Below are 72,089 nucleotides of genomic sequence, written 5' to 3'. Positions count from 1 at the left end.
CTACAATGGTTGCAATTCTATTCTCACTTCTCCCAAGTGTTGCATTAATATTTTTTTCTTTTATCTCTATAAAAAATAACTTTAATAAATCTACAAGTCAAATTAGAGGAAGATAATTTGCAATCTTCAATATCAAATGAAAATTTATACAAAAAAAGATACTTCATTTTTTATAAAAAAAGAATTAACATTAAAAAATAAAAAAATATTAATTTAAAGGTAGGTAGTTTCCAATCTTTAAAGCACAATAAGAAAAAAAAAGTAAAATAATCCACCTACTTTAAAAAAAAAACAAAAATATTAAATTAGTACTATTATCAAACTATTAAAGATATTAATCACAAAGAACCAAATGATCAATATATTCATGTATGACAAGAAAAGAGTAAATAATTATTCAAAAATGGTATAATATTAAGACTAGAATGGCTATTGCTAAAGATAAGAAAACTAGAGACTCTTCAAACCAAACTAAGAACAAAAAAAACATTGACAAGAGTGCGAAAGGCTTCACTCTTGCCTCTATATATATATTATTTAATTACGAATTATATAACAACATTTTATAGGACCTCCAACATGTGATCAACTCATTGAACATGTCTCTAACTTATAAGACAAGTTTCTTACATATGTGCTATATAGCCAACTTGTACCATAAGTCACAAACATGTGTAATACATAGCCAACTTGTTGGCCAAGTTTTCAACTTATCAATCACTTATAAACATGTAAAAAAATCAAATTCATGTCTATAAAGCTCTTAAGAAGCTTTTCCATAAGATATTATCAAATTTCCTTAATTCTATATAATTTTTTTAATCTACTTAAATATGTACATCCATGACATTTTATTATTCCTTTAAATACAAGGAAGAAAAATCAATCAATTATAAAAAGAGGTGATAAAATTATTTGGCACAATATATAGCAATATTAATAGATATTATTTATCTTCAAACTCAAAGATTTTTACAAATTATCTTATTTTTAAATTTGGAAGATCTAAAAAAATTAAAAGAAGTTTAAATAATATCATTAGAAGTCATTATCAAAGATATGAATTTAAGAAAAACTTAAGAAATAACATATACATTTATTATTGGAATTGAAAGAAAGTAATAAGATAAGATATATATATATATATATATATATATATATGAAAAATAAATAAATAAATAAATAAATAAAATCCTAAAATCCTAAAATATCTAGTGCCAAAAATAAAAATTCTAGAAAGTCTTTAACTTAGACTAAAATAGAAGAAAAATATTGTCATTAAAGATGGTTGCACTTTTATCTCCATATATATTAACTATCAACAAAGCCTTATAGAAGCTTCTTAAGAATCATAAGACTTGTGGCCTAAGATTTAAGTTTAAATTGCTTTCAATACTTCTTCTTAAAAGTAAGTGACTTATGGAATAAGTTTTAATAGCCATGTGGCATATCTATAGGAATTAGAAGATTTAATATGTGTCCAAGAAATGTCCTCTTTTTACATCTATTTACTTCTATTTACAAAAACAATATAGATTTTATTAATATTTATTAAATATTATTTAAATAATATCAACTTGTTGAATTTTTATCATATTTGTGAGCATCAAAAAAACATATGTAGGATTTTACTAATAAAATTACTAAGTGTTGAGCTTACCACTTAAATACCAAATTTGTTAGTTATTGTTGTTTTTTATAAAAATGTGTATCTAAATTATTGATCATTAAAGCATTAATAACATTAAACCCTCTCTAAAAAGAGTGGAACCTATAGAGGGATTTTTTTAAAGCATGTGCTAGATAGATAGGATTGCATTTGATGATTGAACAATGAATACATACACACATTTATTGCCTTGACAAAACAAAAAATAAGAAAGTGCTTATTACTCTAAGTGTCTTCTACACAACAAGGTGTTGGATGAAATAATCAGTGAATAATTACGGTTTGATGGGACCTTGTGTTGAAAATAAGACCACTTCAACAATCTTGTGCAGTTTGTTACGTTGTAATTGTTTGCCATTTCCCTTCAAAAGCTGCTCCTTATGCTATGACCACAACTTAGAAGTGTCCAGGAATGGTTACTTCAAAGGGCGGACATTTTACATTTTGATAAGCTGCTCCTTAAGCTATGAAGACAACTTGGAAGTGTCCAGGAATCGTTACTTCAAAGGGCGGCCATTTTACATTTTGATTAGATTACATGCAAATGAGAGACATTTAAACCACCTACTGCATCTATGGTCATTGGTAGTAATCAAAGCACCTCACACTTGCCCCAATGCTTGATTGAGCAAAATGATTGCTTGGACTAATAATTTACATAAACTGAAGGCTATGTAGCAACTTGATCTTGCTTTATCTTCCAGAGTATTCAAAAGAATGCCTATTGTACAAATCTAACTCTATCATGCAATTATACAATGCTCAACATAGAGAGGAGCTTTTGTTTTTCTTCAGCCCGCTTCCAAATTTCCCGGTTCCGTTTCCGCCTCCTGTATCTGGTCCGTCCATTTAACCACCTGGTATAACTACGACCTTGCTTGCAAACAATAAAATCATTCAAGTCATCGTAATTCTCCTTGCTAGAAGTCTTTTCAAGCAGTAACACCTCTGCCACGTATGAGTTGCCCTCAGCCCCAGTGGGAATGTCTGAGGTCTCATCCTCTGCCATTCGTCTACATTTGCGCACTGGCCTAAGTTTGGGAGTTTCCTCTTCACCTTCTAATACAAGTTTCCTAAAAGAAGCAAATAAATAGCTGATTAAAAGACAACATTAGAGATCTTTCACAGGACAAAAAAAAAGTCTCTGAATACCAAAACTCACCTACCACCACATAGCTCGAAGCCGGATCAATACATGCTCTAAAGCATTCTCACTAGACCACCTCACTACCAGCTTTACGTTGGAGCTCTCAGCTTTGTCACTCGAAGGCATAAATCGGTTTTCGAAACCCAGAAGAATCCAACACAATACAATTAAAACTACCTTCTTATGATTAAGGAGAGATTAGTGCAACTCTTTTGAATTCCAACTATGGCATTTTCATAAATACATTACAAAACCAACAGTCAACGAAACAGACCGGTGGAGCGAATGCATCAGCTCAGAGTTGGATGCAAGTACTGCTAAGAACTAACCTCTGTGGAGAAGCGTCACTGGACTTTGCCGAACGGATTCGATGTTTCATCAACCTTTTAAGGATTGGTAATGTTGAAGGCCGCAGCTGCTGTTTTTCCAAGCCAAGGTGTGCAGAGCATGGCTGATGCTCTGAAGATTCTCTCTCTTCATTTGGATGTAATTGCTTTTCAACGTTTACAGAACGTGAATGATTATGCTGCGCAGGTTCCCTCTCCATACCTGGACTCTGCTGCTCATCAATGTTTCTACCACAGAGCTGATGTTTCGAAGGTTCTCGCTTCTCCTCTGGACTTGGTGACCCTTTAAAGATATGCATGTCATGTTCAAGATCAGCCGCCCATGCGTTCCTGGAAGACAGATTCAAACAACACAATCAGACACGTAACAATAAAGAATAAAGAATCAAGGTTGAAATTAAGGATTACATTCTCAGATAGGACAAACATCAATCAATTCATATTTTCTCCTTGCAGGCTTCAATCTCGATCAAATATAGAAACCTTCAAGATAAAAATTGTAAAAGGGATAATGAAAGGCACCTATCAACTTCATCAACCTCTCTTTGCACCACCTCTGGTCCTTTTATCAAATCACGCCTCCCATTTGCGGGGAGATATTCTCGCCAGGCATTTGTAGACAGTACATTGTCCATGAACTCACAAAAATCGTTGAGAAAAAAATTGATTTGATAAATGATCGAAACAGCATTTCCACCCAACATCTGCAACAGAGAAGCGAAGAGTCAAAGCTCGGAACTTCAGCATCTTCGGGTTCACTATAACTCCTTGACATATTCCTACAGGTAGAAGGTTTTCACAATAAATTCTAGGATGAGTGTCTTACACAAAGGGTCACTACTTCGCTAAGAGCACGGCGCTATTCACTGAGAATAGTAACAATATATTTCAAGACGCTGTCACTGATATAATCACTCCCTTCACCGCAATCGCGCCATGCCAAGAAATAGTTTGCAACGAGATAGTAAAATTACCTCCAGAAGTTGTGGTTCTTCAAGAAACTTCTGCAATGAACTGACAACCTTGCTAGCATAGCAACTCGGTGATATTGATTCCTGTGCTTCTCTACTGCATGAGTCCACATCCATTGTTCCATTTTGTCCAAACATGTCGTCAACAGGTAGAGAGAATGACCTGTTTTTTCTCCATGTATGCTCCAAAAGCAACGAAATCGTCAATGATTCCAATAACTCTAAGTACTCTCGCAACTTCTTGTCAGAAATAGACTTTTTAGCTTCATAGTACAACATGTCTGTGAAAAACACTATCACATGGCCCACACTGTCCGCAGCTGTGATGTCCCTAGCAAACGGCAGACATTGATGGAAAGAACCAATGAGACCTAACCAAATATTATCAATATCGTCTCTGGTCATATCGGCTGCGAGGTTATCTTGAAAACTTTCCCCAACTAATCGCACTTTTCCTGTTATGAAATTTAGAGCAGAGTGCATCAAATGCAGTACATCAGAAATCAATGTCGACTGATCTTCTTCCCAAACAGGTACATTACAAAGCTCTCTTCCACAGAAATAAGTCCCAGATGACCGTTCAATGTTGCTATTAGGATACAAGACCTGATGAACAAGATCAGCCTCTTGTCCTAGTCCTTGCATATGGCGATGATCATGACAATAAGTCTGGTCCATGGACTCCTCAAGTCCTTTCCGCAGAGTAGCGTCATTCAACATTGATTCCAAAGCAGACTCGCACTCTTGGCTCATTTGACCCCGATGGCACACATATTTCCAAAGACATGAGGCTAATACTGTATTTGATACGGCACCAGATGGCAACTGACCATCATCCAAACATCTTCCCAAGTTTGCCAGGTGAGGTGCAGATGCGAATTTCATATATAGTGAGACGCCTCTCTCAAGAACTGAATAAACAAGCCAGATATTAACTTGCCAGCTGTTCGAATGCGGTGAAAAACACGTATTAATTTTGTCACTCGCTGCCTCATTAGAATGCCCTGCGATTGGAAATCGGGAGAACCACTTCTTTCGGTTCTTTTGGAACTCCTGTTCCAGCTTCACCGAAGAATGAGAGCTATCAGAAATGCACGCTGAACCTTGCAAAGCTCGGGATACTGTTCTGACAACATGTGACAGTAAATATCGTGGCACATTGTCAGTAATAACTCTGTCAAGTAACTTCACCGCCGACTGCAAGCTTAGCTCGCAGACTCGAGCTCTTAAATCATGCAGTTCTTCAGGCCCATGAGCAGATATCATCACATGCGCAAGTGTAGCCTCCAGTATGAGCCGAGATGTACTGGGATCTCCCAACTCAAGCTTCGTATCTTGTACTAGAACCAATTGAGTCTTAGAATAACACGACAGCTCGTCGATAAACACCTATAAAGACAAATATCTCAATGAGGTTCAGACAAAACAAAAAAAGTAATTTTTTTATCAAGGATTTCATCAGTTGAAGTTCTTAAACCTCGCATAAACAAAGATGTTGCATTTTTAAGCTAAGTTCTCACAACAACTCACTCATGAAATTCTAATTCCAGCAACCGATAAGTGATCGAATTCTTCATCTGAAATAAGCAGATAACCATGTCTGCAACCAGTCGCACTTTACAAGAAGAAAACTAAGTAAATCGTTTGGGCATAACAGTACCTCCAGCAGGGCACAAAGCGTAGGGGCTCTGTGAGGGTCAATGTTAGAAGCTGCCCTTTGTAAAGCAAAAGCATTTTTGGAAAGCAAGCACGGTTCTCTAGGTGAACCGATCTTCTGTAATAGATTATTCAGGCCCATCCCCATGACATTTCGTAAGCCAGTGTCGAAAAGTTCCATCAGAGGCAGCAGCCTTATGCAGCAACGTAAGGTTAGAGCAGTCACTTTAAGTTCTAGAAGAGTCGGAGGGAAAACGAAGTGTATTTCACCAAACTTATCATCCTTCGCAGAAAAGAGAGGAACATGACGACCGACCTCTCGAAGGAGGTAGTTATGCAAGGCCACTAGATCATCGTAAATGATATAAACTTCTGTCTCTCCTACGACGGCTGACAACATAATATCTTCATTTGATCCCAACGGTGGATACTTGAACGTTGCTGCAGAAGAAGACAGAAAGTAGTAGAGGTATTTGAGAATATCAGCCTTGATTTCCTCCTGAGAGTCATGACCACAAATCAGCGTGGGAAACAACTTGTGACATCGGAGAGCGAAAAAAACAAACTAGTCTAACCAAAAACAATCTATCAAGACTCTCCACTTCAGCGAGTGCGACAAGTGCAAATAATGACTCCCAAACAATCCCACACGCACGCGAAAAAACAGAAAAAGAAAAAGAAATGGGACGACAAAAAACTGCCGATTAATATTCAAGAATTACTCTGCTATTTCTGTTGTTCCCACATACGAGTTTGTCGTATTAAGTATGCATACCAGTTCCACGACACCTAAAACGTCGACAAATTTCCCCACTGATGTCCACTTCTCGCAGTCACAACGTGATGAAACCTTCCCCTCGACGCATTCTGTCAAACACGTCGTATGAGGCCGCAATATACAAATCCCTTCTTTATCCAACCCCATCCTCCCTCCCGCACGACTACAGAGGAATTCGATGAAACTACATTGTCCTGCACATTTTCATTTCACACAAACTGAGCTCGTCACATTTTCCAAACCCTAGAACCTTCACAAAAAACCAAGGCGGACGCAACCAAACAACGGTCTACATTTGGATGGAATATAAAGCAGAAAAACAATTATACAAACAGAACTCACTAACTCGAATGCACAGTCTTAATGGCAACCAGGGAAACACTCTGGACACGAGCATGCTCGAAGAAATGGCGGATCCCAAACTGTACACTGCAAGATTATTCACTCAAACTCATGCAAAAGCAGTCATTGGCAAACAGAGCGATGAATACACCAATCCATCTTGAGGCAACTTACAAATTTCCTCGGGTGTTGCGAGGTCGATGACCACGTTAGGCAGTAGTAGCAACAGCAGACGCCATAGTTTCGAGGTAGGACTCCAATCCACACCGCGAGCGCAGGAATGAGGAAAACGAAACCCGGACTCCGAAAAAAGTAATAAATATCAAAAAATTAAAAACACACAAAAGCACGGAAAGCACAAAACCACAACACAACCACTGCAGACGGCTGCTGCAGCAGATGGTCAATTGCAAGCCTGCGAAGCTCGTTCGTTTGTCAGCCAGGAGCGAAATCCAAGCAATGCGAGCAGAACACACTCTTCGGACAAGACAAGACTCGAATACAGGGATTCACGGCCAGTTTCGCCATCGACAACGACCACAGGGTTCGCAATCCGCACGTATTGACAATAAATAATTTTCGATAGCCTCTCAGTTGATTTCCCGTTCCATCTGTAGAAGGAAACTCAGGTGCATGTAGCACTAGGTGTAAATATATAAAACCAACACCCTTGAAGCTTGCGTGTATTAAATCCACAAAATTGTGCTGATTAGCAGTTAACAAGAATTATAGCAATAAAGAAATTTTCCTAATTATTTAATAAATAAATTATGTTGACTAAATATCTCATGCAAACTTTCAAACCTGTAATTTAGAACATAATCAATAAATTTTAGATTTTCAAACACAGTAAAATAATTATATTTGATTAAACTAGCAATATTATTGAAAAAACTATTTTGAATCACTCGCTTCAAAAACAAATATCAAGCTAGATACTAATTATGCACAATTATCACATATTATAATTTAAATTAATTATGTACAATTTTTTATTATATATATATATATATATATATATATATATATATATTTACACACACACACTAGTGGAAACCCATACAGTTGGCCACAAAAAAGTTGTAAAATCTCAATTTGTGGTTGCTAAGTCAAAAATTGATCACTCCTAAAAAAAAATAAAAGAAAAAAAAGTACAAGAAAATAATATAAAAAAAACATTTATATAAAAATAGAATAATTAACATTTCTTCATCTTAATTTATAAACATATATTTTTATATTTCATATAAAAAACAACTAAAATAATTAAGTTATAAAAACTTTCGGATAAACTACATTTATAGTGGTATTTTTGTCTTCATTATTTTCAAGATATAAGATCGTGATCATGTTTAGAGAAATGTATTGTAATAGGGCAATAGACAACTATCCACATACAAATACTAGGGTTCTAAGATCTATTCCTACATTCTTCAACAAATAGCCTTAAGATTTATTAATGGTCATTGTAAATCCCACCTTTATTGAAAAATATCTTTGTTGCAACTTGAACGAAATCTCTACAGATGGTAGATATAATGTAATCCTTGAAAGAAAAGCCAACTATTTTTTGTAGTCTCCAAATAAAAATCTTATTTCTATAACTCAATTAATTAGTTGATTAATGACTAAGCATTATCTATTGTAAAGTCTTTGATATGGAGCAATGTTTTGCAAGAACATAATAAGACATATAATGTAGAGTTCCAAGCTAAATAGTGGCAATCCAAATGGATTTAAACTATTCAAATATTTTGTTGGATAATAATTACCATTATTGATACCATCTTTCATAATTGATATATTTGCAGTGACATAAATATGTGAAACTCCAAGAAGCCTTTTCATTGCATGCTTATTTAAATTATCAACATCAATTTTGAGTAGATAAAATAGACTTATAAGTGAAACAATCATTTCTAAATATCCCATTATTATCCAATCTCAAATGAACAATTTGAATCAAATCATTCAATGTTGAACCTACTTTCATATGTTTTAGAAGAATCACAATACTTTTCAATGGATCTATAATTATTGATCTATTTCTAATTTTAAAATAGAAATATTAGTAAATATATTAAATATAAATATTATATCATAAAGAAATTTTTAAAATAATAATCTTATATAATGCATACTTTCAAAAGCTCTTTAGCAAATAATTGATTTCTATTAGATACACCTTCAAGATACGTGTTTTTGGTCAACTTGCATATTTTAATATTAGACCAAATATTTGATTGTTGTAAAGAAGCATCATCAATCTCGTCTCTTAAGCATTTAACAACAACAAGAAGAATTTGCCAAAAATCTCTATTGAAAATTATAGTAATTCCACCAAATAATTTATTAGTATCATTTATGTCTTAGAGAGTTCTATCAACTATATCAATTTAATAGTGATGTTGCATAGGCAACTCATTTCAAATAATAAGAACTATCTTTTTTAGTACATCTACATATGGTATATTCTTTGCAATATTGCAAAATAAATCTTCATGAAGATTGAGCGAAATTTTAAACATAAAGTGTGCAATCTGTCCACTACTTAAAAATTGTGCTGCAATTCTACATGAAGCAATTCACAAAGCAATTTTGCCATCACTTCAAAACTTCATTGCTATTGTATTTTAGACAAATGTTTTTCCACTTCCGGTTGATCCTTCCAAAAAATACACCTTTTTAAGATTGTTATCTATTAAAGTAAGGATTTTAAAATACATGGTGCATTATTCATCATTTAACTTTGGCACACATTCTTCTACCATTCTTTTTAGTTCATCACAATTCAATGCCATATGTTCCATAAACATTTGATTTGTAGCATTTTCATTCCAATTTCTTTTCCACAAAGGCATCAATAGAAAATTAGCAAGAATTTCATTAAGAAGAAATAGTCCATAATCTAATATATATCTTTATGTTGGTCTTTCAATTCCATAATTTTGAGTTATTTGATAACCCACATCATCACAAAAAAAATTCTTTAAACTTTTCACATATCTCTTCTAAATATGCTTGTAAATATTAAAAAAGAGTAATAACAAACAATGTTCTTGTTTGCTTCTCCATTTTTATTACAAAGGCTTCTTCTAGGTATTGCTTCTATTCTTTGTCATCATCTAATAATCCTATTTGTAAATATACACTCTTAAAATTTGATTGAATCACTTCATTTATTGCACATAGATCTTCAAATGAACTTGGTCCACATACCACCATTAAAAAAAGCCAAAGATAGAATCTTTCTTTTTCAATAGGATGAACAAAATATAACATTCTACTTACAAATCCATATTGTCATAATATCCACTTCATTGAGATCTTATTCCATACAAAATATTATAGAAACTCTTTAGATTTGTATTATTGGGAAATCTCCATAGATTCACCTATTTCAAAAAATGATGTCAAAGTTGTTTTTTGTTACTCTCCATGGGCAAAGATTTCAGGTGAATCACCATTTTGATAAAAAATTAATTTATGCATTTTAACTAGATGTAATGTTAATCGAACCATATTTAAAACTTTCTTATGCATTTTCATTCCAAATATATACCATGATGCCTCAAAAGCTCTAATATATCGTGCATTAATATATTGCTTGACCTCATCCTACTCATTTCTAATTTTTATTGTTGTACAATCATGCCTTTTATAATTATATTTGTGAATATATTTCAAAGAACAAATAGAAGCATAAACCTTAATATTGATATAGCAATTATACTTTCTATTAAGAGAAGGATTGTATGGAACATCTTGATTTTTTACAACATGATTGCCAACATTGAAAGTCCTTCTATCATTTTTCCTATGATATTGAAGATATCCATCAACATCCATTGATGTTACTTTTCAATAATCTTTTAGATATCTCTTTTTGCATATTCTATCTTTCATGCATAAAGCTTGTATATTTCAAGGTCTACATGGACTATAAATCATATAAGTAATAATTATATCAACTAATAATAGATCTTTAATAGAAAATTCCGTAAAAACATTCTTATCAACATTGGTTGGATTTCTTATTTTACCGTTTTGATCAAAAAAGAGTAAAAAGTGTATGTGTGAAAGAACTCACTTTTGAAACTCAATAATATGCACTCTTGCAGGTTCATGTTATAAAATGTGATGCTTATAAATATCTTCAATCAATGCACAATGCTTGAATTCAAATATTCTTCCTATCAAGTTAAAAAAATCTTTGGCATGTTGTTCCAAAAAGAGTGTACTTGAAATCTTTGACCACTTTAGATTTACTATTATTATACCAAATATATCTAAATATTGAAAGTATAAAGTAATGGCTATAGAATCCTAAAAAATCTCAAATAAGTTTTTTGTATTTCCAATATTAGATGACGAAAGAATTATTCTTTGTCTTAGATTTTGCGTATTAGTTTTTTAATTTTGTGCAACTTCAAAAATATTTGCTAGTCCTTTATATATGTTTGCACATAATATATCTTGATTCATACTAAAATATCTCAATCAATTTTACTTTGTTGTTGTCTAAGCATCAACAATAAATTCTTGTAACAACTTTCTATCTTGTAAAATAATTGAATATTCATCATATTGTGAGAACTATCAATATAAAAAAAAAATCTATTTAAGTAACATGTTGTCATGATATAACATAGCTAATAGGTAAAAGAATAAAGAAAATATTATATTATAGGAGATCTTATTTCAAAATATTGCAGAAAATTATCTTAAAAATATACATAGTAGTCAAAAGGTAATAAAATTAAAAGTGTAAATATTGCCTTTTTGCACAATCGGCTTCTACTTACTTTATAGAGCCATAAATAAGGCAAAAAAAGGTAGATTAGAAAAATAAAGAATAAAGACATATACACAAAAGAGTTAGAAGTTGATTTTAGCAAAGATTATTTCAAGAAAAAAAATGATACTAGGAAAGAATCAGTTGCCAACTGCGATTGAAATTAGACCTTGAGGCAAAAAACCATGAATCTATAGCAATTTAAGGATTCTTTTGAAAATTCTTTAAACTTCTCACATAATTCTTCTATTTAGTAAGTATAATCTTCTTTAAAATATTTGTCCTTGTTGCCCACTTAATTGTTGAGAAGTATGCAAAATTTGAATTGAAATGAATAGTTTAATTGTTGAGAAGTATGAAAAATTTGAATTGAAATGAATTGTTTAATTGTTGATTATAGAGATTTCAATTTTCTATAGAGTTTGTTAAGAATTTGTTTAAGATTTAAGATTGATTTAGGGTCTAGGATTTGATTAGGATTTATTTGAGGTTTATTTAGAATTTGATTAGGATTTGTCAAGGCTTTGACTATGGTTTATTTAGGATTTTTTTAGAGTTTGTCTAAAATTTGATTAGGATTTGTCTAAGATTTGATTGGAGTTGTCTAGGATTTATCTAAGGTTTGACTAAGATTTGTTTAGAGTTGTCTAGGATTTGACTAGAATTTGGCTAGGATTTGTTAAAGATTTGCTTAAGGTTTGTCCAAGGTTTGATTTCCAAAGTGATTTTATATATTCCAAAGATAGTAAAATAATTTTATATTATTTTTACTAAGATTGTTTGATTATTTGTACTAGATTTGTACTTTTTGAATTAAGGTAGAAAAAACCTTGTTGACAACTAAGCAGTGTAATCAAATATTTGTAATTCAAATAAATAAATATACAAAGTCTACTACTAAAAAATTTAACATTGAAAAATGAAACTTTAGGCAAAACAACACAAGCCAAAATCGTTACAAGCACAAGTAATGATAAATCAAGGAATAAACAATCTACACAGAGGAAGAAAAAAAAAATAGAATTTAAAAAAAAATATGTCAAGCTCATACGTCATTCACAATGGAGCATCCAAATGAAATCTACATATTTCTTATACTTCAAAAGTTAACAAAAATTCCAAAAGCTAAACCACCACTAATTGTGAAATCAAAATTGGCAGTTTATTAAATAATTAGCAAATCATTAAACAAATAAGAACTCTCAACAATAACAATACAATACAAAATTGCTTGTTATAAAACAATAAAGAGTAGAATGTTTCTAGCATGAAAGATATAAAAAAAAACATGAAATCGTGCAAAAAAATCAACAATAGTATAGAAGACATGTAGCAGGTTATATATTTAGGTGTATATAAAATGCCTTCACTACAACCTTTAAAGAAGCAAAGTATTACTTCAAGTCAAAGAATAGCATTTAAAGGAGCATATGTCTTACTTTGTTCAATAAGAATAAAGATGGCCTTCATCTTTTCATTCCAAGCTAATCAATACAATACAATTAAGTATCAAGGCCTTTATCAACATATTGCCGCCCCCATTTTCAATTGTTCTCAACTCTCCACACTTGTTGTTTTTGATTGCTCCTATTCCTAACATTCTTCATTCTTGACATCCCTTGTTCTTTGTTCTCAAAAAACCATTACTCTTGTTTCCAACATTCTCAATCCTCTACCCCGTCTTTAGCAACAATTGGAAATAGGAAATGAAAAATAGTTGAAAATAAGAAAGGAGGCTGCAAAGGTGTAATGATGGCTAAGATAAATTGAGTCGCTTTAGTAAAAATTTAAGTCACTTCATTATTCTCTTATATATATATATATATATATATATATATATATATATATATATATTTCATAAAAAAAATTAAAAAGAAATAGTGAATGTAAGATCAATTGATGCATGATTATGAAATAAAATAAAAACAAATATTCCATGTTAAGATAAATGTAGCTAATATGGTAGAAATGAAAAAATTGTTACAATTTGATCTTTGTGAAAGAAGTAAAAATTATTGAAAAATATTTTGATTTTATTAAATTATAATAACATAATTAAATATTATAAAATATTAATTCATGTTATAAATGTGTACTCTTTTTGATAAAATAAACTGACAATTTGAGAAAGATTCATGCTTTGCATGTGGTACTTTATTCTTTTTTCTACTGTCATAAAGCAAACTAGAAATACAACAAAAATAAAGATAAATAATAATAACACTAAAAAAATTGTGATCAAGTTTTTTTTTCTAATATTTTATCAATTATATCAATCAATTTATATAAAATAAAGGTTAAACTATACAAAAGCTCCAAAATTGTATTATTCATATAATTGTATAAATAAATTGTCACAAGTAGAACTAATTTTTTTAACTTAAATTACATTCAAAAAATTCAAAGATGCATTTTAAAATTGAAATTTTCTCTAGTTAAATTCTTTAGCACAAGTGTATTGTCTCTGTAATACATGCTAATGTTTGTATGATTATATTGACACAAAATAATAATTTTAATTTTACATAAAATGTTTGTTTTATGAAAAAATATTCTCACCAAATTATATACTTCTATTTTATGGATGAATTAGGATTATCAAAAGACAAAGGTGCTTAAAATTATGTATCTTGCAAAATAGAGTAGAGGATCTTAAAGCATGGAGCTTTGGCAATTTCAATGTCATTGTAGCATTTATTAACTAATAAATTATCAAATTGATGACTCATATTAATCTACAAATGAAGTTATAATTTCCAACATTTGATATTTGAATTATTAATTGTTGGTTGTTTTTTTAAAAAGAAATGCATATAAATGAATACTTCTTATTCCTTAGCAGCATGAAACAATTGTCCTAAAGTACGTTACAAATTGCACATAAAACTTCAACACATTGTATATGACCAAAGGTTTCATACTTTGAGTGCACAAAATACTATGACATTTCCTATTGGATATGATACAAATTTGTACCATGAGATTAATTTTGATCACTAACATAGGTTTACTAAATGAATTTGGCCCCAGTGAGGGCAAAAGACATCTTTCACACCATTAATTAAAAATCGTGTGCAGAAATGCTAATTGTGAGACTTGGGACATTGAGGGAGGGCACAGACCTTGTCCCTCGGGAAACCATCCACCACACGTTCATCCGCAACACCTTCATCCGCCATCCATCTCCCACATTTCACCCACATATTATCCATACATCCACAATTCATCCACCAGTGCCTCAATCATCGGTTCTTCATCCATTAGCTTTCCAAATCAGGGAGTTGGTATGTCTGTTTCCCTTCGTTGTTTTGTGAGTACGAAGTGGCCTAAATTGTTATGTTGCAGCCCTTTGCGAGTGTCGTCGTCTTCCATGGCAGAACACGAGCTGAGCTGGGCAGAAGTACGTGGCGGGACACCCATTTGTACGTGGTTGCAGCTTTACAAATCAAGGCTCTGCTTGCGATCCAGATCCAGACTCCCGTTGGAGTGTTAGAATGGTTTTTAGGCTCTAATTTGCTGCGTCTTCGTTGCTCGTAATGATCGCAAGTTGATTGCGTCATTGCTTATGATATCGAGTTCGAGTGGTAAAATGTGGAACAGAGAAGTTGCTTAAGTCGGTATATTGTATTTCGTGATTCATTTTGATTTTTTGTTCTCCTCGAAGGAAATATACTCGATAATGTGTTGAGTATCTTTAGAGCAAGAAAGGGACTTTTGTGAAGTCGTGTGTTTCAAAGCTTTTCTGGAGACTATGTGTATGGGGATTATAGTATTAAGCACAGACGTTCGACCGGAGAGGATGTGTTTTGGAGTGTTCAATGGTGTGGAGTTGAAGGTGAAGACGTTTTCCAGCTAATCATGTCAGCTGGAGGTGAATGTGCACCTCTAGCATCTCATTTTGACAATAGGTGAATGTGTCTTCTTTGATTAATGTTGTTGGTTTGTGACTAGAAGCTGAGACATGTGTACTGTACCACAACAATCTCTTGTGAGCTTGTTGTCGTTGATTGTTTTCTTGCGGGCTTTTACTGGAAATATGATCATGTGATGCGACAGCGAAGGGTACAACTCGCAAACGCTTCCTGTATGTGTAGATCATTTTACCGGAAATTGTGGCTTTTGATCTTATAATTTCGTGTAGACATTAAGGCTCTGGCGTTTTTAACGATTCTAAACTCTTTTAAGGTAAACTGACAGCCATTTTTCGAAATATAGTTGTTGCTTGTGCAACTGTGACTTGATGCTCTTGGGGAGTCAAAGCAAGTTGAACACCACACACAACTAGTCGTACCTATTCTAAAGATAGCTTTCTGTTTAGTTACAGCACTTAAATGAACTGAATGCCATAGACCTTTAAGTGTTGTTCTGGTGGTGGTGGTGATAACAAGAAACTTATCTGCAACTCAACCATGTGAGTGATTCGCTGATAAATTTTTGTTTTTTTTTTCACGAGGGCTCGGGGTAGGTCCCAGCCTTAGTTTCACTATTAGAAAGAATATCTTGATCATGAAATGACCAACAGCTGTCTTTTAGATTCAGTTGCACGATTTACCACAATTAAGATCGCCAATATGTTCTCTATCAATGTTGCAGTTGAAGACAGAAGTAGCCTTTGCCTCTACGATGTGCCTCAAATCAGTCCATCAAAATGCCACATTACAGAGACTGCACTTCATGATGGAGTGCACTATCATGGAGGGTAGTCTCCGCAATGTGGCAATTTGATAGTCTCTCTAATGTGGCTAAATGATAGTAAATAATGTGGCTCAAATCAAAGTGATGCATGAAATCAAGCTTGAAGATAGAAGTTGCCTTTGACTCCCTCTTTCTTCCTCTTGGCATGATAATGCTTTTGAAGCGTCCTGAAATGTTGCCTCCTGGTAGGTTGTATCTGAATGTCATGCTGTTGACGCTACAACTCTGTCAAGAGTATTCTTACGCCTACCAGTCGATTTTCTCTCTAGTGGTTCTGCAAAACAGGGATGGTTTGATTCCGAAGTAATCAACGTTGAGAGGAAGCCCATATACATCCAAAATATGCAAGTTCTCCTTCTGGATAGCTCGCCATACTTCGCCGGATGTTCATCCATGTGAACACAGAAGAAGATTGCTTTTGGCGAATTACTCAGGTCGTCTGGTTCTAAGAAAAAGTAGGATTACGAGGCAACCAGGAGGTAAGACTGCTCAACAACTTGTCGCAGCCTCGTCATTCAGCGTGACCAAAAGTTTCTCAAGTGTTCGGACGAACGATTGATCAGAATGGCATTCTTTCCAATTTTTGTCGAAGACTTGAAGGTTCTTATTTGGGCGGGGTTACTCGAGGATGCCCAGGCATATTATTTTCTCAGCTGGTCCTAAAAAGAGCTTCGCATGGGCCTGTGACCACTTTGGTGCTTTTTCTCTCCGTCTAAAAATCTTAGCACCTTGGGCATCAAGCTATGCTCCGTCCCATGCGATATCTGGAATTTGGAATTTATCAGGAAAGAGTACTTCTTAGAGGAACATATTTTGAAAGACGGATCTTTTGTGTAGCAATCACGTTGGGAGATGAAGTAGCCACTAGTTGACCTGTTGCAATCATGCAGGCACTCGCACCGACTTAAATGTTAAATTCTTCCAAGTCACAAGAGGAGAGTTATAGCGAAAAGAGTGGGGTTGTGACTCTGAATATGGGATGGTGGTTCTATTTTATCTCCAGCAGCCAAGCAGTATATGGTGAAATTATTGTTCATCTGAATGTAGACATGTGATCGTGAAATTTTTAATTTATGATTGCGTTACTAATGCACGCAGAAAATTCTGCCATTTCTGGTAGAGAAATTATGTGCATAATTCTTCAAAATCCAATTTGTTTTCGTGGATAGTGTCATGTAGTTTGCAAAAATCAACTATCCTTTCCAGATAATCCTCCACCAGTAGTCCACCAGTGCAATTTTCGTGCAACTTAAAAAATAGGTTCAGTTTAACTGCAAAAAGGTGACATCGCCTACTTTGACAAAAACCTTAAAATTCGAATTCTTTGCTGCCACCTTCAAAAACACTATGCAGCCATTTGTGAATGATCAAAACAAAGAGCAAAAAAAAAAAGTTCCTGCAAAGGTTCAATGCCATGTTTCATCGTCCACAGGCCAAAGGCAATTCGGCATGAATATCGAACCTTACTATTGGCCCTCTATCATCACATACCCTTAAGATACGCACACATTCATTGCGAATAGCTATCAAACTCCTCAAAAATAATATCCAAGTGGAGCCTATCTTCCCTTGCACGCCACACCATTCTCCCACCCACCGATCAAGCTGAAGCTCTCGGGGTCTTCATGACCTAACTCAGATGCACACACTTTTTAGCATCCTGTAGGTCAATCCTGTCCATCGCTCCACCGCACCACACCTCGTGTGACCGAGAACATTACTCAAACGGACGTCTAATTCCGCACTCAAATTGGGTCACTTTTAACACAACTTGAGCACCGGAGCTTTAATGATAAAATAGAACCACCATCCCAAAATTTGAGGAAAACCTCTAAATATAGAAACACGGGAGCCGTATTTGGATTGAAAGTCTCATCACTTAACTTCCGGGACCCTGACCCGAGCCCTACCCGGTGGCGGGCCGCCGGGCGAAACGAAGGGGAACGGGGGGTCCCCCCTCCCCAAGGACTCGGGCTCGGTCTCGCCCTCCCCTCCCTGCCCTCTGCTCTGCCCTGCCCTTGCTTTGCCTTGTTCGCTCCCTTTCCCCTTCCCTTCCCCCTCCGAGCTGCTGCTTCTGCTGCTGTTGTTGCTCGTCTCTGCCTGCCCTTCAACTATTCAATCCGACGTCACATGATTGCCAATGAGTTTGCTTAGGCAGAAGCTGAACGTCTCGCAGGTACTGGAGGTTTTGTCGCTTGTGAGTGGTGAGTTTCTTGAGCTTGATCTAAGTCGTGGTGCAGCGACAGAGGGAGCTCTGGCGGACATGGTGGCGACTCGTTGGTTGCGGAAGTAGCGAGAGAAGTGAGGGGGTGGGAGGATTTCGACGCACTCTTTTGAGTGTTTGGCGTGGGTTTGGTTGTGGTTGGGTTTCTCGCGTAGCGATCGCGTGCTTCGGGATGATTAGGGAGCTGGGACAAAGTTTGGAATGAAATTTTGAAGTGGTCTTGGAGGTGGCGATGACGGTAGGCCGGAGTGAAGGGGTGAAGTAGTCGTGGTGTAATCTTTTGCGTCGAAATCCGTCAAAGTCCCCTTGAGTCGTTGACGTTTTCTTGTCGGGAGAAATGTTTATCAGGTTTGGAGTTGTTTGGATTGTGTATCGTTGGATCGTCTTCTCTCAAGTGTGTTTGCGCCGTTTTGAGTTCCACCAACCCTTCTGAGGTCTAGCTGTTGGGGATAGGTTCCTTGAGTGATGTGACGTTTTTTGGATATTCAACGTTTTGATTTACTTTGTTCTGATGGCTATATACTCGGATTGCTCCCCTGCGTGTCATTATATACTCCACAATTATCGAATGGGGACAGTGCTAGCTTTAGTGGACGATGGATTTTGATAACCTGTTAGTAAAGGGGTGCGTCTCAGTTTGTTTTGGGCTCTCATTCGCTGGAGCAGGCTTGGCAGTTGTCCGTATCCTCTTCCTTTTCTTCTCCTCATCTCTTCCATAGTTGACTCAGTTGAGGTTCTGGAATCTCTGGAATAGGTAGGAATTGCTTGATTTTACCTCTAATTATCCAATGGACGATGAGCGTGCAATGTTGCTGAGTTCTGCACTTTCCATCTCTTAGAACTCTCTGTGTCGGTATCTAGCGCTTTAAGAGATGCGAAATGAAATATGATGAATTACCACTTTTCAAAGCTGTTGTGGATAGAAATTGTACATTAAGTTCTAAATTCACGCCCTCAAAGACGAAGGAACATTCCCTGTTCTGTCAAATTGGTAGAGCAAACATTTTTATAATAGTTTCTGAGATCCTAAAAAACTGATTGCTGCTCACGATCAATCCTCTCTTCATTCAGGAATCCGGATCTTTGTTTTTCATTGAAAAGCACTAACTGAAGTTTTATTCTGCCGGGAGCATCTAGATTTCATGAAAGGTCTTTAGGGTTATAAGGTTGAATATTGTGTCGGGTGTCACATTGAATCTAGTAACCTAGACAGAGCATCTGAAGGGTTAGCACCGTCTCTTCAATTCTAGTCCATTGAACTTTGTCAAACATGCATGTCCTGAATTATGAACTCCCTAGCTCACTATGAAACTATGACGTTGGGGAGTCCCGTCGTAGAAGTGATCTTCTGTTTCAGAAAGAGATTAGCTCACGCAGGAGGTGCGTGCCCGTTTCGTGTCACAAACAACTAGATTAATATCTGAAGCACTCAGATTGACGGTTTGCATTGAAAAGTGCATTTCGGCGATACATTCTAACAAGGACCTGTGTGTGTGTGTGTGTAGATAGATACATAAATAGATAGATATAATCTGTTGATTGTGGACGAATTCTTCTGCACTTTTTTCTGTGGATGAAGTTGGGTTGGTCACAGTTCTAAGTGATTGGTGCTGTCTAATTCTCAATTGTTAACACTCAATGAATGTGATGTTACACGAATCGACGCTGAAGCTGCAATGAGAGGCTTTCGAAGTTGCATCTTCCCCGCTATGATAACCCATCAAAGTGATTGCAATTGTGCATCTTTGGCAGTTGATGATGTGAAATTTAAAATATTAAAAGATTCAGATATTCTTCTTCTTGTCCGTTGCTTTGCGAAGTAAGAGTACTTTTGCATTTAGCTCTTTGCTGTAACGGCTTTGCTCTTGGGCTCCAAGCACCTAGAGCTTGGAGTTGACACATACTGCTTGTAAAGTTGGCGTGCTGATAATGTAGCAGTTATAACTAAATTTTTGTGCTCCTGTTTTGAACCGCAGGCTTCAGTTGTGCTGGAGTATAGCAGACTGTAGAACTCAGTTTCAAAAGGTGCTGCCTGTACTGTCGACGCAGTTTTCTAGATTGGCGGATTTACTAAATTAGAATGTTGTGGGGGAACGGTATAATTGCATTGCAACTACGAGGTATTCGTTAATCTGTAGGTTTTCAAGTGGTGCAAGAGTAAACTTGTGTTCAATTGATACAAATACGAAGATTTCGTGGAATTTTAAGGCAAGAGTGCCGAGAGATGCAGGACATTCTGAGATGCGATCTGTGTAGATAGAGATGGCAAGTGCGTTCAGATTTCTCGTCTGCATTTACTCTACCGAATTGGGTTACAGGTGTACGTGTCTAGTAGATTTCTCAGGACCAGCTGGTTGAAACACATGACCTTCACAGTTTTCAGAAAGCTGGACGAATCAGGTTGAGAAGAGTTTTCGGGGCGCATGGAGGACATTAGTTATTAGATTGAGGTGGGTGATGGTGGAGGAAGTGCAGATGTCCGAAGGGAGATTCTTTGGTGAACGCAACCATGAAATGGTTTGATCGCTTAAAAGAGAAAGTTCACTCTGCACAATTACCACTATCTCCACGAGCAAGCCGTGCTCACCCTGAAGATGGCGAAAGCCCTCGTTTCAGGTGAGATTATGATGCTGCTCGCTTCTATCGTCAGTAACTTCATATAAATTGTTTCTGGTTGAACTTTTGAATTGATCTGTTATTACTGTTTGACGAGGTAGATTTTCACACGGCTTGCTATGTAATTCGCTGTGCATGAGGGGTTATCTAATCCTATCTCAAGAAATTATTGAACACTAATCTTTTGCTCTTTTGAAAATTATTTATCTTTTACTTAGTCGACTTTCTTAGTGGTTTGACGAACGTTTTTTTTGTTCAATGGCATGATATGTCAATTTGTTTATATTAACTGATTGTTTGTACTAGTCCTTATCTATAGGCACTAGTGTTACGGTTGATATGTCTTAAAACGCTCATTTTGCCCTTCTCAAGAATTTGGCTGGATGATGATGTCATCAGGGATACAAATGAGTCAGAGCAGGACTTTCAGAGAGCTTGGGAAGACTTTCGCTCCGCAACCGAGGAGGTATATCTCCTTCAAAGCTACTTTGAGCTCCTCAGCTCCTAACGACTTTCAGTGAACATTAATTTTTCGAGCAAATAATAGAAGATTATGTCCTTTCAGAATTCTTTACTGTATCGACAGATGACTCTCCTTGTTGTTGTATGCATTTTGTGTGTGTTTTTTAATTGTTTGTTTGTTTGTTTTTGTTTTTTTCCATGATATTTTGTTTTAATTTTTTTTATAAATTGGTCAGGATTTGCACCAAATCATACGGCATGAAATACCTGTGAATGGTTAATCTTTCTATTTTGTATAGAATTGTCAATGGTTCTCATAAAGAACTTGCGTAGCCCTTCTGGTATTACTATAGGCTGATTTGCAACATGTATCAAACTTAACTTTCGTCCCTGCGCTATTTTCTGTGTCCAGGAAAAAGAAAAAGCTATGGAGAAAGTCCTTGGTCTTTTCTGCAAAATCTCCCGGCGCACTGGCAATCCTGCCAGACTTGCTCAGACGTATGGCTCAAATATTTCTAACTTCGTGGGTGTCCTTGCATTCTACATGTATCTTACTAGGAGACCTGTGAAAAATCAGTTCAGTAGAAATGCTTTTTTGACGCATGACAAGAACACTTCTGATTGCTGAATACTTTGATTTTTTTTCAGGCTTGTTGACAATCGTCGAGGATTCGCATTTGCGATTGCAAGAGCACTTGTTACAGATATTGAGAGGCTGCGGAAGGCTAGCCCCAATGGACAGTTGCAGCCAAATGATATCCTGAATTATTTTACTGGAGTCTCACATGTATTCTCTTTTTCACATTTGAGATGTAGCTTAGATGACCAATCATAATGTCGAAATTCATTTTCTTGTGTGCAAGAAGCGAGGACAAGGAAGGTCACTAAAGACTAAGAACTTCACTTCTGTACCTTCTCTTGCCGTTGATTTAGCAAGACTTTTATCGCTTTTATGCATGCTTTTACTGATTATCGCAGTTCGGCGTTCGTGTATGCAGGAAGGCTCAAGTATGGGTGGCAACCTGCTCTTTGCCCTTGAAGGTCTTGTTGTACCGGTATGCTGGATTTCGTTTTGACAACTATATGAGTGGATGACAATCGATGTTGATTCGTCCTTTAGTTGGTTTTGATATCGAATTTATCAATGCATGTTTTTGTTTGTTTGTTTGTTTTTTCCCCATTAGAGGTAGCTTCTACTGTTCAAGGATATCTGGTTATTCGTTTATTTCTGCATCTAAGGCATATATATGAGTAGTCATCTTCATCTCAGTGGATGCAGCGCTTGTCCTTGGTTTCAATTTTGAATTGCTTGAAGAACAACTTCAAATTATATCTATACTGAATTACTTGCGATTATTTTCTGGCTTTTGCATTGGAAAAGCATTTCTTGTCCTCTGTTTGATGTCAATTCTCTTCACGAGGGCTGCTATTTTCAACCTGTTTTTGTATCGTCCTATAGCTTGCAAAAGTTTCAGTATGGCAATTTGCTGCTGTTTAGTATATCGTCTCTTACCTGTTTATATTCTTTTGCAACACAGCCATTGGATGTCCAGCCACTACTTGACGCTGGCCTGCTTTCATCTCTAGTTACGGTCCTATACCGCCTCCTTTGTTCTGCTGACTCCGCTAGTTCAAGTATGGATAACTCGAGATCCACCGATGACAGTGGAGACGAGAGGAAGCGAATTATGGTGCGTTGTCACGAATTTGATGACGATAGCTTTTCCACCTTCAAGAATGTGTGAATTGCACACATTACAGTTCAATTCTTAGCCAGCAAATTATGAGATATGTTTCCACCATGGCAAGAGTTGTTAGGTATTCTGCCTCGATGTGGTTCTTTTAATATCAACTTGTCTCTCAGGTGGAAGGAGGCGTCGTCCACATAATGAAGGCATTGGCACGGCATCCTGGGGCGGCACAAACATTGGCTGAATGCGACAGATTACAGTTTATGTTCCATATGGTTGTCATGGGGGGGACAACGCCCCTGTCAGCTCAGTTTCAAAAGATGGATGCTAGTTCGGCACCGCCTGTCCACTTGGCACAGCTTTATCGTCATGTCTTACAGGTCGCGTCCACTTTCTGTGCTGCATTCGATTTTTTCGAATTAATTAAGTTTTATTTGTAGATCTATATATTTATACCTTCAGACATCTTGAAATTGTTACTAGCTGTTCTTAATTTGAGCTTGTTGAGAATGAAACAGATTTTGGAGTTGTTACTTGCCAGCGACAATGGAGCCACTGCTCAGTACATTCAAAATCAAGAGTTGGTGAGTGTAGAGAAGATGAAGCACTTTGATACATAAGAAAGGAGCGGCTGAGATGTGTATTCTTAACAGTATAATTTCACTAAGATTGTTTGCTTATGCACTTACTATCTGGATCAATTTTCTACTGCGTTAGGGCACCGCCTACATGGGTCTCTTCAAATATTAGTGGGAGGAAGAAATTTTCCTAAATTTAGGATTGAGGTTTAGTGCTGTTCTTATAGGATAGTAATCCTTGTGGTAGGAATCTTACGTCTGGGCGTGTCGTGGTTGGATTGGTGGTGCAGGTTGAAGAACTCTTGACTCCAATCCTTTCCTTTGTGGAAAACACTGGTGATGCCAGCTATGCAGTATCTGTTGTTTCCCTCATCAAGAATGCAGTTCAGCTGTCTTCTCGTCCTGGTATTCCCACTATTTATGGACAAATTCACTTGATCATTGATTGATAAAAATTGCATTTTGTACCCATGTGGAATGTGTAGTCATGGTCTCGTCAAAGGTGTGTGTCCGATTATGGGTTGGGCTGTTACGTACGCTTAGTAAGTGCTTGCAATATTGACCCCCTAAATGAACTTCTTGACAGAATATTTTATGGGCACCTTTCATCTTAGCGATATGTGTAATTATGTTGTTTTTGATAACTATGCCTGTGTTTATCTGTGTTGTGTTGAGAAGTAAAACATGCTAAACAGATTGTCTGCAATTTCTTTGAATGTGCCAATCTTGGATAAAATTCATTTATTTACTTTCTTACAACAGGCCAAGTACAATTGAAGTGTGGGTCATGTAGTGAGGAAATCGATTTGTAATGAATAATTCATCCTGTTGGACGTCTTCTTATTTTGATTTTCTCGGTGGTCTCCTGCAGAGGCGGGGGGTATATCTTTGATAAACAATCTCTGGAAAGAGCGTGACTATGATCTTTTTTTACGATTAGCTTTAAAACTTTCAGAATCGGGATCTGATCTACCTAAAGGAAGCCCAGATATTGACTCTGTACCACCACAGTTGATGCGGTTGTTGGACATCATAGGGGAGTTGGCCCTAATTGGGACCAGGACCAGCAGTGTTCACTCTGGTAGCGGAATTTCAGGAAAAGGTGGAAAGCCTCCCCCAGGTGGTCAGATGAATTCAAAATCTGACAGCAGTGGATCTGTTGAATTGTCCCTCGATAGAAAACTTCGAGACTCCAACTCTGTTCTGGTTTTCAAAAATTTATTTTTGAAGACAGAGTCAGTTGCTCTGCGACTTGAGCTGTTGGATCGTCTTCTTCGTCTCTTCGCTGAAAATCCAGACAATTATGCCTTTGTTCAGAATCTACAAATAATGAGTTTATTTATTCAGAACATGGGAGGCTACCCACCTCTATTACAGGAACGCGTGTTAAAGGTTCTAGAGGTTGCGGTTGTCAGTGCCAACTGTGTTCCGGAGAAGGAGTTGCTTTCCCTATGTCTCTTGATTCAGCAACCGTTGGCATCGTCACTCAGGACATCTGTGTTGACATTATTCGAGAAGCTTCTCTCCTTTGACAGGCAATATAAAAAGGTGCTTCGCGAAGTTGGAGTAGTGGATTTACTTGTGGACGATCTGAAGAAATGTGAACCACCTGTCACCTCTGTTAAGACAAGTTTTAGGAGTAGAGCAAACCCTCTTCGAGCCAACAGTTTGAGTGTGCTTGCGCTTGAGCGGGATAATTCGTCACCTCGCAACCAACATATCTTTGAAGATGGATCTACAACCGGATTAGCATGGAGTTGTTTGATATCCCTATTAAGGAAAAGTGAGGGGAATCAAATGGTATTTCGGAAGGCGAATGGGGTTGCAGCTGCGCTTCCACTACTGGCTGCCCCCAAACATCGGTCTAATGTGCTAAAGCTGATGCATTGTCTTATAAGCGAAGACACGAGCCAGGTAAAGAGTCTTTTCTGTCCAGTTTTCCTTGTTTTAAAATTTTTAAGCCTCACTTTTTTATTTCTTAGTTTTAGAAGTCAATCTTCTGATTGATTAGTTAACTTTTCGTATGAAGTTTTATGTCTGCCTTTTATAAATGCTTACAATTGATAATCATTATGACTTAGGACTCATTCTTATCACCACAAACTTCCATCTACATTCGTTTGGTTGGTTTCTAGTTTCATGAGCCTAGTGGGTAATTGGAAAATGAGGGTGTTAGTTTGATTCATCTGAAGATTACGACGTGTACTGGATTCATAAAGGAGCATTTCACTTATGTGTTTCACGGTGATCTTGTAGGCGCATAGTGAAGAGTTGAAATGTCTTATCGAAGTGATTCACACAAGCTCTGTCCAGAGCTTAGAAGGAAGGCAATGGCGGATAGAGCTGGAAACCAAAGAGGATATTTTGTGGATGATGTGGAAGGTTATTGTTGCAAAACCTGCATTGAAAATTGTCTTTGGAGTTGCACGCGGATTTATGCTTCTCCTTTCAGTCCTTGAGAGCATTCAAATCGATGATCATTCTGGGACAACAAGCCTGTTGTTTGGTCTTGATGAATCAGAAGTTGACTCTTGTGACGGCACAATCTCTCTTTCCGGGTTAAAATTGCGCATGGACCTTTTTAGTGCTCTTGTGCATGTTGTGGTTGCAGCCGTCGTCGATACTCCAGCGAACCGAAATCTTTTGCATGAGTGTCTCATGTCGCAAAATTTCAAGCGCCTTCTTCGCTGCTCAGGGTTGGTCTGTGAGGAATTTGGGGAAAAAATTGCCGAGCTTCTGTTCGATCTGGCACTCGAACGAGTTCATTCACCGTCTCAAAATTCCCAAGGATTGCCAATTCTGCTACAGAAAGAAGAAGCTGGTCATGAAGGTTTCCGGCTTCCTGGAATCCAAGGGACGTTTGTAGTTGATTCAAATCAAGCTCTGCGTCAGGAGGAAGTTAATAATGCAAGTGCTATCGAGGTCCTTCTTTTCTGTCTTCTACAGTTCACTATGACGCTACAGTTGCGGGTTCTCCTACGTTTGAAAGCTATTGCGAGTGCTAGTCCTCGCAATCAAGATGTTCTAAGTGCTGTCGGTAAGCTTACGAGTATTTTATGTTGAGTTCCGTTTGTCAAGTCGTGTGTTTAGTGTCTCTTTTTGTTGGTTGGTCATGATTTATCTTCCACAGTCTTAAATTTTCCCTTGTTTTGATATACGTTTTGCTATCTCTGTCCCAGTATGGCATTGCTTTCCTCATTTTCATATTTGAAGGAAGCTACTGGATCTTGTTAGAATTAACGTAATTGGTTTGTGTTCTATGCTTAATCTACTATATGTTATACGTTTGGGTCTTGGTGAATTTATTTATCACAGCGTCACTAAAATATTTCCTAGTTTTGTGAGCTGAACAATTTGTTTCCAAGTTACTAAGTTACTTCTTGCGTGAGCAGGCTGTGTGGGTCTATTGTTGGAGGCGATTCGAAGCATGTCACCGAATTCTTCATCCATTCTCACATGCTCTCTGCAGATTGTGGAGGTACTGGGGTCATTCAGGTGAGGTTCTTTATAACCTACCATCTCTGCAGTATCATTAATTATCGTGCTTACTCCCCTTAAGTCCTCTCAGTCGGCGAGTTCTTGATGACAGACTTTCTGCTTTAAACCCGTCGACCATGCTTATTGCCTAAATTGATTCGTATCGGATTTTTTCAGGCTCTCAACTTCAGAGATCCGCACTTTGGGGAGGTACATCTGGCAGAATCGTGATGGATCGGGAGGTCAAATTGGGAAGAATATTCTAGAAACGGTTAAAAGAATGTGGTCCATAGACTTCGTTCCTGAGAGTCTCTCTCTCTCTTCCTTTATTGAATTTCGCATGTCACGTGTAGGTCACGCATGTATCCGAGTACCCTTGGCTAATAGAACATGGCCACCAGCAACTGGCTATTCATTTGCTTGCTGGATTCGTTTTGAGAACCTTAGAAGTCATGCTTTGACGGCGTCAGAACACAATTCGACTGGTCGAAAGCTTGACAGTTCAGGTCCTACCATTCGCATATTTTCAGTGTGCACAGCAGAAGAGAAGAGCTCCACCTGTGTGGAGTTGTTTATGGATGATACAGGGGGTTTAAAGTTGGTTACTAGCCCAACCTCATTTTTATCCTTTAAAGGTGTTCATCTAGAGGAGTGCAGGTGGTACCATTTGGTTGTAGTGCACAACAAGCCAAATGCTCTGGCAGGACTTTTTCAATCTAGCTTTGCCTACCTTTATTTGAACGGAAGATTATGCCATACTGGAAAGCTTGGATACTCTGCGACCCCTATTGGGAAACCACTGCAAGTAAGTGTTATGAAGGACCTCAACTTTTCTTTCAAGAATGATCTTACATATTGGAGCTCGTGGTGTTTTACATATGTGTAGTAATGTGCTAGTATATTGAAATGCAATCAACTAACGTGAGTGTGTAAAAGTGGTTACTATCAGACTTTTTCATTTACCACGGATTTCTGTGCAAATTATACAGGTAACCATTGGGACAACTTCTTCTGAAGCTGAATTGTGCTCAATGTCATGGAGGCTCGGTTCCTGTTATTTGTATGAGGAAGTCTTGCCAGCACCTGCAGTTTTCTTTATGTATATCATGGGAAGAGCTTACCGGGGGTTATTTCAGGATCCAAATATGATACGTTTCATACCTCAGGAAGCTTGTGGAGGTGGTAACCTTGCTGTGTTGGAAAGTTTAGATATTGAGCAACAACCGAGTTCTGTTGTTCAGAGAGAAGGATCTGTCAGGGCAGCAGCGGGTGGTTTGGCGAAGGTAGAAGGGACTGGAATTGTTTGGGATATGGAGAAATTCGCTAACATTGCACAACTCTCAGGTCGAAAGCTGATTTTTGCATTTGATGGTACTTTCTTAAATGCACATGTATCTACAGCAGCTGTTAAGATTGTGAATCTCGTGGATTCTACGTCAGCTTGTGCTTCTTTAAATGGTGGTACGTACTTCCGAATACTAGTGCTGCTCACCTTGTTCATTGCTCATTCGTATCCTTGGTTAGGAACGTGCTTTTTAAAAATTGTGAAGCAAACATCGCATGGCCTTATAGCATGGCCTTCAAAACGGATCTTGCAGGCATACCTCGCGATGCAGAGATGTTTGGTGATATTCATATTTGCACTCCACTAAACATTGCTGACAATATGCGGAAGGTTGGGGGCGTGGCTGTGGTCCTGGCCATGGTGGAAGCTGCGGAGTCTTGGGAAATGCTACACCTAGCTTTGTCCCTGTTACACAGTGTACTGAAATACAATCCTCGGAATGCACGGGATATGCAGAAGTGTCATGGTTATCATTTGTTAGCCCTTTTCCTTCACCACCGAATGAACTACTTCACTGTTGATAAACGATGTCTTGACCTTCTATTCGAAATTGCTTCTTGCCAAGCTGCAGTTTCAGTGAAACCTCTTTCTGGAGTAGAAAATCCAGCTTACTTGCAGAGAATGATGTCTATTCAAGAGCCTGTTCGACAAATTTCTGGGGTGCCCGACTCCATCACCAAACTTGTTCACATGGATTCTGGGATGGATTCTGGGTTTGATGTCTCTAGTAATCCTTCTAAATTCGATGATCAGGTTTCATCTTATGATTCTATTTTTGATACTGCTGAAAGTTTTGGAATCCCCGAGAGTTCCACGGGGCCAGGAATTTCTGATATTGGGGTGGTTGACGCAAGCATTGGGGATGTTGACGATTGCCGTATACTATCTAATCCTGATATTATGGTTCACGTTTTCTTAGACTGGACGCTTTGGTCCAGTCCAAAGTGTCCTCTTGCTACACAACTGGCTGTAATGGCGTTTATTGGTCGTTTAGTATCCACAAAGCGTTACCGGAAACACAACATGACAGTCCTCCGGAGGCTTAATCTCATGCACCATTTGCTGGAGTTATTGCAACGAGATGTAGAAACGCCAGTATTTGAGGCTGCTGTTGAGATTCTTAAGTTGATCTTGCAAGACGGATTCGTTTCATCAGAACTTCAGGTGGTGGCAGATTTTGTGGTGATGACATTTGATCCCTCGACATTAGTTGAAGGCACTCCTATTGTCTCACGTGAGCACTCTAAGACCAACCAGGTATGTTTCTGTATCATGAACTATGGTTAGTTTTTTTGCTTTTTCTTCTGCTGGTTTATGTCGTTATGAACAGTAGTTCTTCAGAACGCACATCGCCCGACGAGGACTTGCTAGTGTGACACATGTTTCGTATTTTGCATTTGAATTAATTATGGCATTGTTGGAACTATTCATCCTTGGATCTTCGATGCCAGAACTATCTTGCGTAAACTCAAATTTTGTTCGTTTTTTGCAGGTGAAAGTCAGGAACATGTTACTAGACAAACTGATTGATCTACAGTATTTTCTCAAGTCTGACGAGGTTAAGCTTGAGGAATGGAACAGAATTGTGTCCACGAAAGTGATAACATTCCTTTTGGATGAGGCTGTGCACCATGATAGTATGGTGCGAGTAATTACATTACTAGGTCTTTGTCTAGCAACATCAGCTACATTCGCAGCCAAATTTAAGAGTACAGGAGGATACCAACACGTAACACGTGTAATGCCTAGTTTCTTCGACTCTCCCGACATTTATTTCATTCTCTTCAGGCTTGTGTTTAATCAGTCCGTGTACCCCAGGCAACCGGAAGTGCGAATGCTAGATTTTCATGCCCTGCTACCTGGTGATGGGAAATCTGGAGAAATTTCCTTTCCAGAGTTGCTGGAGGCAGTTATAGCCATGTGCAGGGCTGCTTTCAATAGAGTAAGCAAACAGTCTCTAACAGCCCAACAATCTGGAAATTTTTCCGAATTGGCATCCTTGGCTCGGAGCTATTCTGATGTGACGGAAGATGCTGGAGAAGCTTTACAGGTATGATTTTTTCTTCTCCGTTATCATGTTAGATAATTCATCTTGGTAATCTATTACAGAACTTTGCTATATTGCAGACCTTTTCTTATGTTCAAATTAATCCTGTAGTTTAGAAAAGACCTACTGCGCTTGGGTAGTAAATTTCTTCGTATATGTAAGTGTAGTTCAGTGATGGTGCTGTAGTTATTCGAGATTGAACATCCTGGAGGGTTTTTTGCAGGGCGAGGCTCTGTTGCACAAAACGTATGCTGCACGGCTCATGGGCGGAGAGGCCGCTGCACCTGCATTGATAACATCAATATTGCGGTTTATGGTCGATCTAGCCAAAATGTGTCATCCCTTTTCCCTCGCATGCAGGCGCATGGATATTTTGGAGTCTTTTGTTGATCTCTACTTCTCTTGTGCGAGGTATGTCAGAGACATTACTTGTATGTTGTTGCGACGTGTATTTGTGTTGTGGTAGTGATTGTGACCATAATGATTTGAATTTCAATACTCCACAGTTCGATGATAAAATGCTTTTTTGATCTTACGAAAGCTTACGGAGTTTCTGATGTCAATTTTCTGGTCTGGTCGGTTGTTTTTGCCTATCGAATCGTGAACTCTTGGGTGTCAGATGAGTTGATGAAGATAGTTTTCTTTGTGCAACACTACTTTGTTTTCTTTATCTTTTCCGCTTTTTCCTCTTCTTTTTATACTGAAGAGTGTTATGATTGATCTCTTTAACGGGTAATACAGATCTGCTGGTGCAGTTCAATCTGCTCAGGAAGCTTTGGCTCAAACACAGCAATCGGAACAAGGGGAAGATTTTGCTTACGCTGATGATACTTTGCATTTGGATGTTAATGAATCTGACTACCAGAAGGCGAATGGATTGAGTGATCACGAAGTGAAATTAAATAAAGGAATTTCTGGTGATATCGCGGCACGTGCTTTCTCAGACTTTCCCATAGAAACAATTCACAACTTGTTTTATGACACTAATATGGAGGTTCTCGCATCTTCGCCCAAATATGATGGACAGACATCCGGACTTTCGTCTCCATCTACTCGTGGTATGTCAAAGTTCTGACATATTAGAGTTGTAGAGGCTTATTGTATTGTCCTTCTATATCTCTTCTGCAGTCCGTTCGAACTGTTAGTCTTAGTATGGAGTAGTTATGTTACATGCATTGCTTTGTGGAAGTTCTTTTTCATTTTCTTTTTCTTAAGATAGCGCCCTTCAATGTGTTATAGAAAAGTCTCTTTCGGAGAATATGGTGTAGTTGTTTAGTCTATCATTTTATGAAATTCTCACGACCTGCGAAACACTCGATTTTCGGTGCAGATGTGGAGTGTTCACCCAGATGGGGTCGGGTTGACTCTCCAACTCCTTCTCATGCTTCAAGCTCTGTGGCCATTCCCCAGGCTCAGGATATTCCTTCCTCGTCAGCAGGGTCGTTTTACGAAGCTTCTAACGAGGCTTTCTCTCGGCTTCGGACATTTTCATCCTTTGCGGGTCCATATATCTCCCTCAGCGAAGCGGGTTCAAGCTCACGACATAGAGCATCTACATTTTTTTCTTCCACTCCTCGCAGTGATGTGGACTCTTTCTACAGTGAGTTCGGAGTGGCTTCGTCAGGACGTTTTACTCCCAGGGACAGCTCAGATGCAATTGTGACACCGAAGTTATTAATGCAACTAGAATGTATGAGATCTTCCGGAGGCTCCTGCGCTGCAGGTGCAGCTGCAATTCTAGACCTGATTGCGGAGGTCTTGGCAGACACCTTAACTGAGCAGGTGAAAGGGATGGCTCTTGTTGAGGCTGCCATAGAGGCTGTTCCAACTTTTGCTGGTTTGGATACCATGCTCGTTTTTCAGGGTCTCTGTCTTGGTCGGATGATAAATTTCCTTGAGCGGAGATTGCTACGAGATGAAGAAGAGCATGCAAAAAAGCTTGACAAGAACAGGTCTAATTCACCTTATCCAAGTCATCATAGGCACATTATCAATATTTTCTATATTTGTTACACGACTTACTTACTACATCCTCTGCTTGGATATTTATGCCGTTATTTTATTTGGGGTTCTATTGGGTTTGTATGTTAACTTCGTGTGAGGTTTTGCACTGAAACAACTTCGGTTGTGTATGTCCTGCAGCAAGAAATGCGTTAGTGGCCTGCAATATTAACTTCTCATTTTTTCTGACTTTCCTACTTACAGTAATTACAATTTAAAGATTAGGGCTGTTCTGCAATAACAGTGTTAGTTTGTAATATCTGTTGTTCGATTGAACAGATGGGCACCGAACCTTGATACATTGAGTTGGCTTTTGGTCGACCGTATGTTTATGGGAGCCTTTTCGGATCCGGGGGGCGCCATTAAGGTTCTAGAGTTCCTTCTTGCAATGCTCCAACTGGCCAATGCAGATGGGCGTGTTGAAGAGGCAGTACCTGCCGGGAAGGGCCTACTCGCACTTGCAAGAGGGGGAGGTCGTCAATTGGAGCCTTATGTACAAGCCCTTTTGAAAAATACAAATCGCATGATAATGTACTGTTTGTTGCCTAGCTCACCTTCAGACGGATTTGGGGAAGACTCCTTATCTACGTCTTTCCGACGAAGTTCAGATAGTCTTCTTCGTAGCTTTGACAGCCTACGTCATACCGCTGAGGGAGGTTCTGGAGAATCGGGGGTTAGCTCGCAGGAAATTGACAAAGCGACTGTCTTGCAGCTAATTCTTGCAAACAAGAAGCTGGTTTTTTGTGCAAGTAACGTGGACGCAGAGCTGTTGTGTGCACTTTGTTGGAATGTTACACCTCTTCTCTGGGACCCTGAGCCAAGTACACGTAACTTAGCAGTAGATGTTTGGAGGGCGCTTGTGACGTATCGAAGCTCTGCTCTTGAAGATATCCTGATTTGGAGAGGAACGCAGGTATGCTGTTATACAGAATACTATCTATTGTACATGATATTATCTTGCTTATCCTGTCATTTCATCAATTCACCTTGTCCTTTAATCTCAGAAATTGTTCGTCGCTGTACTAATATCATTTTGAGTATGTATCGCTATGCAGGGTGCGTTGAACGTCGATGTGCTGCACAATGGCTTCAATCTTCTACTCACGGTGGGTTCTAAAGCATTCTATGAGTGGATTGAAGACAACTATGAAAAAGTACGCAAGGTTCTTGAGCAACGGGCAGCTGTTGTTTGGAAAGAGTATGTGCAAGGTGCCTCACGCTTTCCAGGGGTTAGAATCAAACCCTTAGAGGGGCGACGGAAGAGGGAAATGACTCGTCGTTCGAGAGATATATCAAAGATTGACCATTCACATCGTGAGCAAGTTGCCAAAAGCCGTAGTGGGCTTGCGCAAGGTAAATTTTTAATAATTTCTTTGCCATCCTTACAAGCGTTGTAAAAGGCTTCGTTACAATGTCGAAATTCGCCTCAATGTGAATCTACGTGTAGAGGATTTCAGTCCAGGAGTAATACCAGCAAGCATTCTCCACATGTGGACTCTAGCAATTAAAGTCTTCAAGTTTTGTTTGTGCAGTGCGGGAATCTATTGCAGCTGAGCTGCGAATGCTGCGACAAGACAAGTACAGTTGGATACTCCATTCTGAAAGTGAGTGGGCAGAACAGATTCAACAATTGGTTCATGAACGTGGTCTTTGGCCAATGACAGCAGCTAATGGAAAACCCAATTGGCAATTGTGTGCAACCGAGGGTCCTTTTCGCATGCGAAAGAAGCTGGAGCGACAGAAAATAAATCAGATCGACATATATCAAACCCGCCTCGAGGTCTGGAAAACATTGCGTACTGAAGTTTTCGCTGCTATTGAAATATAGTTAGTTCTGCCAGTTAAAGATTTACACAGTAAATAATTTTGGTTGATTAATGGTAGTAGATGTTTACGTCCTAATGCGTTTCTTACTATCGGGTATTGATTATCAGGGAGAAGATACTCCTGGACCTGAGTATTGTCGACGAGATAGCTTGGAAAAGGAAGCAACCCCACCTCCCTTGTCTATGGATCACCTTATAATCCCTCTTAGCAAGGACTTTAATATGGCCATGGAGGAAGAGGAGTATCAATCAAAAGCTGAGGGTGTGGATGACGATAGAGACTCTTCGTATGCACTAGGTCAGCGGGTTGATGATCAACGTAGTAATAGTGCCATTCAAGAATCTCAGATCCCTGATCGCGGTCGAAGTGAAAGAGGAAGTCAAGCAGGTGGAAAGGAGGTTCTGGAGTCTCCGCGTGATTCGAAAGATAACGAACCTATTATGGATGCTCAGAATACGAAAGTTGCTGCTCTAGAGGATGGGGAGTATTTGATACGGCCCTTTTTAGAACCTGGCGAGAAGCTGAAGTTCCGGTACAACTGTGAACGAGTTCTTGGGCTGGAGAAACGAGACGGTATCTTTTTAATTGGAGAGCAGTGCCTCTACATGATTGATAACTACTTCATTGATGAAGAAGATGGTTGTATCAAGGAGAAAGGAGATGAAGGGGACATATCCGTGATCGACAAGGCACTGGGTGTCTCAATGGTTGGATCAAACGATTCTCAAGATGGGATGAAGCAATCATCTGGAAGTATTGCTGAATCAGGGCCTATTAGTTGGGCTGGTGGTCGGGCGTGGGCATATGATGGAGGTGCTTGGGGGAAGGAGAAGGTTAGTTCTCCTTTACATTGCAGGTTTTCCTAATTGTTATTTTGCTTTAAGAATTGTTTCAAGAACATATTTGGGAGTTGAGGAGCACTATTATAGCTTAAATTTTCATAATTTATGAAGTGTAGCTTTTCTGGTCTGATATTATCACTTGTCACATTCAACTTTCAACTTAGGTTTGAGCATGGTGAGGACATCAACGCGATTCTTTGTTGGTTTGTTTTTTCACAGGTTCGAGCTGGTCCCAACTTGCGTCGAAGATGGCGCACGTGGAAGTTGGATAGTGTGCATGAGCTTCTGAAGAGGCAGTATCAGCTCCGTCCAGTGGCCATTGAGCTTTTCAGTGTGAATGGCTCTAATGACTTACTTGTCTTCCACAAGAATGAGCGTGATGAAGTCTTCAAGAATCTACTGGCTCAGAATCTTCCCCGGAACAGCATGTAACTTGTTTACTGGCCGAATTTCAATATTTGTCTCATGTTCAATTCTCTTTATTCCTAGTGCTCGCAATACTTTGGGAGGTTTTCTGTTCAGCAACAGTAAATATCAAGGTCCTGATTTTTCTCTTTATAATCCGCAAGTAACAAGATTTCCTGTTTTTCGTTTTGATTAGGTTGGATACTACTATTTCTGGTGCCTCCAAGCAAGAGGGCAATGAAGGGGGAAGACTTTTCAAGATTCTCGCAAGATCTTTCAGTAAGAGGTATGCTGAAGCTAAAGAAATCACCCATATTGTTTAGGAAGTTTTGTTTAAAGGAGTGGAATTCGTTACTTTGGCACATATACAATGAAGCACAGTAATTTACATTGATGGGCTTCTGGCTTGGCGCAGGTGGCAAAATGGAGAAATTAGTAACTTTCAATATCTCATGCACTTGAACACACTAGCTGGCAGAGGATACAATGACCTCACGCAATATCCCGTTTTCCCCTGGATCCTTGCTGATTATGAAAGCGAGGAGCTAGACTTGTCGAAGCCAGAGACTTTCCGATGCCTAGAGAAACCCATGGGTGCCCTCCATCCACCTCGGGAGGAATCTTTTAAGACAAGGTAAAAGCACCAACTAGCATGCAGAATCTTGTATGGATTGGATGACATTATGTTGCATGTGCTGCTTAGTTGACTAAATTTTTTAACGGAGACCAACCATGGTTTATGCTACCACATATACGCTACAATACAAGGCTGGTGGTTGTGGATATCTATTTGCTACTCGCAGATGTAAAGACGCATTTAACACCTACCATTCAAGAAGAATGGCGTTCTATGGCTAGAATTGTTAGAGGCATGCAGCTATTGTGATACCTCGTCCTCCTTAGTGCCAATTTGCATATGCCATTTGGCTTCGGCACAGCTCCTGAAACCTCTTGTGCTGATCTTTATGGCAAGACTCTTTCATGAGGAATACCCTGAGAATACAGGCTTGTATTCTAAATCTGATGTTACTTTCCAGTGTGTAGCTGTGGTGGGTTATCTTGCTTATTGTTGAATTTATAAAGCATCTTTCACTAACCTTAAGTATGCTTCGCGTTTCTGCAGGTACGAAAATTGGGATGATTCTGATATACCAAGGTTTCATTACGGAAGTCATTATTCAAGTGCAGGAATTGTGCTGTTCTATCTCATCCGTCTCCCTCCTTTTAGTTGGGAGAATATGAAGCTTCAGGGTGGGGAGTTTGATCATGCTGACCGCCTGTTTAGCAGCCTGCTAGACACATGGCTTAGTGCCAGTCAAGGCAACACTGCAGATGTTAAAGAACTTATTCCAGAATTCTTTTACCTGCCTGAGTTTTTGGAAAATCAGTTTAACTTCGATCTTGGTATGACACAATCGGGAGAAAAGGTGAAGTTGTCTTTTGAAAACTGTTTGTAGAATCCAATGAATCCTTTGATTATTAATCATTCATCACTTAATGTATGCTTTCATGTAGTCAGTCGCTCAAGAATGGGATCCAATAATGGTATCTACTACTTGAAAAGGGCACAGTTGTAAGCTTCTGGAAGTAAGGTGTGATGTTAGAGATAACTCATCATAGTTCTTTATAATCGGTCATTAAATCGTTCTTGATATATTGCTACATTTGTGGCCATTGAGATTGTCCTCAATGTATAGGCCATTGATCAGTTGCATTGGTTATTGTCCAATTATTAGGTTGATCACGTGCAGTTGCCACCTTGGGCTAAAGGCAGTGCAAGAGAATTTATTCGTAAGCATCGTGAAGCACTGGAATCTCAATATGTGTCAGAGAACCTACACCACTGGATTGATCTTATCTTCGGTTATAAGCAACGCGGCAAGGTAAATTTCATTACCGAGAAACAAGCTTGCCAAACTTTCGATGTATCCAAATGTATTCGAAGTTAGCATGAAGGTGCTCTTACTTGTGCTGTTGTGGACAGGCCGCTGTTGAGGCTACGAACGTGTTTTATCATCTGACTTACGAAGGTGCAGTCAACATCGACAGTGTCACTGACTCAGCTATGAAAGCTGCTATACTCGCTCAAATCAACCACTTTGGCCAGACTCCTCGCCAGCTTTTTCCCAAGCCTCACCCTAAGCGGAAATGGGTTCCAAGACCTGCTGTTACACTTGTTCCGTATTCCAACCACACGATTGTTCCCCAGGTTATCATTCATCTATCCCTGCTCGTCCAAAAATAGTCCGCATTTGTTTCGATGCTCCATTTTCGCATTTTAATTTTGCAATTTTAATTAATTTTCGTTTTGATGATCTGGCAATTGATTCATTTCTTCATTGTGCTCGGGTCTTGCTGCGTTTGCAGGAAATACGCATGATGGGATCAAGGGTGTCTCAGATCCTATTATATCAAAATACACCATTTATCGCTATCAAAAATAGGGTTTTGCGACCACCCACATATGACAAGTATGTCGCATGGGGCTTCCCCGATCGCAGTCTGCGGCTCATGTCTTATGACCAAGACAAGGTCCTCTCAACTCATGAAAACCTTCATGATGATGGGCCCGTAACATGTGCAGGCTTCAGCAGGGATGGCCAAATTCTTGTCACAGGTAACCGAAAAAATCATTACAGTATGTATACAAGAGAGTGTTTTGCAGTTCATACCTTGGTTATTTGTTCCTTTTGTGCTGACTAATGGATCATGAGGTTTGTGAACTCATTCTGTTAGGCATTATGATCTTGAAGATCTAACCTGATTTATTTTTGAAAGGTGGGGAGGACGGAGTGGTAGCAGTATGGCGGTTTATAGCTCCAATGAACAACAGTTCACCACTTCAACTGCAACGAGCTTTGTGTGCTCATACACAAGCTGTGACTTGCTTAGCAGTCTCCCAGTCATACAGTCTTGTGGTGAGTGCGTCTAAGGATCGGACCATTATTTTCTGGGACTTGACTAGTCTCGAGTATGTTCGCCAACTGCCAGAGCTGCCTACGCCGGCGACTTCCCTTCATATAAATGACATGAGCGGTGAAGTGGTGACTGCTGTGGGCTTAATTTTGACAGTGTGGAGCATCAACGGTGACTGTTTAGCTGCTGTAAATACCTCCCATGCCTACTCAGATTTAATTCTCTCCATCACAAGTCCACAAGTTCCGGAATGGACAGAGGCTGGCTGGTATATAACTGGGCATCAGTCGGGGATGATCCGGCTGTGGTGTATGCAGTTCGATAGTCATTCAAGTAGTAACAGGATGACTCTGTTGCGCACAAAGTGTGATCCGCTCACAACCCCAGGAAAAGCAGGGAACAAGGCACGGACAAGTTGGTTCACTTTGCCAGCCTCTTCAGGAATCAAAAGGATGAATTCCGGTGTAGAGGTTACAGAGGATTCTACCAAATTTTGTATAACTGGTGGGACACCGGAATACCAGCTTACTCTTATTAAAGTGCTAACGTGGCATAAGGAACCTGTCACAGCACTTTGTCTTGGTAATGATTTGAAGCAGCTGTGCAGTGGTGATAGTGGGGGTCATGTAGTCTCATGGACCTTGCTGGACGACGTTTCCAAGAGCCCGCCTCTGCTAGTTTCACAGGTGAAGTTAAGCTGTGTAAATCCTACCTTCAAAAAGTGGTGTACCCGTTTAGATTCTACTCGAAAGTTTCTCTTACTCATTATATCAGTTCCGTAAGTAGCGGTGAGGAGTTTCTTTGTTGTTTATTATTTCAGAATTTTGTGCATCTTCTTGGCTGCAACTGCTGGGTGCTCTTGCTTTAAGTATTGATGTATAGTTAATTCATGAAATGGATTTTGAGTTCTATATTTTCTTTCCTGTGCAGTCGGACACATGCAATTCTTGTCAGATACAAATCATGGCAAGCGACACCAGACATCACTGCAAAAATTGTGGTCAGGTTCTATGCTTTAATTGTGCTTATTCTTATGAACTTCCTCTAGAAGATCTAGGACACTTTCTACCTGTTCGGATTTGCGAGAGATGCTACCAAACACGAAAGGCTTCCCAACCACTTGCGACCAAGGGAACCGCGGATCCAGAAGAGGTAGTGACGGAAGGATCATTTTTACTCAAGTCTGCTAATTATAATCGGTCCGAAAGTAGCAAATTTTAGTAGGAATTTCACTGGGAGTTTGGATTGGAAACCCCATTAATCACCTGTACAGAGTTACAGCTATGTGTGACGATGAAGGACAAACTCTTGGCAGCTTTAGGCTTTAGATTCTGCTACGAGGTTCAGTTTTATAAGAATGAATGCGAGTCCAAACACTTCTTGAAAATTGAAGTTATTTTTATATATAGGTAAATTAGGGTTGCAATTTTTGTCGCATTCTATTGGTCATTACTTTGGTTATTGATGGTCCTGTGGGCTTTGTGAATGACAACATCATGAATGTTTCTGTTGTAGACCAGTTCCTTAATGTACACATTTGAAACAATTTTGTCTGAATAAAGTTGAATTCGTGGCCTATATTTGGTACGAAAGAGGTGATCCATATTGTTCTAGTACATCTGAATGACTAAAACTGCTTCCACCTCACACTGCTATTTTCTCGACTTGATTTCTATCTGGTTATCTTCTTGTTCGCATGTTTGGATAACTGAATGATATCCATATCTTGAGAACATGTTACCCACTTGACCTGAACGCACTCTCTCAACTCATCTTAGGAACCTATCCATTCACTGTAAAGACAATTTCATATTTTACACCTTTGTGAGCTAGCAGGGACGTGACAGAAAAGACCACTCGCTTTTGACAAGAAGCGCATGTGACCTAGAAGGGAGACGTGACCGTTGGCATTCTGATAGAACTGGCAATAAAGCATGCAGTCATGAATTACATTGTTGCTTCGCCATGATACGCACCCACTCTGCCGACCGTTGACATAGTGGGCTCCAAGACACCAGAACACAAGACAGGATTAGATGCACTCAGATTGGCGAGATCCGCTTGGAGTAGCTAAGTAGCTAGACAACGAACAGAAGAGGCTGAGTGTTAAAGACAAGCCTTCACAACTGGCCAACCTCTCATGGCCACATTGAAACCTTTCGTTTGCTTTCCAGTACTCTCTGTTGATCGACATCCGAGACTGAATCTGTCCACAACACGGTTGCAAAAATGAAACGTTTATTTTTCTAATGGGATGACCAGTAACCCCCTATGCCTGTTGATGTGATCCTGCTGGCATCGACTCACTCGATTGCTTCAGGTTTGCAATTGGTTGATGTTTTGCACTTTCGAGTGAGTGGTTGCAGCGTAATTGGGAAAGTTGATTTATATAGGTGAATTGTAATTACATGAGTGGTTACCTACGTTGGGTTGCCTCCAAACTCGTCGACAAGCTCTGTCAAGGGGTGTCAGAGCGTGATCATCAAAACAGACCTGAAAATTATTTGCCGGGGTAGTCGGATGTGAAGACGCGTCAAGGTGTCATAATCAACAGCGATGTAGTGAAGGCGGTTTCCTTGCAAATTGTTAGAAAATTGTTGCAGACGGTGCAACGAGCTGGCCGTGCCAGTAGTAATTTGTTCAATTGGTACTAGAATTGAATAATGAGCTGATGACCATCATGAATGCTCTGGAATTCGGTACATCACAGATGATGAGATAGGACACGAATGATCCGACGGGCTTGAACTGTCCACATGCGTATATTGTTGGACTTGTAACACATCATCCCTGAAACCACCAGTGACATCTCTATAGACTAAGCTTCGTGAACAGCCATCATGGCAGTAAAATGACGCCTCGGAGATAGAATGCTATCGCAAGTCTTCGAGTTTGTTGCAAAGCGAGTCTTCTGCAATAGATCAATCTGTAAGTGTGTAGAGAACGATTTCAGATTAAAAAAACATCCTCATCAACGTCCTGAGGATATACCTGCAAGAAAAACCTCCGCAGACTAGTTCACAGCGGCTGGCGAGAGTCAGAGTATACAGGTTCGGATTGGACAACGTATCACTCCCCAAGATCTGCTTTTAGCCGAGACATTCCATTTGCAGAACTTTAGGGGTTATCAAATTTTTGGGCAAATGATTACTCTTACCGCCACACAATGAGCCTCTGATCACACTCAGTGCACCACAAACCCAGTCCTAATGTAGCTCAATTTGGACTTCTTCGTTGTTCTACTCCCATGTCGGACTCGACCAGCTCCCATCGTCACCCCCAACGAGGTCTCACCAGAAGACTACTTTCCCTACCGAATCTTGCATCCCCCGATATTCCGCTAATCATAATGTAAGTCGTGGGTCCGAGCTGTTAGCCCTTTCCTCGACAGCCAAGTGAACAACCATTCGCTTTCCATGCCATTCGTAAAGACTTCACCGCTTTGAGGTTTCACGATATCAATCATGCTTCGCAAGGCCAAACCCTAACCTTAGACCTAAAAACCTTGGTAGTTATTGGGATGGACGCAGGATTTACTGAACTCAGAGTTGGTGTTGTGCAGTGGGATAATTTTGTAAGATAAGAGACGAAGGGATTCTGATGGTGATGACGAAGGTGGGGATGGTGCAGGTACGGAGGGACATAACAGACAGGAGCTGTTTGGTAATAAAAGGGGAGGGTAGGGCAGGGGGACACAACTGGAGGGTGGAAGAGGAGCACAGCGAGAATGATGAGGATTGCGGCATCATGATGCGCGTGAGTCAGAAGGTGCTCCCTCCTCCCTCTGACTGAGTCTGCCGCGGAGGTGGTACAGGGGCGGAGTGCATGCCCTTCCAGAGGGAAGAATACAAAGGAGCTACTAATGCCTCAGAAAGCTCGTTAAAGATGTTAAAGCTCTTAAAGCTCTCTGTGCCATGGCCACCAGGCAAAGGAAAGGGCGCACTAATTTATTGATTGTTGCGGAGCACGATGTCAAGTTAATGTGGGAGCCTGGCATCCGTGTGCAGCAGCGCGGATGACTTTGTCTCTCTTTAACCCCCGCACAGGTGCTCAAAATCCTCCATTAAACCCCTCGCATTCTATAAACTGATTGATTGTTGTCCAGGCCTTTCGATCCTTGTAATTTCGATTGCTCAGAGCCTACATTTCCTTGTCGCTGATATTATGGCACCGTCAGAAGCTCATGATTGTGGTGATCGGCTGCCAGGATTGGTGACCTATTTGGCTGGAGACAGCAATTTGCTCAGCCAATTGTGTTCAGACTGTAATTTCCAGACCCACCTGATCTGTAGTGCTCTTGCAGTCCCAGCTCTATCCCTTGATCAGCAGTAGTTGGATAGTTCGAGCTGCGTTATTACTCCATAAAGACCAAGATTACCACCTGTATCAAATGTGGTGTGAATTCTAGGGTCTAATCTCGAGATTGAAGTGTAGAAAAGGGGATGCACTGAGGGTCAAGGGTGGGATGTAATTGAAAGGCTGCACATGGTAAATGATCGTAGTTGAAAAGTTGACAAAATTTTGGGAATTTTGGAACAATCTTATTGTGTCCTAACAGACCAGAGCTCACAACCCACAACCGACAGACAATTTGCCAGCTGACGCGGCTATCTGTGGGGGTTGTTTGGATGATCATGTGCTTCTGCATGAAACATGCGCAACCCCCACGATGGTAGCCAACCTTGCATGAAGCCGCAGCCGTTGCGGTGTGTGTGACAAACTAAGTCGTAGTCTGGCAGAGTACCAGTGAAATTCCATCATGATACCGGCCGAAATATTTTTCGAAAATCGCAGAATCTGTTCCATAGAGTTATTGAATGCCTGTTGCCTAGCAGCGAGCTACGGATTCATCTCTAGGACAGCTCTCTTATAATTCATGAGTCTTGTACAAAGGTGCGATTGTGTAGTGTTGAAGGTAACAACTGATTGTGGATACTTTCGGACGTGCCTTTGCAATCATGCAAGTTTGATGTAAGAATATGTTGAAACTTGCTCTTCTTTTGTGAAATTTGATGTAGATCCTTTCTTAATTTTGTAAAGTTATTGTGCAATCTGGTGTAGGATAATCAGATGCGTGCACACACCAAGTTTAATAGTAAATTCCATGCTAACCAGTACATTCCAGTTTTCAGATAAACTCGACAGCACATGGTCTATGACACGAGTATATCTCCTGTGGACCTCTTTGTACACATACCTGCTGCACTTTTGATCACCTTCTATCACCTGCCTGGCTCATATTTCTGTAAATGGTGTCCTTACTTATAGTTTATGTATCATTGTTTAAGTTAAATTACCCTCCTTCCGGTCACATGAGCTGTATTTCTCCTACATAAGCTTTATCATCGACTACCTTGATATCATCGGGTGTGCACCTTAAATCTACTAAAATAGAACTGTGATCTCATTTAATTAATAATATTGGTTTGCTTGCATTTGAGCTTTTCATGGAACATAGAAATGCACACTATTTTCTCAGTGCACGGAAGACGGAGCCACTGTGTGAACGTCAACCATAGTTTTGAGAAAGAACCGCTCATGTCGCTCATTTCCAGCTGTCGGATGGTACAAGTAAGCGTTCTTGAGATACTCCAGCCATGTGAAGGGCCTGTAGACTTGGGGGCATTCAGGAGTAATAAGTTCGGGAGGTGCCACTACAGTGGAGTTTAAAGGCGGGTTAAGAAAGCACGCCAATGATAACCGCCGCGACTCACTGTTCACGATAGCTCGGTGCAGCACACTCTTGTATCGCGTGTTGCTCAGGATCTGGATCAACATCAGCGCAAACGATTCATTTTCAGTTTCTATGTTGGTACCTTAACTTTGAGAATGCTCAAGATATTCCAAATTCCTGATGAGACCTTGGCACTACCTGACCAATGGCCAAAAAGTGGAGTTGATGATCGATCGAGTACCTGGAAAAGGTCACCGATATTTACCACAAAGCAATCTGGGCGCGGTTTCACCGTGATCCACTTGTCTCCCATTTGAACTTGGAGTCCAGGGACGGAGTCCTGATGCAGGATGGTCAAAAGATGAGGATCTGTATGAGCCCGCAGCCCAATTGCAAGAGATGGCTCAGGGCAAGGTGGGTAGAAGTTGAAACGCATGGACGTCATCCTCTCACGTCGCAAATACTGGCTGAAGCAGCTGGGCTCCAATCCCAGCCCCTCTGTTAGAATCTCCAACACCTGACTCGCAAGGTTCTCCACAGCAATCATGTATTCCTCAACGACCGAGCTGCGAACCAGAATCATTTCTGTCAGCCAGCACAATCAACAAACTCAAACTGAAACTTGATTTAGTGCACTACAAATTGGTTTAACCTTGGTCCTTACGACAGAAGATTACGTTTATCTTATTTCAGGTTACAACCGTTTCAAGATGGAATCGAATCTTGGCAGGTAAAGGGAAATCACGGTTGATGGTCAGCTACTATTGTGGTTTTTCCTTGATACCAGATTTCAAGCGCTCTGTTCCAGTTCAACCACTTGGTCAAGTCGAATCTTACCAGCCGAAGTGAGAACTGACACTGACGCGGACATTCCAACCTCTAAGTACTTGAACTCTAGCATTGAAAAGACAGCACTCACGAAGGCCTGTCGTGACCATAAACAAATGTTTTCACTCACATGTCCACCGTCGTACTCGACTACCCCTGGCTCTAGAATACCCACAGTTCATACGACTGGCCACGCAAGTTATTTACTTGAGGGCAGAAAGAACAATCATCGTATTAACGAGTTGGGGACTTTATGAAAGCCATATATTACAAGTCCAATATAGGTGATGAACTCGCCGTGAGACCGCCCGAGAGGTAAACTTGATCGGATATAATCGCCACCTACCCCGCACGACAGTACAATCTTAAACCTTTTAACTTGACTGCATTTAATTCACTTTTCCAACGCCTGCTGCAACAGGAACATTCACCAGTGCCTGCTTAATTAAGAAATTATACGCCTAGCAGTTAGTCGAAGTTAATGTTGAACACTATTTGTCCCATCTGACTCCGCAGTCCGAGAAAATATGCTCCTCTAAGGCTTGGTTCACGTATGAGTTTGTCTTCCTACTACAAGGCAACTGTGAGGGTGGCCACCGAGAAGTTTGGAGGGTCCCCTCCTCTCATAAAAAACTGCTGAGCGTTTGTGTCATGCAACTTTAGTAGCCTTTTAGGTTCCCTTAAAGATCCCTTAGGGCTTCTTGAATTGTGATGCAAGAGAAAAGAGTTTGATTCTTCCCTGACTCGAAAGCCAGGTGTTAGGTCTGCAGTCACCTTTAGTTGCTGTTCATAAATAGGCTGCCGTTGAAGTCAACTCATGAAAGGTGACGCATCTTGGTCGCTGTGCCGCTTGTAGAGCAGCGAGGAAAAGGAAAACAAAACGAAATGCTAAATTAAGGCGACGCGATCTGGATGGATCTTGGATGCCTGGAAGCGGGAACTCAGTTTCTTATTTATGTCAATAAAATAGGTCGATCTGAGCGGTCGTAAATATTCATCAGAGTACGATTATTGATTCGAAGCAGACAATCCACTTGACAACTGCTCATCTCTAAATCATATTGAACTACAAAAATCCATGGTTCTGGGAAAACTAAACGGACCAAGGGGCTGCCTAATAACTGTCGACAAGTTGGATCCCTATAGTTCCCACCCATCAATAATCCTTTTGAGGAGAACTGCTGGACTACATTCAAAAAGACAGTTTCCTTATGTTTCGAAAAATGAATTAGCGCAGTCCATTTCGGAAAACTAGAGAATATCAATGAGCATGTTGGTACAGAGGGAAATCAAACTACTTTTGCAAAGATCATTAGAGGAAAACACGGTACCTGAATTGCTGACTGGAGGATCCTTCAGGGAAAAGTTTGGAAGCCATCTCGCGAATGTTGGACGTAGGGTTGAGCTGCATATGGAAGCTCTCAGCCCAATGCATCACTTTCTGGTTGATCCATGTGTTGGCGCCGTATCCGAAAGTAGCGCCAGGCGCGCGGTGACAGCGCTCCTTGACATCGAGGGGGAGCTGAAACATGCGGTGAGCTTCCTCTTCACATTGAACTATTAGCTTCTGATCGATTCCATGGTTCTGAATCTGAAAGAAACCCCAGGTCTGGCAGGCTTTGGCTGCTGCTGCTACAACCTCAGCCCTCTGCGTACTGTTGCCTGCGGCTAAGAAGGAGAGATCCAGGACAGGAATGTCGAGGTCTGGGTCTTCCAGGGAGGCAGATTCAAGACTTGGTCGGTGATTTTGATCTGATTCGATGAACATTTCGGGTAACTGCTTGGAATCCTTGAGGATGGCTGCGAGTAGTCCAGCATTGATGGTCGAATTCCCGTCACTCACAAAAGCAGCCATGTTTGGCGATCAAATTATTGTACTCCTTGTAGCACTAGTGGCTTGTGTTGAATACTAAACTTTTCTCCACTACGGTGCGAGACGTTCCAGCTGCTTCACCAGTTTGATAATTGCAGGGGTACTTTGGATATACGAGACAGAATTGGTTGCCCACTTCGGAATGAAGGCAATGTAATATCATATATAGAGATGATACCTGTAGAATCATGAAATTTAATCTTTTAAAAATCGATCCTTGCAACAAGAAGTAATGAGGTCAAACCCAAACCATAATAAATTATTGAACAATCCCTTCCAGACTGGAGCAGGTTGAATCAGGATGTACTTCAAGCAGGGGTCTGTCGAGTTCTATCTGATGAGATATTTGACAGTTTCAATTCTTAACCTCTATGATGAGGTATAATCAACGTAAAACTTAGCGTATACGACGGGCCAAGCACTGCATATTATCAGATAGGAGAGCGACTCCACAGCATGCGTGATCGCATGCGCAAGGTTGAAGTAAGTGCTGCGGAAAAAGCAGCAAGAGATCTTCTCGCAGGACAACTGCAGGTGCAGAATCTAATTACAGTACTCAAAGTGCGTGTGCTTCTGCGGTTCCGAAAAGGTCCCGACATTGTCCGCACTTCACAGTGTCATTAGATGGCAACACAAGAAAACGGGGCTTGTCCGTGTTAAACTTCAAAGTGAGTAGGTTTCTAGTAGGTTAGAGGCCTGCTTCAGCTGGAGTCCCAGGTTGCGATGAGGCGTCTCTTACAAGAGAAAAATACGTCACGCAGCATTAGCACCGGACGATACTTCTGCAACAAACAAAAACGGGCGTGCGAAAGCTACTATCAAAGCCGACTCCAGATAGGCGGTTACCAAATTCAATTAGCCGAGAGTGACAGGTGGATTGAAAAGTCTTCGAAGTGGACAGCGCTTCAAATTAGTCAGACATCTTCTAATGGACTGCCACAATTGCATTATATATGATGAAGACAACTGACAGCGGGTTGCTGCATGTAACGAGTTTCCGAAAGACGCGGCCATAATTCCATTTGATGAATTATCGAAAAACCAGAACGACATTACTCAAATCATTACGTGGAAACTTAGCAAACTTCTCAAAAGAATCTCGTAAAGCTCTTAAATTCGTAATTACGAAAGTCAATCAACTTTACATGTCCATCAGGCTTCATGACGGAATCGAAATCCAACTTCAATTGGCACTGAGGACGGCACATAAGATCAAAGAAATAATACGAATGAGGTTTCCATCACGCCAGATTAACTACCCCTTTTACTAGACACTGATCATTCGGCGAGTCCAAAATTAAGATAGACAAACAACGCATATTTCGACAATCTCCCCTAGAATCATCTGTCGCGCCCATCTACACCCCAGATCGAATTCAATCGCCAGACTTGCAACACTCGTAACGAAAATGCACCATTCCACAATCCGATTTTCAAGCCAGATCAGCGTCAACGCACTGCGACCGACTGCAACTCCACACTGCCACTCACCAGTGGTTAAGAATGAATGAACATCAATTGCGAGGGGCTGATGCAGGGATATTGAGACATATACAAGACGTGGAAGCAAGCTCTAGTGCAGGGGTTAATATAGCGGTGAACCTGCAACGTCATGCGTCTGTCCTGAGCCAGAAGTGGCACGGCTATGGTAAGCAAGCCTGCAAGCTCTGACAATGCGCGTGCAAGGACAACTCCATCTCAACCCATGAAGTCTCTCTCTATCCGGGCCCGGCCCTTTTCCCCACGCACTTCGCCCTTTTACCGGGACTAGGGAAGAGGGCGGGACGGAGAAGGCCGCCACCCCCACGTAGACGTACTGCTGGTGCGGTCCGTTTCTGTGTGTGGGATCCATCGCCAAGGCCAACTCAACACCCCCCACCTCACTCGGTCATGACCCTCCACACCCAGTGGGTTTTTCCCCCTCGCATTTTCCACCGTGGTCTAGACGTGTTCTAAGTGTCTTGGTCCTTCTCGCGGCACCAGTATTGGTGGTGCCAGGTAGGGGCCATGATTTTCCTCCCCCGTGTTGACTGGCAATTCTTGGGACTGTGAGTGCGCTGTGGCAGCCAGGTAGAGCTACAGTGGTGGCGCTTGCGTCACCGATGGAGTTGGAAGCCGAGGCATTATCACCACTGATCACCCTTCCTCGGAACTGAAACTGTCGCTATTGCCACACTCATATCCACAACCACTCACAGGAAGCTAGAGACACATACACAAATAGACTGAGATTTCCTGGCTAGCTGCGTCGTCGATGCCTGCTACTAAGCGGTGGCTTTCTGCCTGCATCGACCCATGCTGTGTCCTTGCTTTCATTGTGCTGCATTCCATCTGCTCCGCTCCTACACTTCGACTCGCACTAGCTTTTGCGGCACTTATGCTCGCCACCTCTTTGTGATCATGTCAGTGTTATGCAGTCCCATCTCATCCCCATCGCGAGACCGATCAATCTGATCTTCCTCTTCTCGACCCAGTTTCTGTGTTTCTCGACTACTTCTGACCAGCATTACTGGTGTTATTTTTAGTCTGTATTTGGTGTGCCGAATATAATCATTTACATGATGCCGATATTACATGATGCCGATATTCATGATCATATTACAGAGACAGTTGTAAAATGAAGATAGAAAAAAAAAAGTTCATGGTGCAAGAATTAAGATGTTCCTTAATTGAAAAATGGTTGACCTAAAAAGAACATCTTAGTTTCTTCTTAAAATTTTGAAGAAAATGGTTGTGATATTTCAAAATCTCTCAACAGAAATAAACAAAAACAATCTCAAAATAAATTATGATGTAGTGAACATCACACAAACATTTTTAAATGGGTGACAACAAATAATAACACAACAATATTATAGATGAGAATTGATACATTGACCGGGGTTTTTACAAAATTGACCAAGTTTTGGTAACTAGTCCCCTCTATTCTCTTCCTCAATTCCCATAATAGATATATCAAAACATGAAACATTTTCTTTTGTTGGTACAATGTTTGAGAATGATATTATTGACTTTTACTTTACTACATTTATCGTTAATTCATGAAATTTATATTAGAGCTATGTACAATGAACCAAAATTACACATACTAGAATTAAAGAGTTTTTATTTTTTTGCAATTTTACATATTTTTTGTGTGCATAATATCAATTCTTTTTTGATTCTTTGATTATCATGTGTGAAACTAAATATTAGACTAATAAAAAAAAACATGATAGGATGAATGGCACTACAATTTAATTTTTTCCAACTATTGTTGGTTGTGTTGGCTCTTTATTAGTTTTATCTGAATGGGTTTATTCAAATGACTCACACCATGCAAACTTTGTAGAGAAACTCCAATTCAAGCATAGCACTCATCACCTGGTTACGATTTGCATTTTATTTATTTATTTATTTATTTATTTTCTTCCCCTCTTGTACGCATGATTTTTTGGGTGCTTTTATCACTATACAAGATTCTATTCTGGTTAGACTGGTTTTATATAAATAAATACTAAATAATCAGTAATTTATATATTTCTGAATGTTTCTCAAAAAGTATGTTTTTTTTTTTCTCGTTAAAGTTTGATACATGTGCATGATCTCAATGCATTCAATGCTTCAAGTAACTGGCAGTTTTGCCAGCCCATGGATGTGTAAATGCATCCAAATGATATGTATTTCTCTTTGAACACAAGGACTATATTATCATGATGTTTTTATTAACACATGATTTTGTCCATGCACCACAGTTTTTATACGAAGGGAGTGATTTTGTAGTCTAGTTTTGAATTTTAATTGTAGTATAGAATTGCTATTTGGCAGAAGTATTCAAATTATTTAAATTTCTTACCATCTATTTTATGGTGTATATGTCAAATATGTATACATGGTAAGCAATTTAAATAATTTAACATGTAAAATCAGTTCTTTACTTACTGAGTAACACTGACAAAATCCTATCAAGTACATTACATAACTGGTAAGCTGACTTTTCTATGCAAGATGAAATGGATTTACAATATTGTAAACTCCAATTCAAAACTTAAGAAACATATATACACATGAAAACACAAGTGCATACTTGAAACATTAAAATAATACAAAATATATAAGGTTATAGTGGTGTGAAAAACACAAAGGAATTGATGGATAAGACTTTTGATACTATTATTAATAATAGATTGCATGAGTGAGTGATTGAAAACAGATAATGAATCTTCAAATTACAGCTAAAATTTTTATTTATGATTTTTTACGTTATTTTGAATTTTAAAGGCATAAATGGATTTTTGAATTAATTTGTAATTTGAGATATTTTTAGATTAGTAATATTTTCACTATGTTTTATGATTCTCATTTGATTTAGTATTACGAATGTCAAATCAGAAATTTCTAAAATGAAATTTCAACATACTCAACAACAACTTAAAGTAACAGACTGCTCACCCTTTGCCCTATTAACACATCTTCTTCATATACAGTGTTGGTGTATATATAAGTAATAGTTAATTAATTATAAAATAACATTTCTTTGAATATGTATGTATATATATATATATATATATATATATTTCAAGCTACATCGTTTATTTATTTTTTATAATAATAAATTTTAAAATCAGTGCTTGTCTCTTGTAATTATTTCAAGTTTTTATGCCTTATGTTTCACACAAGAAATCCTCAAAAAAGGGCCCACAGTAATTAGACATAATGTATTTATTTATTTTTTATTCATTTATTTTAGTGAAATAGAATGCAATTTCAGACAGTTTTCATACATTTGCCAAATTTCAACTGATCACATATGTTTGGTGTAGCTTGCAGCTAAGTACATTAACATCGTATATTCCTTCATTGGGTTTTGAAGTTGCTGCACATGGCATTGTTGTTGTGATGCATGGATAAGATTAAAGTGGGATTCTGGCTGTGGAATACTCTTTTATCCACAGTGCACTTACTCTAATTGTTTAATCAAAAGAATAAAATACCTGTACACTACTTGATTTATTATATCCATTAAAAACCAAGTTGGTCAAAGAGCACATCCAAGGTGCATTCAAACCACTTTTTGGACTCTAGGAGTTGTGAAAATTAGGTGGGATCACTACCAAGTTTGAGTGGGGTCACACCCCCAAAACAAATTTTGTTTATGGTTTTTAACATTTTCTAAAAGAATTAAAGTAATAGGAAAATTAATCAAGTTCTTTTTTATCATTATTGTTTTGCACAGTAGAGGATAGATCTTTCAGCCCACAATTGTTGGGAGTGCTGAAATGACATTGTGGGGTCAAATTGGGAACAAACAAACAAACAAACAAACCTACTCACAAACTCACACACAAACAAACAAACAAACAAACAAACCTACACACAATCAATCAAACAAACAAACAGACAAACAGTAGCAGATGCTCTCACCACCACAGCAATAACAACAGCAACTACTGCTACAGCAAAGAAGGGAGAATAAAGAAAAACAAAAAAACAAAAACAAAACAAGTAAAGGTATGAAAGCTGCATAACAGAGTATTTTACAACGGATAAGCATCTGCAAGACTTCTTTTTCATTTCTTTTTCCTTTTCTTATAATTTCCTCTCATCTTTTCCTTTGGTCTTTTAACGTTTTCCGTCACTGCTTTTCTTTCTTGCCTTGTCTTTTCTTTTTTCTTTTTTTCTTTCAACAGGGAAGTGGGATAGGGTTCTTCTGCTCTCTAATCTATTGTGGTTTTCATTTACTAGTTGAAAGTAGGGGATACATCCATTCACCCTTCTATATTTACTCATATCACCCATCCTCTTGAAGCTCAAAACTATAGTTGCCATGCTTCTTGTGTTTTTAGTTGTGACCCCTCTATTGGGTCTATTTGAAAATAATAATAAGAATAATAATGATATTATTCATAATAATGGTAATATCACAACATATGCATAGTCTCCCTACAGTGTTTATTGGTGTTGGGCTCGCAATCAAGTTCCAATCATTCATTCTAACCATACCCCCCCCCCTGCCCTCAAATATTTTCATTCTTAAATCCTCACAAAAAACAAAACATGATCCCACTGACACACACACACAATAAAGCATGTAGATAAGGGTAGTGAAAAAGCTTGTGAATACAAATGGATACTGTTATTTTGAACTGTGCCAGTTATTCTTTTCTGTGCAAATAATCTATGAGTTTACCTATTTAATTAAATTGATGTTGATCAAGCAACAAAGCTATGTTGATATGAGTTTTCATGTGTGCTTTTAATATCAAGATTTTTTTGCCATTGCTCCACTTGAATCCTTGAATTTGTGAGTTTTTCTTTTGGTGCATGTAAGTTCAAACGTTTGTGCTTGAAACTTTATGCAAGTTCAACTTATAAACTTTTGGTTTGTGATAAATATAATAAATAACAATAATTTTACAGTGGAACTAACTTCACTCTCTTGAGATTTTCATTTTTTTTGTTAAATTTCTTTGTATTTGTAATTCCTTAACTACTACAATTCCCCAATTCAACAATCTTAAATTTTTATCTACACAATGGAAAGTACTGCACCTAAACTTTTAAAATATTTAATGTTTTGTTACACTATATTTATGTTTATATAGTACTTCCTAATCATTTTATGGTTTTGAAATCTCATGAAGTATATATGTTTTCTAAATTAACTAAGACCCAATCAACCAGACATAGAAATTAACCTAGTTGGATGTGAATATGATTTATTAATAGAAAAAAAAACAAGTGCTACAGTCTGTACAGATTTTATTTATATTTTCACTATTTCCAAGGGGAGTAACTAAGCAATGATAGGATCTGTCAATGTTAACACTCAACAGAAAGACCTATCCAAACATACCTTTGAAATCCAATGAGCTTACTGGCAACAAGTCAAGTACAACCAAATAGTGACAAGCATGATAAAAACAAATATAATATCATATTGGGACATTATGTTATTAAAAAATGAAAAAGAAGTGTGTGAGCTTCTCAACTCTCTAAAAGGAGGGGAAATTGGTTAGATAATAGTGGTACTTATTTTTTTTTGTAAGTGTGGGCCATGAATTTAAAAGCAAAAAGAACTTATGGGCACAAGCATGGTTTATGAAGGTCTACCAAAGAATTAGATAAGTCATGGAAAAAGAGAGTGAGTGTCCCACAAGCTTTGAAGACTTTGCATTGACGTTATGAATGTTGACTATTGAATTGAAGAGGATACAAATTTCACAAACACTATTTAGTGGTTTCCAAAACAAAACAAACCATGAAACAAAAGTCTTCTTATTTCCCTCTCTTTTCTTCTCCATCCTTTTACATTAAATTTTCAAAGAAGAATGACAAGGACTAGTGGGGCGTGTGTGGCATGAATCAAATTTTGTCTTCGTTTAGTTTATGGAGGTAGGTACCACCTACAATTAGCAATCAAAAAGTGGTTTCAAAATGTAGAAAATATTTGTTTATTTATATGAGTATAGGATAGGAGGGGGGTGGAGGGATAAATTTCAAACTTGGATACCATGGATGTAATATGTGTTGTGTGAGTGTGTTTTAGATAATTATGTTTTTAAGGGAAGGAAATAGAGTGAATCATGAAATAACTAGCTCAACAAGCACCAATCACATTTCCTTTCTCAGTAATGTGTGTCTATTTGACATTAATGAGATGTTATTGCAATGTCAAGAATGCAATAAAATTCATCTGGGCGTGCATACATATGAAAATACATGCGATAATAGTAATGTGGTAAATAAAAATCGTTTGTAGCTGCAATTTTTATATATGTAATATGGAGACATTTTTTTGTCAAAAATAAATAAATAAATAAATAAATATATATATATATTTTTTTAGAGTTTCAAGAATATATGGTATATTATGAAAAATAACTTGAATTCACATCTTTTGACTTAATAGTAATAATTATTATTATTACTGTTGCATTTAAATTTCTAAAATAAGTAATAAAATAGATAATACTTTGAATCTTTTGATTAATTGATTCGTTCATGTTGTGTGCAGCTCCCTAGTATATGCCTCTATTGTGACATTGCTTGATTTTTCATTTATCCAAATGTTACAAATATATATATATATATATATATATATCTTTATTTATTTCTTTATTTTTTTTATTTATGTTGCATGTTGAATTTTAGTAGTCACGTATGTATTTTATATATTTTATATAATTAAAAAAATTAAAATTTAATATTATTTACTATGCACAATTGTTTTATTTATTTTTAATCAATTTTTTTAATATCAATAAAATACCAATCCCTTACTTTAACATATATTTTTTCCAAAGGAAAGTCCTCTCCTCTCTCTCTCTCTATATATATATATATATATATATTTATAAACACAATTCATAATATTATAAAAAAAAACGTTGTTTGAAAATAAAAATTATCTACATAGAATAATCAAAAGAAATAAACAAATTTGCCTTGTCATACAAGATCTGATGAAGCAAGACATAGGAATGGGGTTTTGTACACAGGAGCACATGTTGGGAGTTATTTGATTAGTTTCTTGTTTTGATGCAAATTAGAAGGTGTCAAAAGAGGAGAATGTGTGAGTGAAATTTTTAATTAAGAAGGAAGAAGTAAATTAGAGAATGTGAACCTAGAAATCATTGGAGGATTTATATAACTTATAAGGAGGATAGAAAGACGATGGAGTTTAATTTTTGGAGAGTTTTAAATACACTCATCAAGGGTGGGCTTAATAATAATAACCATAGGCTCCACCTAAAACTGTGTTTTAAAGTTGTCTACTCTTCCTTATAGCAAAAAAAGTAAAAATTTGTATAGATAAAATGAAGAGCCAGTAAATATTGCCATTGAATGAAATTATTCCTATTTCAAGAGAAGAATTTACGGAGAATGTCAATTCTTTAATTTATCGTTTAACAATTAGTCTACTTGGTCTTTGACATCAACAATCATATATATATATATATATATATATTTCATCACTTTCACTGCCCCAAAACCATAAAAAATAAAATATAAAAATAAAACAAAACTACTGAACAAAAACACCTTGCGCTAGTATAGAATATACCAATTCTGAGAAGCAGAAATTCAATCTCAACTAAAAGAAATGTGCTAGTGTGGAATATACCAATAACTACCACTCCAGTAGTGTATCAAAAGAATTTTAGAGAAAGGGAAAAGAAAAAGAGAAGAAGTGTGCATTCAAAAACATTCTGGAATATTTAGGCCCATTCTGAGAAGCATAAATTGAATCTAAAAATAAAAGGCACAAAGATGAAAAATTGAAAATCGTGTACAAATAAAGCTTGTTGATCCTAGGAAAGGGAGCCCCCATCCGACGTGGCAAATGCTGAGCTGGATTTTTGCAGCACACGACCCTTCAGCATTTTACCATTGTAATGGAGTCTGGATGATTCACTTTTCATACATCCACTTACACGATGAAGTATGGATGATTCACTTTTCATGCATCCAGGGTATGATTGCTGTTGCTGTCAGTGCTTGGAGTCTTCAGAGTTAAAGGCACGTAATAGAATCTATAGCCGGGCAGCGGGCAGAGGTTATTTCATAAATAAAAATAATAATAACAAAAAATAATCCATGTTGCGTTACTAGTTGTCCTTGTCCTCATCAATTCACCCAGCAGTGTCTGAGGAGGAGGAAGGGCAACATTACTTTTTTTCCATCGCTGACCGGAAAAACCCATCGATCTGCCCGTCCGGAACATACCAATCATCCACATGCTGACTGTGCATATGGTAATTAAAACATTCCCTTGTTCACTGAAGTTTCCATGAAAGGGAAATGTTTGCGTGTGGGCTAGAAAAAAACAAAAATAGAAGAATGAGTGTGGGTTCAATTGGCTTACTTTTATTTATTTATTTATTTATTTACTTATTTATATGAAACTAAATCACATGTTAGATTTATGCTTCTGTGAGGAAATTGCTTCTGGTAACATGTTTATACAAATTTTAAAGTTTTTCTTACAGACAATGTTCTAAAAATAATTCAAAATGTAAATTGGAATGAAAAATGAATGATAGAGTGAAAATTTTGCATGTGGAATCGTATGATGATTATATCAATTCCAAATTTATTGGAGCACTATGAAATATGTTTTACACTCCAAAATTGTTACACAGCATGGTAGTTGTAAATATTTGGACGAAAAGTATTTGTAATTATTCATAATGCAGATACTTTCAGAAAAAAGGTAATATAAATATGGAAGAAATTGGCATGACCATATTATTATTATTATTATTATTATTATTAAGAATAATAATTTCATTATGAAGATGCTTGTGGTTTTATAAAAAAAAAAAAAAAAAAAAAAAAAAATTACATACTACAAAAGATAGGATTATTTTATTATTAGAATTGGTTTTTAAAATTAAGATAAAAATTTATAAGAAAATTAAAGGTTAATATGGTAAAATCAAACTATGTGATTTTTATTTCTACTAGTTATATAAAAATAATATGATTTAAACTATATTATGTCTATAAGAAAAAGTGTTTATGCTTAAGAATATTACAAAAGTGATAAATGGGACAAGACTGTATAAGATTAAAATAAATAAAAGAGTGATTATAAATACGAATAAATATCAGAATATTATTTTATTAATAAAATATTAAATTATATAATAATAATTTATAAAATATTACTTATAAGAAATCAAAGTAATTAATGACATTTTTTTGAATAAAAAATTGACATTTTTTATATATTTTTTTGACATTGTGTTGTATGAAAATAAAAGAATGTATCTAAAAGAAATCATTTTAATTCTCCAATTGAATAAGGTAATAATGACACTGAATATAGAGATGTTGCATTTTAAAGTGTTATTTGTATAACAATAGGCAAAGAAAAATAATATAATAGAAGAAATTCTATGCTATAATTTATAAATTAATGTAATAAATATAATAAAAATAAGATATGAAAATAAATCAAAATAAGATATAAATATAAATTGATATTAGTTAGTTAAATATTCTTTTTATTCAAATAAAAAAATAACTTAGACCACTTACAATGATAAGATTTGAAACATATAGATTATTATTATGGTTTTTTATATCACGTTTATTTATTAAAGAAAATTTACTCATATATTCTATTAAAAATTAGATTTATATTAATAAAGAATATACTATGTAAAGTTTTTGGAATTGATATAATTTGTAATTTAATATTTAATAAAGTTGAGAAAATATTAATTGGTATTTGGAGTGTTCTGAAATTATATCAAAGGATAGAATATGGAAGACATTTTTAAGAGAGTTCTAAATTATAAGATTTTCTAGGTTATAATGTAGAAAAGCCCTTCAATGAGGTAATGGAAGTTATAATTTTGTAGGCACTAAATATCTAAAGATATGAAAGATTAGTGTAATTTTTTTAAAAAATAAATAATACTTTACATTTGATCTAAAATTAATTTTTGATTTTGGATTTTGGATTTTTTTAATTAAAAAAATTAGAGTAAAAAACAAAAAACCATCAATGGGAGTATTAGTAGGATATTTTTTAATTTTTAAATTATATTTTTTGAGTTTATATATGACTTAAAAAATAATATTTTATAAAAATGTAGGGTAATCCAATAACTGAATAAGGAAGTGATGCTTATTTTAGTTTATTAATTGGAGTTTAGAATATGCTCAAGATTTTATTGATTTAGAATTAGATTTTAATTAGATATTAGAATTTAAGGTTTTATTAAATTTAGGATTTAGAATTTTTTATTAAAATTTTATATTCTTTTTTTTTACTTTTTTTTCTTGCTTAATCACATAAAAATATTTTTATTAATTTATTTGTATTTTATTTTTATATGTGAAAAATTTATAACATAACTGAATAAGGACTTAAAGAACTTTAAAAGTAGCATATTCTAAATCTAGTAAATATTTATAGATAAAATTTTATAATCATCATGTATTTAGAAATCAATAAAAAAATAAAATTTAATATTAATATTTTTTATTTAATATTCTTTGGACTTATTTACTTAAATAAAAAATAAATTTAAACCAATTAATTTGAAAGTCAAAACACTATGTTTTGTTTCTTTTGGAATTAATTATTGAAAGAAGATACAAATATATGTAACAAAGCAAAAATCTATGGTATTTTTTATTAAAATAATAATTATTAATTATAGAAAAATAAAATAGTATAATATTAAATTAATTAAAACTTAAAAATATAAAAATATAAATTAAAATAATTTGATCAAAAATTTAAAAATAAAGAGATTTTTCATAACTTTATTAAAATAACACTTCTTTTAAGGACGTGGATCGTAAAAAAATCCTAAAAATAAAAATATACTTTTATAGGACTAAAAAAAGAAATTAATCAATTAAAAAGTAGACATAGAATTGAAATTAAAATGACTATTGCCAAATGCAAAAAGATTAAAAAGTCTTGACCTTAGATAGAATACAAAAAAAGCATTGACAAGATTGAGAAAGACTTCATTCTTGACTCTATATATACCATCTATTAAAGAACTATGTGGCAATGTCCTATAGACCTTATGATACGTATCCAACTTGTAAGACATGTATTTAATTTATAAGGCAATTGTTTAATATGTATGCTATATAACCAACTTATAATATGATTGGCTAAATTAACAGCATATGGCTAAGTTGTCAACCTACCAACTACTTATAAATACATGTAAATTCTACAAAGCTTTTAAAAAGCTTTTTAAGATGATATCAATAATTTGATATATTTCTACTTATGTCTACCTATATTTACTTTTCTAAGTAAATATACCAAAAAAATATAGATATATGTTACATTACAAATTTTTTTTTCTTTACAATAATTGCTACAAAGAACTATATGATTATTTTTTGAGTTGATAAAGTCTAAGATTTGTTGAATAGTATTTGAAATAAAATTTGATGTTAATTCTATACAAAAATGGTTGATAGATTCCATACCAAGACAAAAAGACCAACCACAAGTTATTTGATCATTATTAGGACCTTTATAGCTACTTTCAAAAAATACATGCTATATTTTTTCAAAAATAATACCTATCTCTAACAATATTATTAAGCATCAAGAATCTCTTTAAAGATTGTGGTTTGAAACACTTTATATTTTTCTATCTATTTAAAGAAGAACATGTCTCTTTTAAAGATCTTCATTAGAATAGAAATATCATCTTGGTTGAGAAAATCTAAGTACTTCATTTAATAATTTTTTAAATGATAATTTATGAAATAAATTTATTAATTTTTGATTTTTTATGTTTTCAAAGAAATTATATAATTTTATTCTTAATTAAAAAAAATAAATCCAACTTATTTTCAATAATTAGACTATAGTTTTTTATGAATATATAGTAAAAGAAGATTTTAGAAGATTTTATATGGCTCCAAAAGATTCTACTAGATTTTAAAAGTTTTTAGAAAGTTTTTAATGATTTTAAAAAGTCTATAATAGGTTTTAATAGCTTTTAAGAAGCAAATAAAAGATCCTAGAAGATTTTGACGAATCTTAGATAGTTGTAAAAGGTTTTTGGTGGCTTGCTTCATCTCAAAGCATCAAAAAAAACTTCTCAAGGAGCTTTATTGCACCTAGTATATATAAAGTTGAAGCTAAGAAGATCCTCAATTCCTACAACAAAATCTACGTAGTTTAGTATTTGGAATAAGAACTCAAAGAATGTATATATATAAGTGAAACATGTATCAAAGAAAGATTATAATATATAAATATAAATATATATATATAAATATAAATATATATATATAAATATAAATATAAATATATATATATATATATAAATATATTTATTTATTTATTTAAAAAAAAACATGCTTAAAAGCTATTATAGTTGATAGATTAGATAATTTTATAGACATAAAAAATGGTTTGAATGAATACTTAAATATAGTAGTAAGCACTAATACAATAAAGAATGCACTTTATGAATCAATTTTTAGGTTATTAGAGAAGCAAAAGAAGTCTCTACTTATGGACAAGAATGTATATTTTAGGTTGAAATTTACTCAACTTCATCAAGATTAGACTATCTATGATTGATATAAGGTAATTCTTAGCAATAAGACTAAGATCAATCAATTTTAGTTTGATGGTTGTGCTTGCTGTTGGATGAAAGATTAAGAATTTCAATTACAAGTTTATCATGTGAATCAAATAGTATAATATGAAGGTGGTGTAATTTTTATGTGGATTTATATAACTACTTGTACCATGAGTTATATATGCAAGATAGATGAAAAGATGAAATAAGATTTATATCTTAGAATTTTTGTAATATGAGCTTGTAAAGACATTTGAATGTTATTGTTCAATCCTTTTTGTTTTATATTTTAGGATGATAATGATTCTAAACATATTGAAAAATCAATCAAATAGTTATTCTGAATGAATTTTTTTGATGTACATACTTAGTTTCTTCAATTACTTGACCTAAATCTAATTGAATTTGTATAGGTACTTGTAAAATAAAAACGAAATAAATACTTAATATCAGCTAGAGGAATGCTTTAATTAAGGGAGAGTGTGCAAACTTCTTTCAATTCCATCATTCTTGAGAAATATTAAAAGTTTTATGATAGCATATCTAATTATATCCAAATTATTTTATCTTTTAAGAAAAGATGGACAAATTATTGAATTTCAAGTAGATGTAGATTACAAAATTGATTCAATAAACATAAGTTCATTCAAAATATTTTTTTTCTCTTTTTGCAATATTTCTTAAGCTGAGATTTAGAAGGATGATAGCAAGCTTGGTTGTGCATTTTATACAATTTGCAGTTTGGTAATATAACAATAATTCTTTTAGATACGTCTTTTCAAAATTTGTTGTTTTATTGATTGACTTAATTTTGAAAGTCAATGTAAGTCATGACCTTCAACATCATCTATTATAGAAGTAATAAAAGGTAATAAAAAATGATCCTTTTGAGTATATTTATTTAAATCTTCATAGTTTAAATACATTTAGGCTTATTTATTTTTTTTATTTTTCACTAAGACAATATTACACAATCAATTTGTAATTTCTATGGATCTAATAAATTTCACTTAAAGTAGTTTTTCTATTATTATTTAACATGTGTGGTTTTTAAAAGAAAAAGAATAATATATGGTCAAATATTAGGATTAATGCCTTTCAAGTCTTTGTAAGATTATACAAATAAATCATAATATTTCATTACCAAGGATTTATATTTTTTCATCTCTTCTTCATCTAATTGAGATCCAAAATTGAAATATTTAGATACTTTTTTATCATGGTTAATTAGAATTTTGATCTTATCTTGTTCTAATATATATATATTGGATCAGTAGGTTTGTGGTATCAATCTTTAGGTGTAAATGGATAAATAGGTATATTATATCTAGTTAAAATGCTTTGATCTATGTTTGAATTGTAAAAAAAAAGATATGATAGTTTCTTCTTTCATCATTGTATTAAAGTCTTTAACTTGTCTTCCATCAATTTTTAAGCTAAAAGCTTCATTCATACAAATATTATTTAATAGGGTTGTGAGATCTAAGAAATAATCATCAAGTTCTAATCAATCAATTATATCTATAAATTAAATGTGATTATCTTTTTCTTTATAAGAATTTCTTTCTAAGAATTTGATAATATCACCTTCATCTTTATATTTATATAGTTCATAATCTATACTTCTTGCTTATATGTAAAGATTTCTAATTTGACCTAGAAGTTGAAAAGGTCTTTGATAAACTAATTTTACCTTTAAAACTACTTTGTAAGTAATTTTTAATCTCAATTTATTCATGGTAGATTCAAGCATCATATTGATGCAATTTTTATCATCTACTATGACCTTACATATTATTTTATCCAATATTTCTACATCTATTTCAATAAGCTCATATTTTCTATTATCCTTATTTTTTTCTAAAATAATATTATTATTTAAATTTTTCAACTTCAATTCTATCTACTTTCTTTATTATCATGATTTTTTTTATAATATTACTCTTTTTTTGAGGTTTTTTTTAAAAAAATTGATGCTACTTGAATCAATTGACTAAATTTTATTTTAATTCTAATTCTACAAAGATCTTACTATAATACATAAGTTTCTATAAAATTAAAGGTTTTATTAGCTATTGGTTGTTTTAAAAAAGTATTAGAAGTCTAAAGTCTTTATTTTTTTGTACATTAATATTCTTCATTATCAAGTTCAATTGAAGAAGAATATTATTTAAATTTTTTTTTGATTTTTTTTTTATTATTTTATCAATTCTATAAATTTATGTATTTTTTTTTTTTAAGTATTTATAGATATTTCATCTTTTTCAAGTTGTACTAATGTCAAGGACATGAATCTCAAAAAAAAATCCTCAATATATTCTTTTGTCACTTGAAAAGATTAAGAAATCATTTCAAGGATAGTAATATATTGAATTAAAAATATCTATTGACAAAAATAAGAAGACTAAAAAGTATTAAAATAAGGCTAAATATATAAAGATATTATTGTATTATAACACAACTAGATGGTGAAAATATAATAAAAATAAATTTATAATTAATATCTAATCATCTTGATTCAATAATAATTCAAGATATTTAAACATGGTTTTTATAAAAGCTTCTTCGTTTATTTTTTTGTCTTAATAGCTAATAGATTAAAAGTTGGTTAATAACTTTAATCTACTAGCTAATAATCTACAATCTTTCTAAGCTGTAGAAACTCATTTATTGCCTTAAAAAAGCCATAAATTAATAAAAACAAGATAATAGGATGAATTATTTAAAATTATTAATACTAAGGTTAAGTTAAAGGTAAGATTGGTCTAAAAAACCTCTAGAATAGATTAGATTGATACTTGGGAGTCAATCATTTATAGGACAAGGTCCAAATTAAATCTCTAGCTACTAAAATGATCTTTTAGGATAAAATATGGGAGCATTTAGAGATTGACAATTGAAATTAGAAATCTAGCTTTAAGCTTTTATAGAGGCATAAGGCTTGTTTTCATAAGATTTGGAATGACTTTGCAATTTTAGTTCAAATTTAGGATTTGTATTGGTGACTTTGAATTTATGTAATACAATTAGGGCTAGCACTTTTGGCTAATTTGTACAATTTTTGTTATATCTATAGTTTAAATTTTTTCAATACTTGGTTGATTAAGTGTATTAAGTGTGTATAAAATTTTATATTAATCTAATAGTATGGTTGGAAGATATCTGGTTTTTGATACAAAAGGATATCAAAAGTTGATAGTTTGGGGTTGAGTAGGATTTCTATGATACTTGAAGATCTATTTGTTGAAACAAGGTGAAATTTGGCATGGTATTAGAAGAATTAAAGATTAAATTATATACAAATTTTTAATTGAAGTTAATAATTAAAGAATGAGAAATCACTATTAATATATTTGCATCAACTTTTGAATTGATAGCCAAGTGACATCAATGCCATTTTTTGGATGTTTTATCACAATTTGTAATTTAGATTAAGCTTAATTTTTTTTAAACATATAAAAGACTTCTAGTGGTATTTGTGTGCAAAATTTTGTACCAAGTAGATAGTGAGATTAGAAATTATATCTTTTTGAAGCTTACTAAGTAGGATTAAGGCTTGTAAAGAGAAATTAAAATTACTTAATTATAAAAGTAATAAGGCAATTGGAATTTGTGTATAGTTGAGATTACTAAAAAGAGTATTTTTGAGCACTCTGTATTGAATTTAAGTTCTTTTGAATAAAAATTTGAATTGCATTCTTCTTATATAGATGAAATCAATAAAGGTTTCTTGAATATTGGTAAAATATAATTTTACCTTCCACAGCCAAGCACCTAATGCATTTTTAAGTAAGACAATATGTAATATATCAGCATTGATAAGAATGAAGAAGGCTTCATTTTTACTTCTACATATACTATCTAATTAGAAGTTACATGACAATGTTTTATAGGACCTCTAACACATGTTGATTTTATTAGACACATGTTTTAACTTTCAAGACAAGTTTTTTATATATGTGCCACATAGTAAGCTTGTTCTATAAGCTACCAATATGAGTGGCATGTGATTAATTTGTTGACTAAGTTTCTAAGCTACCAATCAAATATAAATATGTGTGAAGTCAAAACTAGGTCTATAAAGCTTTTAAGAAACTTCTCTAAAAGATATTATGAAATTAATTTATATTTATTTACTTATATCTAATCATATAAGTAATTATTAGGATAAATATGCATTTTTATTATATTATCCTTCCTTCTAGAGATAAATTTCATGAGGAGCAATCATCATCTTTTATAGATCTTATTATTCTTTATATTGGTTTTGATGAATATTGTTGATAAAAAGCCTCAACTTTCTTTACTGCATTTATAAGATTCTTTGTTACCTTCCATGTGTATTTATTAATATTATATCCATGTCAATGAATAACTTATTTCAATCTATTTTGGTATCACCTTGAATCTAAGACTTCTTCCAACTTGAATTCTTAATTATTATCTACTTCTACATGAAAAAATGGCATTTGTTTTCTTCTCGAGATATTCATTGTCTTATATGGCTCAAGAAAAGATGCATAGAATATAGAATGAATCTTTTTAAACTCTCATAGATATAATCGATCAACTACAAAATTTCATTATTTACAATAAATAAATAAATAAATAAATAAATCCAAGCCTACGATAATCCAACTTGTTACAAAAATAAGTGGTTTTGATATTGCGATGAAGTAATCATATCTTGTCATCTATATTAAATTGGGTTTGTTCCTTATAATAGGCATCAACATTATTCTTTTGTTGTTCTTGAGCTTTCTTTAATTGCACCTTCATTGTTGCATGTAGCTTTGACAAATAATTTTTCAAATCTTTTATTACAAGATTATCAACTTTTAAAAAGTCAAAAGCATCAAGTTGTGGATGATAACCATAATTGGCTAAAAAAGATATTTTTTAAATAGAAGAATTTATCAAATTATTGTATATAAACTTTGCCAATGGTAAAAATATTATCTAATCCTTTTCATGATAGTTAATGGTACACCTCAAATACTATTCTAAAATTTGATTTATTTATTATATTTGCTCATTAATTTAAAGATGAAAAGTCCAAGAGAATTTTATATCTATTTTTAAAATCTTAAAAAATATTTTCTAAAAATTTGATAAAAATTGAATCTTTCTATCTAATATAATATCTTTGTGCTATCAATATAATAGCTACTATCAAAAAAAAGCTTAAATATTTCTTTATTTGTGATATATTTTATATATTATATAAAATATGCTATTTTTATAAAAAAATATACTATCACAAATATAAAATCATATAAACTTGATAATGAAAGATCCGTGATATAATTCATAGAAACAAAAAACCATGGTTATTTTATAATAAATAATGGCTGAAAAAGTCTATAAGATTGATGACAAGGAGTTTTGGATCTTAAACAAATATCACATAATTGTATAAAATCTTTGACTGCCTTCTACATTTGAAGCTACTAAAAATCTCTCAATATTAGCTCAAAAGTCTTTTTGTATCCAAAATGTTCAATTATTGGAAAGTCATGACAAGCTTGAAGAACATATAATTATGTTTTACCTTTTGGAATGTATAATTGTCTCTCAAAATAGAATAAATAATTTTTAAACTTGAATTTAAAAATATCATAAGACTTTGAAGAATTATTTTTAATATCATAAATAAAAAAATCAAATGATCTATCCAATTGAACTTATTTGAGAAAGATTAAATCAATAGTTAATGTTCATTTTATTACTTAAAGGTGAAAATGCTCTGGCTTCAAGAAAAATATTCTTTATTGATTAAAAGATGCAATTTTTTTTTTTAATACATGATAACAATGTCTAGAAATGATATTTGAGAAACCTTGTTGTTTTTCAGTGAATAAGTGATTTTGAAATCAAATCTTCATAAAGACATGCTCTAATGGGCTTGGCAATGATTCAAAATATGTACCAACATGAAGTACTTGAGATTTTTGTAATCTATATATATGGTGACTAGATTCAAGGCACCTTCTAGATAATTATATCATTCCTCAAATAAATCCATAATTATAAAAAATTCTTTGTCATGGATCTTATAATTAATCTTGACCACTCAAATTTTCTTAGATTAAAAAGCTACTAAATAGAGCTTGACATCTTCTTCTATTTGTGATAAAAGTTTAATGAATCTATTTCCATGAAATATGGCTTGAAAAAACTGATGCAATATAAAATTGGAATAAAAATAAATGCTATCTTCTAAGCTTCAAAAGATGCTTAAGTTTCATTGTTCCACTCAAGTTTGTCTTTACATGTCAAACATGTAAGAGGAGCCACAACTTGGAAAAAATTCTTGATAAAGATTGTATAATAATTAGCAAATCCTAAAAAACATTATATATCTTTGAGTGATTTTGAAATCTTTCAATCTATGATAATTTGGACTTTCTTTGAATCCATCATTATTCCTTTGTTGAAAATGATATATCTTAAATAATCAACTTGAATAGTGTCAAATATATATTTTTTCACGTTGGCATATAATTTTACATTTCTAAGTTTCTGTAACACATAACAAGTATGAAGTTTATATTTTTTGTATTCTTAAAGTAGATAAGAATGTTCTTTAAATAGTAGATAATAAAATCATTAAGAAATTCATAAAAAATATTATTAATAACATGTTGAAAAGAAGCTGGTGCAATTATGAATCCAAAGGGCATGACATTATAGTTGAAATGTCCATATCTAGTTCAAAAAGTAGTCTTTTATTCATCTCCTTCTTTGTTGCACACCAAGTTGTATGCTCCTTATAGTTCTATTTTTATATACATCTTTGTTTGATTGAATTGGTCAAAAAGTCTTAAAATCAGAGATAGAAGATACCTTTTCTTGATAGTGATTTTGTTAAATTTTTGATAGTTTATACACATTTGTAAAGATCCATCTTTTCTTTTTTTTTTCTTTACAAATAAGATAGGAGCTCCTCTTAAAAATTTCAAATAGCATATCAAGTTCTTAGCCAAGTGTGATGCCAAATTTCACCACTTGATGAAACCTATGCCACACAACAAGTCCAAGAGGTGGAATTGGAAAGCTCCCAATTGTGTAATTGTTAGACTAATTTAAATCTTTATATTAAAAATTCAATTAGTTTTAGGACTTTCAAGCAATGGTTACCAATATTAAATTAACATGTTGAATAAAATTTACTTTACAAACACAATAAAAATAATTAATTAAGTTATTACTATTAATTAATCATAAGAATAAAAACTTAAGTTTGAATTAAAAGCTAAGTTAAAAGTTAAGTTAAAAGAAGTTAAAGTTAAAAATTAAGATTAAAAGGTTAAGTTAAAAAATAAAATTAAAAGGTTAAGTTAAAAGTTAAAATTAAAGGTTAAGTAAAAAAATTAAGTTAAAAGTTAAGATTAAAGGTTAAGTAAAAAGTTAAAATTAAAAGTTCCATTTAAAAGTTAAATTTAAAGTTAAAGTGAAAATATTAAAGGTTAAAATTTAAACTTGAAATTTATTAGCCAAAAAGTAAAATGTGGAGCTTACAAGTAACTGTGAAGATAATAGTAAAAATAAAGTGAAAGAGGTAAAAGTGAAGGTACCTTGACAACACGTAAGGATTGAAGGCAGCGACCTTCTATTCCAAAATTTTCCAAAATTTATAATCGGCTTCAATTTCAATGATTCTTAGCCTGTTGCAAGGTTAACTTGAAGACGCTTTTGATCCAATAATCCTCGTTGCAATCTAATGATCCAGTCGTGAGAATTCCTCCTTTGAAGTTGAGTGATCCAAACTGCCACGATGACCAACCCTCTTCAAATTGTCTTCAAATTCAACAAAACTTGTTCCTTTCAGAGCTTAGCTTATACAGCTTTATGCTCCCAAAATTTCAAATAAATCCAATCACCAAGCACTGAGAAATGCCTTTCCAAACTCGATTGATTCAAACTGCAAAGGCAGTCGACTCCCTCAAATTCAAAAATTCACCAAAAATTCCTTCTTATTCCAAATCAAGCAAGTCTTATCTTGTTGGAAAGCTAACAACAAAAGCTACAACTATTCAGAATCTCACATTGAAACAACAGAAATTGAGTGGCTGATTGAAGAAAATCCGAGGCCCTTGAAACCCTTGGGGTATTTGAAAGGCTGAGGAGATATCTACTTCAATGAAATATATTTTAAAACTTAATGACCATCCTTCACAATGTAAAATCCATACATACACAATCACAAGGTTCTCAATGAGAATTAAAATCTAAATAAAATTAAGATTAGGATTTTGGCCAAATTTTGGCATAGCTCTACCCTTCACCTAAAAGAGGAGAGAGAGAGGGCTTGGAAAACCAAGCCTCTCTTATAAAATTGAGTGGAGGCTCGTAGAAGGGTGGCTACATCTCCACTCTTGATTTTTAAGATCCCTAATCTAGATCTATGGCCTTCATTCATCTAAGAGCCAATCTCATTACCAAGGTTGATGGCTCTTGTAAGTAGTCAAGAAAGCATTTTTTTTGTAAATCTAACTTCACTATTGTGTTCAAAACACCTTTTTAAGATAAGATCGACTACTCACATGCCTCAATCCATATTCAATTATAATTTTCATAGAAGTTTTTACTTACAAGGATCTTGGTAGTTTTTGTGAAATTCTTCAAAATGAGAATTTCATTGCTTCTCTTGTATTTTGAAGGAAAGGTTGCTGATCTTGTTTTCTTCACTCCATGAGGTATATCCGGTGCCACCATTGCATTAAAAATTCTCTCATTAAGTAGAAGAACTACCATGCCGCTTAAATTTATCGAATTTGGAGGAAAATCCAAAATTATCATTACTAACTTCCGTAAATCTTTTAGAGAATTATAATTCCAACTTCTAAATCATATGAATGATTATAGATGCACTCATAGGCTTTTAGTCAACCCTTATAGTAATGACTAACAACCTCTAAATTATTAAACTAACTAAGTTGTTATTCTAATTTTCTAATTCTTATCACTTTAGTCCTAATTAACCTAATTCAAGGAATTAGGCTATGATTTATACCATCAAGGGTTGTAATCCTAAAAATTCTATAAAACTAAATTCTACTTATATAAATCCTAATTTAACATGTTTAATTATCATAAAATAGGAAAATAATAAAAATTTAAATTTTACAATATAATTGAGAGTTCACACCAAGTTCTCGTCAATGTACTCTTTTAATACAACCAATTCATTTTATAATAAGTTATAAATCAGTTTGAATGGTGGTTGAGCTCTTTCTTACAAATCAATTGAACAATCATAGCATTGATGCTTTAAAAAGATATTTGCAATCTTTTTTGCAAAAATATCTTTGAAATCTTATTATTAGCTAAAAATATTACTTAATATCTTTTTACTATTAAAAATAGATGTGGCATATATACCAAAAGATGTCCCTTTCTATGTTGAATACATGAAAGTTTTTGTATCTACGAGTAAGGATTTAGATGTACTAGAATTGTAAATTTTTATTTCACTAATAATATTTTAGACCAAATTACAAAAAAAATTAAGGTTATAAGAAATCCAATCTATTAGAGGATTACATTTTTTTAACCATAATAATCCTAAAATAATCAAATTGAAGGGAGATTTTATCATATTAAATATTACTATGCTATTATGATCTTTAATTGCTACATTTAAAAGAATAGTCTCATATATAATATCTCTAGAAGATAAAAAATGACCATCTATAACTTCTACATATATAGATTTAGTTTTCTTGACTAATAATATTTCTTATTTTTTGACAAAGTTTTCATCTATAAAACATATTGAAGCTCTTAAATCTAACAAAATTAAGACTTTGTGATTTTTTAGTCCTAAATAAACTTCTATTGTGAAATAAAGTAATGGATTTGAAAAAAAATAGAATCTTTATTAAGTATTATACAAGATTCTAAATGCACAATCCTTATTGTAGTTGAAAAAACTTGTTTTTCAATACATTGTCTTTTTTAGCAACCATGCTTTTTATTTTGAGACAGCGTTGCTTCTTCAGATAATGTTGACTAATATACTTAGATTCTTCATAATATATGCATAAAACTTCTTAATGATAATAATTTTTTTTAATTTAGTAAGAGATTTAAAATATACCATATCAATTTTCATAAGTTCTAGTTTAGATGAATAAGCTTCCAAAAACTTGAAGGTGTTATTATGGCTTGACTTATATTTCTTCAACCAAATCTTTGTTCATAATATTTTTTAAAAAGTCAATTTTTTGCATACAATGGCTTGAGCAAAAAATTCTTTTGGTGAATTTGTCATCGGCATTGTCAATAATAAATCTTTGACATTATCTTTTAATCCATATTAAAATTGATTGATAAAATTTGTCATTCTAATCTTTATTGCAAGTAAGATTTTAGAATTTGATAGCATATTTGGTGGCTGAATGTTATTGTGATATAACAGGATTAATAGATAAAAATAATAAAGAAATTATTATATTATAAAAGATCTTATTTCAAATATTATAGCAAATTATCTTAAAAAATAGACAATAGTCAAAAAGAAAATAAAACTAAAGATGTAAATGCTATTTTTTTACAAAGTAGGCTTCTACTTACTTTGTAAGGCCATAAATAAGGCAAAACAAGATAGATTAGAAAAATAAAGAATATGAATATATATAAGAAGAAATTAGAAATTGATCTTAGTAAAAATTAATTCAAAAGGATAAAATTTGATATCTAGAGAGGACTAGTTATCAACCTTGGTCGAAATCAAACCTCAAGGCACAAAACTAAGATCCTATAAATAATTCGAGGATTTTTTTTATAGATTAAAAAGTGGAATTTGAAAGCAC

General features: G+C 35.4%; 3 protein-coding genes and 1 long non-coding RNA gene across 11 annotated transcripts; 2 read left to right on the top strand and 2 right to left on the bottom strand.

The window, feature by feature from the left end:
- Positions 1–2,166: 2,166 nt before the first annotated feature.
- Positions 2,167–7,439, bottom strand: LOC112293947 (uncharacterized). 2 transcript variants are annotated; one of them, XR_016506967.1, is made up of 7 exons: positions 7,085–7,224; positions 6,566–6,762; positions 5,795–6,289; positions 4,138–5,523; positions 3,686–3,867; positions 2,832–3,493; positions 2,167–2,763 (listed from the first exon to the last, which is right to left on the bottom strand). XR_016506967.1 is itself a non-coding variant. In XM_024543967.3 (7 exons), exons 2-7 carry the CDS (start codon positions 6,713–6,715, stop codon positions 2,421–2,423), a joined length of 2,883 nt encoding a protein of 960 aa, XP_024399735.1. In that variant the 5' UTR covers positions 6,716–6,762; positions 7,085–7,439; the 3' UTR covers positions 2,167–2,420. The 2 variants fall into 2 exon arrangements, 1 of the variants encoding a protein (XP_024399735.1); XM_024543967.3 differs by having other exon boundaries at positions 2,167–2,742; positions 3,146–3,493; positions 7,085–7,439.
- A 10,979-nt stretch (positions 7,440–18,418) lies between these two features.
- Positions 18,419–40,268, top strand: LOC112293013 (protein SPIRRIG). 6 transcript variants are annotated; one of them, XM_073539759.2, is made up of 34 exons: positions 18,419–18,576; positions 20,601–20,649; positions 21,001–21,240; positions 21,640–21,706; positions 22,115–22,200; positions 22,351–22,489; positions 22,701–22,757; positions 23,241–23,393; positions 23,567–23,773; positions 23,912–23,977; positions 24,262–24,376; positions 24,843–25,885; positions 26,228–27,008; positions 27,364–27,466; positions 27,626–28,253; positions 28,438–28,909; positions 29,047–30,050; positions 30,286–30,843; positions 31,064–31,251; positions 31,582–31,898; positions 32,171–32,792; positions 33,121–33,754; positions 33,897–34,194; positions 34,374–34,621; positions 34,776–35,501; positions 35,730–35,938; positions 36,112–36,201; positions 36,331–36,549; positions 37,039–37,342; positions 37,652–37,798; positions 37,900–38,124; positions 38,283–38,532; positions 38,694–39,517; positions 39,762–40,268. In XM_073539759.2, the coding sequence occupies exons 3-34, from the start codon at positions 21,134–21,136 to the stop codon at positions 40,050–40,052; spliced, it is 11,178 nt and encodes a 3,725-aa protein (XP_073395860.1). In that variant the 5' UTR covers positions 18,419–18,576; positions 20,601–20,649; positions 21,001–21,133; the 3' UTR covers positions 40,053–40,268. The 6 variants fall into 6 exon arrangements, with proteins under 6 accessions (XP_073395860.1, XP_090112917.1, XP_073395859.1 ...); XM_090256791.1 differs by having other exon boundaries at positions 20,601–20,744; XM_073539758.2 differs by having other exon boundaries at positions 18,427–18,604.
- A 466-nt stretch (positions 40,269–40,734) lies between these two features.
- On the top strand, positions 40,735–43,350 carry LOC149987615 (uncharacterized). Its single transcript, XR_016506966.1, has 2 exons — positions 40,735–42,877; positions 43,039–43,350. It is a non-coding gene; the product is annotated as an uncharacterized LOC149987615 (long non-coding RNA).
- A 539-nt stretch (positions 43,351–43,889) lies between these two features.
- On the bottom strand, positions 43,890–48,929 carry LOC112293863 (gibberellin 20 oxidase 1-D). Of its 2 annotated transcripts, none has more exons than XM_024543790.3 (4): positions 48,809–48,929; positions 46,665–47,384; positions 44,747–45,071; positions 43,890–44,597 (listed from the first exon to the last, which is right to left on the bottom strand). In XM_024543790.3, exons 2-4 carry the CDS (start codon positions 47,186–47,188, stop codon positions 44,307–44,309), a joined length of 1,140 nt encoding a protein of 379 aa, XP_024399558.1. In that variant the 5' UTR covers positions 47,189–47,384; positions 48,809–48,929; the 3' UTR covers positions 43,890–44,306. The 2 variants fall into 2 exon arrangements, with proteins under 2 accessions (XP_024399558.1, XP_024399557.1); XM_024543789.3 differs by lacking the exon at positions 48,809–48,929 and adding an exon at positions 48,698–48,757.
- Positions 48,930–72,089: the final 23,160 nt, after the last annotated feature.

The sequence above is a fragment of the Physcomitrium patens genome, chromosome 16, assembly GCF_059467195.1.
Source record: "Physcomitrium patens ecotype Gransden chromosome 16, ASM5946719v1, whole genome shotgun sequence".
Classification (NCBI taxonomy): Eukaryota; Viridiplantae; Streptophyta; class Bryopsida; order Funariales; family Funariaceae; genus Physcomitrium; species Physcomitrium patens.
Note: the sequence above shows the minus strand (reverse complement) of the source record. Positions and strands in the feature narration are given on the sequence as shown.

Excerpts from the sequence above, each read along its gene's own strand:
- LOC112293947 (XM_024543967.3), bottom strand. The coding sequence starts at position 6,715 with ATGGGGTTGGATAAAGAAGGGATTTGTATATTGCGGCCTCATACGACG. Across the intron at positions 6,290-6,565 it reads TTTTAGGTGTCGTGGAACTG|GAGGAAATCAAGGCTGATAT; the intron begins GTATGCATACTT and ends CATGACTCTCAG. Across the intron at positions 3,868-4,137 it reads AAGAACCACAACTTCTGGAG|ATGTTGGGTGGAAATGCTGT; the intron begins GTAATTTTACTA and ends TCTCTGTTGCAG.
- LOC112293013 (XM_073539759.2), top strand. The coding sequence starts at position 21,134 with ATGAAATGGTTTGATCGCTTAAAAGAGAAAGTTCACTCTGCACAATTA. Across the intron at positions 23,978-24,261 it reads ACATTCAAAATCAAGAGTTG|GTTGAAGAACTCTTGACTCC; the intron begins GTGAGTGTAGAG and ends TTGGTGGTGCAG. Across the intron at positions 33,755-33,896 it reads TGATTTGGAGAGGAACGCAG|GGTGCGTTGAACGTCGATGT; the intron begins GTATGCTGTTAT and ends ATCGCTATGCAG.
- LOC112293863 (XM_024543790.3), bottom strand. The coding sequence starts at position 47,188 with ATGGCTGCTTTTGTGAGTGACGGGAATTCGACCATCAATGCTGGACTA. Across the intron at positions 45,072-46,664 it reads TCCTCCAGTCAGCAATTCAG|CTCGGTCGTTGAGGAATACA; the intron begins GTACCGTGTTTT and ends TCTGGTTCGCAG. Across the intron at positions 44,598-44,746 it reads ATATCGGTGACCTTTTCCAG|ATCCTGAGCAACACGCGATA; the intron begins GTACTCGATCGA and ends ATGTTGATCCAG.